The sequence below is a fragment of the Nylanderia fulva genome, unplaced genomic scaffold (assembly GCF_048542155.1).
Source record: "Nylanderia fulva isolate GAGA-0341 unplaced genomic scaffold, ASM4854215v1 Scaffold69, whole genome shotgun sequence".
Taxonomy (NCBI): Eukaryota; Metazoa; Arthropoda; class Insecta; order Hymenoptera; family Formicidae; genus Nylanderia; species Nylanderia fulva.
Genome location: NW_028190797.1, coordinates 15,450 through 87,538, shown reverse-complemented (window position 1 = coordinate 87,538; position 72,089 = coordinate 15,450). Strand labels below are relative to the sequence as shown.

Genomic DNA, 72,089 nt, shown 5'->3' with positions numbered 1-72,089 from the left:
TATTTCTAATAATTATCAGCGGGTAGATATCGCACTAATATTTCTCGCGAATTAACAATTGCATCATCATCATCTCACGAACAAAGGGATGATCGGGATATATAATGAGGACCGATGCAGCTGCCGGGCCATAGTACCACTGGTGAGCGCACGCTTCATTCAGAATGTTTGTTGTGATAGCAAGTGCTTACGATATTCTCGAGCTTACTGTTGAGCAGTTAAAGTGTATTCCTAAGAGTGTTTTACTGCAAAAGTGTGGACAATTTGTAGAGCATTTGTGGGAAAAACTGCCGGAGCACATTAAGGTGGATCCTGAGGTTCAAACCTATCGACGCTGTCGTGAACATTACAATCAACCGTGGCAGGAAACGCACATTGACGGTCCAACACCCATGATAAAGGATTGCTGCGAATGTCAGCGAAAATAAACTGAGGTTACAAGTGTAACACGTGTGAAAAAGTGATAGACATCGAAAAAATGGAGAGCGCACCGCAAAATCATGCAGAGTGTCATGAGAAGGGGTGTTATAAGACTGCCGAGAGATGGTATAGACATCTCGAGGTATGCTGTCACAATAAAAAAAAAGATAACCCGTTTTGTAATAAACGTGAAGCGGCGACTTCAATTGTACAATATGTCCGAAATCGCGAACTTGGTGTGCGAAAACCGCATACAAGACGTGTAGCCCAGTTCCTTGAAACGCATGAAGACATTGTAAGAGTGGCTGGTGATTTATCTAAATGCACCAGAACGTCTAAGCGACACAAACGAGACGCATGTTATCAACGTCGATACAAAAATTGTGTCGATTATTTCACTGTGGACAACTATGATTTTGGCTACATGGACATGCCTTCACCATCGGTGTCATGCAAAACACAATCATCCGAAAATGATTCTGACCAAGAAATGGAGGAGGAGTCAGATAGGAGAGAACCGTCATCATCATCATCGCCAGATTTCTTGTCGGCAGCCTATTTATCTTTTCTGTGATAAAATAGGTGTACAACATATGTGATATCAACGTGTTCTGAGAGAGTAGATATGTCTTCGCGGAAGGTGTAAACATGTTGATAGACAACTACTGAGCAGCCGCTATTTTTGTTTCGTCGGAGATTATCTTTCGGAGATAATTGCATCATTGCATGAACAAAGGGATGACCGGGATATATAATGAGGACCGATGTCACTGCCGGGTCATAGTACGGTGACATTTCGATGTAACACGTGTGAAAAAGTGAATTGTTTTTTACAATAAAAATGGAGAACGCGGAGAATGGTGAGCGAGACTTGGTGATCTCTGATGACGAGATGGAAGTGGTCGTCGTCCCGGATGACGAGATGGAGGTCATAACCATCTCCGACGACGACAGCGAGAGCGACAGTGATGGTGCGATGTACGACCCTGTGTACGACAGGGAGGTGAACAACGTCCTGGATGACATTGAGGAGATGGAGGTCGATATCGTACCCATTGATGAAGACGGCGATGACGATAACGATGACGATGACGATGACGATGACGATGAAGATGAAGATGAAAATGAAGATGACGATGGGTACAATAGTGACAACGCTGTTCGGGAGTCGTGCAGCTCCCGCATGTATGGCATACGCGCCACTGCATCCCTCGACAAGACAGCGAGGGTATGCACTGTGGCGTCGTATGTCATGGCATTCGTCGCACCATGGGGGTCGATCAGGATCTGCTTTCGCTGTTTCATGAGAAACAGGGGCAGATTCCTGAGCATCACAACCATCGAGGGACACACTACATCGCGGTACACAGCTGTACCCGAACTGCGTTGCGAGGATTGCCAGGAAAGACTATACGTGTTCTACCTGGCCAACGCTTGTCCCACCTGTCAAGGACGTGAGTATATATATATAATATGTCAAAAAATATATATAAAATATTAAATTATTATATTTCTATGTGCAGATGCCGAGTCCGATGACAGCGACGGTTGATGCGACCCCTTCTCTCACTGTCCCGTCAGGGCTGTAAGTATATTAAAATACCAAAAAAAAAATCTATAAAATATTAAATTATTATTACAATAAAAATAAAATCTCGACGGCAATCGGAGCCTATGCGGATGACATGCACAAAATTAATAAATTAAAATGAGATCTCAAGTCAAACTCATTTATTAAATTCTAAACGTTTCGACCCACTTCGGGTCTTCTTCAGTAGCTGCAAAATACAAAGAAACAAAAATAGAAGATAATTGGTACAATCAGAAAATTATAAAACTCGTATACATACAATCCGCAAATAAATTAAATATCATTCTCCTCCCTATTCAAACCGTCCGGCCGTCGGAGTGTCTCCCTAACGGTGATCATCGTCAGGAAGGAAGCGGAGCAGTGACTCCCTTACCAACACTAATCAACATGGTATAAATTAAACGTAGAACAATTCACAAGAATTAAAAATTAAGAACCGGGAAGAACACTCACCCCGACAGCAAAAACAGAGAGAAGACGATGCTACACGTGACACATCACTCTAACGACTGTGCGGTATTCTACCTCGACACAGTCGATACATATATACGCAAAAAACAAATATAAAAATAAAATATGAAAATAAAAATAAAAACAACTAAACTAATCGGCACTCATGTCAAAAGTCTAACAAAAAAACCCGGCTATGTAAAATCACAAAGCTAGATTTTGGTAAATTTTTCTATTAACAGATCAAGATTCTCGTTTAATTTATCAGTGTCGCTATGTAAATTTAAACTATTCCTCTGACGTTTTATGTGGATCATTTCGGATATCAAACGTTTACCTAAAAAAGGCTCCTCGTCTAAGACTTTTACATCCTCCCAATTAAATTCATAGTTTAATAATCTATGTTCCGATATGACTGATAATTGTGACGCGTTTCTTTTTATGTTGTTGCGATGTTCTTTCATCCTAGTTTTCAACAATCTACCCGTCTGCCCTACGTACGACGCATCACAATCCATACAATCAATTTTATATACTACATTATTATGGAGTTCTCTTGGTAACTTATCCTTGTGTACTTTAATGAATTTACGGAGACTGTTAATTGCTGTATATGATGGAATGACATCCAAATCACGTGTAATGTCCTCGATTCTCTTCGATACATTATTAATATACGGAATATTAAAGTACGAAACTTTTTTCTGCGTTAGAATCTTGTCATTGCATACATTTGCTCTATTGTTATGCAACTTATTATTATAGCGGAAGAACAACTTTTTTAACCGCGCTTGTAATGTATGAAATATCAAATTGAGAGGATAATTATTAGACAAAAGAACTCCAATCATAGACTCAAAGTTAACTTTATGGAATTTCGGATGAGATAGCCAAAAAACTCTATCTATGAGGCTGATAATGGTGCCTTTTTTATGACAGAGAGGATGCTGCGATTCAAAATTTAAATATCTACCTGAATACGTCGGCTTATGAAACAAATCAAACTCAATGCTCCCATTATTTATAATAATGGTGACATCTAAAAAATTCAATCGGTTGTCAACCCCCTCCTCCATGGTGAACTGCAATCTAGGATGGAAAGAATTGAAAGTGTTTAAAACTATTTTAAGCATGGAGGGTGGGGCCGCCAACGCGATATCGTCAACATATCTAAAATAAAATGGAAATGACAATGGAATCGCAGCAATCGCTCTACTCTCCAAATCTTGCAACGTGATATCCGCAATAATCGGTGAGAGGGGGGAACCCATAGGCGTGCCAAAAGTCTGTTGATAACATACATTGTAACGGCGTGGCCGTTACTAACGCCTCGCGGGCCGATCACCCGCCCGCCACTTGAGGCTATGGCGCCTAAGGCGCCCCTAAACACAAAAACATAAGCGATACACGGGTCACCCTACCCCAGGGGCGCCCCACTACAACCCCCAGAGGCGCCCCACTACGACGCCGGCGTTACCCCCACCACAGCCTCGATGTAGAGTGGGGGAACCGCCGGCAGGGTATATAAGCCGGCTCGACGGATGAGCCGACACGAGTCCTGTTCCGGACCTCCTAGCCAGGCAACGGGCTTCTCGTTGTTACGCCGGGTTTCTCGGTTTCTGGCCTCCTACCTTTAGTATCGGGCAACGGGCTTCTCGTTGTTACGCCGGGTTTTCCGGTTTCCGGTCTCTTCTTGCTACACGCCGGGCAACGGATTTCTCGTTGTTACGCCGGGTTTCCCGGTTTCCGGTCTCTTCCTGCTACACGCCGGGCAACGGGTTTCTCGTTGTTACGCCAGGTTTCCCGGTTTCCGGTCTCTTCCTGCTACACGCCGGGCAACGGGTTTCTCGTTGTTACGCCGGGTTTCCCGGTTTCCGGTCTCTTCCTGCTATACACCGGGTGACGGGTTTCCCGGTTTCTGGTTTCTTCCTGCTATAGGCTATACACCTCCGTACACCGTATCTCTAAGTTATACCGGGTAATTTGTAAATCTTTTCCGGACACCGCTACAGGCTATACGCCTCCGCATTTTTTTTTATACCGAGTAGTCAATAAGTTTCTCCATTTAAGGCTTTATGCCAACAAACATTTTTGTTTATACCGAGTAGTCAATAAGTTTCTCCATTTAAGGCTTTATGCCAACAAACATTTTTGTTTATACCGAGTAGTCAATAAGTTTCTCTATTTAGGCCTTATGCCAACAAATATTTTGTTTATTTGTTTCTTTTTGAATAAACCAAAGCATTGTTAATAAAGAATAAGCGAGTCTGAATCTCCCCCTTCCTCCCGAATCCTGGAACCGGCGAGCCGATCCGCGGCGTCGGGAAAGGTGAACCGTTACATGGCGCCCGAACAGGGACCTGCCCAGTGGAGATCCCGACTCGCTTAAGCCTATCCAGATGCCCGCGTGGGTAAATCAATTATCAAAATCCGAAGCTATTGCCTTGGCCAAAAGACACGGAATCGATAGCCAAGGAACTTTAGACGAGGTCCGCCGACGCCTCCGCCGATTTGTCGGGCAAAACCCCGCGCTATTTCGAACTTACCTATCTGTGCCCACTATCAACGTCGAAATGGCCACCGGAAGCCCAACCAAAGACGAAGAAGCTACCACCCCGACACCTGTTGAACCGGCCAGGATCATGGATCAGATCCGAAAATGGGGGTGCCACTTCGAGGGCAAGGACCCCCTGGCATTCCTCGAGCGTACGGAAGAGCTGTGCCTGGGCTACGGCTACACCGACGCCCAGATGCTGTTAGGGCTACCCGAACTCTTACGGGGAGACGCCCTGCTGTGGTATCGCAACATCCGCGATACCATAGCCAGCTGGGCCGACTTTCGCCAAGCTGTCCGCCAGCAATACCTGCCAAGCGGGTATGAGAGGCAGATGAAAAGGACGATCCAGGGACGTCAACAACGCCCTAAAGAGTCCTTCCAAAAGTACGCCACCGAGGTCCTGACCATGATGCGGCGCGCCGGGGGATATTCACCCCTAGACCAACTGGAACAGCTCTACGAAAACATGGATCCGGAGTACCAATTGTACATCCGTCGGGCGGACGTGCTCAGCGTCGGGGATCTGAGCATCCGAGCCACCGAATACGAAGAGGCCGACCGCCGGAGACAGGAACGACGAAGGGACGTGCCGCAAAGCCACACCCCGGTCGTAGCTTCCGCGGTCTACAGTCGGGAGGAATGTTGCTGGAGGTGCAAGCAACGAGGACATACACGCCTGCACTGCCAGCGACCTCCGAAGAAATTCTGCTCGAGATGTGGCAAGGACGGGGTCCTCACCCGTGACTGCCACCCCCCGACGGGAAACGGGGTGCGGGCCGGAGACGTTGCGGCCGTCGTCCAGCCCGACTCGGCCTAAAATACAACCCGAGACCGCACCTCCGGATCCAGATCGCCGGACAACATTTGTGGGGCCTCCTCGATTCCGGCTCAGAGATCTCATTCGTAAACGCTGAAACGGCCCGCCGAATCAACCGCACACCGTCTAGCCCAGATCTCAAGGCAGCCCAGATACGCCTGGCCGACGGGACGCAAGTCCCCATTGTCGAGACCATCGAAGCAACGGTCAGGTTACGAGGAAAATCGTACCGCCACCGCTTCTCCGTACTACCACAACTAGACAACGCCGTACTAATAGGCATAGACCTCTGGGCGAAATTAGGAGTCGAGCTGCGCCCGCCGCCCAGACCTGTCACCGAGACAACAACCAAAGATGGAATCGCGACAGCCAGTATCAGCCCAGGAACTACCAGCGAGGCGCTAAGGCTACAGGTCTTTCTAAATAACGAACTTCCAAAGTTCGAATCGGTCCGCGGCCCGACCGACAAAGCCACGCACCAAATTCGGCTAAAACCGGGGCCGCCCATTAAACAACGATATCGGCCCCGTAATCCGGCCATGCAAGCCGTGATCGACCAAGAGGTCCAAAAGATGGAAGCCGAAGGAGTTATCGAGCCCTCCACCAGCGCCTGGAGCTCTCCGATAGTGCTGGCAAAGAAGAAAGACGGGACCTACCGATTTTGTATAGACTTCCGCCGATTAAACGCGGCCTCCGAGAAAGATGCATACCCGCTGCCTCACATTGCCGCCACCTTGGATAAGCTACGAGGCGCACACTACTTGTCCACGTTGGACCTACGCAGCGGGTATTGGCAAGTGCCACTAACTCCGGAGAGCCGCCCCGCAACCGCCTTCACGGTGCCAGGGAGAGGGCTGATGCAGTTCCGCGTCATGCCATTCGGACTGCATTCAGCACCGGCCACCTTCCAACGGCTGCTCGACACCGTGCTAGGACCCGAGTTAGAACCACACGTCCTCGTCTACTTGGACGACATAGTTGTCGCATCCCGTACTTTCGAGGAGCACCTAGGCCACTTGGCCGAAGTCTTTCGCCGCCTCCGTGACGCCCGACTCCGCCTCAACCCAGAAAAGTGTCACTTCTGCCGGCCAAGTCTTCGGTACCTCGGACACGTTATCGATCGGCACGGAATCCGGACGGACCCAGAGAAAGTGCGAGCCATTACCGATTGGCCTGCCCCCACGACCCTCCGCAGGGTTCGGCAATTTCTGGGGGTAGCGTCATGGTACCGCCGATTCATCGCTGACTTCTCCACTATCGCCGCCCCTCTCACTCGACTCACTAAAAAGAGAGCGCGCTGGACCTGGGCAAAAGAAGAAGAAACCGCGTTCCGGAAACTAAAACAGGCCTTAACCACCGCACCTGTCCTCGCCTGTCCAGATTTTGCGCGACCATTTCTACTACAAACCGACGCCAGCGCCCACGGGTTAGGGGCCGTATTAACCCAACACCTCGGCGAAGGAGAGCGGGTTATCGCGTACGCCAGCCGGACCCTCAACGCAGCCGAGAAGAATTATAGCGCTACCGAACTAGAGTGCTTGGCTGTCGTGTGGGGTATACGCCGGATGCGGGATTACCTCGAGGGCTACCGATTCACCGTCGTGACCGACCACCAAGCTTTAAAGTGGTTACAACACATCGAGGCCCCTACCGGACGACTAGCCCGCTGGATGTTCGAATTATAACAACATGATTTCGACATCCAGTACCGGCGCGGGACACTTAACCAGGTGGCAGATGCCCTCTCCCGCCTCCCGGAAGCTTTGGCGGTGACCCGGCCGAAATGCCGGTGGTACCACCGTAAACTAGCCGAAGTACGGAGACATCCGACCGATCACCCGGACTATAAAATCCAGGATCAACGATTGTACAGGCATATACTCCACGATCTGGACTTCCGGGAAACACCAGCCGAAGAGCAATGGAAGCAGTGCGTGCCTACAGACCAACGACCCGCCCTGCTTCAGCGAATGCACGACGACCCGGCCGCCGGGCACCTAGGCATTTCCAAAACATTGGCTCGGGTGGCCCAGCTATATTACTGGCCCGGCATGTTTCGGGAAATTGCCCGGTACGTCCGAGGGTGCGCTAATTGTGCGCGGCACAAGGCCAGTCAACAACGACCGGCTGGTCGGATGATGGCCACCTCCGTCCGCGCACCATGGGAACAAGCCGCCGTAGACCTGATCGGTCCCCTGCCTCGATCCACTAGCGGCCATACCTGGCTATTAACCATACAAGACCGGTTCAGTAAGTGGATCGAGATGGTCCCGCTTAGAAAAGCCACCGCCGTAGCCGTAGCCCGAGCACACACCGACCGCCTGATATACCGGCACGGGTGTCCGGTCGCCCTGGTGTCCGATAACGGAACTCAGTTCGTCGCGCAACGCATTAAGGCCTTGCTAGCTTCCTACGGGATACAACATCGGACATCCCCCGTGTACACTCCGCAATGCAATCCGGTAGAGCGAGCGAACCGTACGGTTAAAACAATGATCAGCCAGTACGTAGGCCGGCGGCACAAAGACTGGGACGAGCGAATCCCCGCCTTACAGTTCGCCATCAACACCGCCCGACATGAGGCCACCGGATACACTCCGGCCTACATCCTGCACGGCCGAGAGCTCGCCCGCCCACATCCAGAGGATCGACCAGGAACCGCACCAGCACCAGGACCAAGCACCCGCCAGACCCAGTTGGAGGACGCCTACAAGGTGGTCCGAATCCACCTCGCCCGGGCCTTCCAGCGGCAAGAGAAGCCGTACAACCTGAGGCGACGAGACTGGCGACCGCAGCTGGGCGAACGCGTCTGGAAACGCGACCGCCCCCTGTCCAGCAAGGCCAACGCGTTCAACGCCAAGCTGGCCCCGAAGTACAGCGGACCGATGACTGTCCGGAGGATCGTATCCCCCGTAATCGTTGACCTCAAGGACGCCCGAGGACGATGGCACCGCCACATCCATGTGCAGGACCTCAAGGCGGCATCCAAGGAAGAGGACGAGGAAACCATCGGGGCGTAGGTGGGCTAGGCCCACCGGGCCAGCCGCCGTGATTCCTCCAGCGCCATACCGCCCACGCCACTCGGAAGTTTCGAGCCACCTCCCCTACTGGACGGTGGACCGATACGGTTTGACCGATTCGGCCGACCACGTGCGATCTGCCGTCTAGAGAGGGGGTAGTGTAACGGCGTGGCCGTTACTAACGCCTCGCGGGCCAATCACCCGCCCGCCACTTGAGGCTATGGCGCCTAAGGCGCCCCTAAACACAAAAACATAAGCGATACACGGGTCACCCTACCCCAGGGGCGCCCCACTACAACCCCCAGAGGCGCCCCACTACGACGACGGCGTTACCCCCACCACAGCCTCGATGTAGAGTGGGGGAACCGCCGGCAGGGTATATAAACCGGCTCGACGGATGAGCCGACACCAGTCCTGTTCCGGACCTCCTAGCCAGGCAACGGGCTTCTCGTTGTTACGCCGGGTTTCTCGGTTTCTGGCCTCCTACCTTTAGTATCGGGCAACGGGTTTCTCGTTGTTACGCCGGGTTTCCCGGTTTCCGGTCTCTTCCTGCTACACGCCGGGCAACGGGCTTCTCGTTGTTACGCCGGGTTTCCCGGTTTCCGGTCTCTTCCTGCTACACGCCGGGCAACGGGTTTCTCGTTGTTACGCCGGGTTTCCCGGTTTCCGGTCTCTTCCTGTTACACGCCGGGCAACGGGTTTCTCGTTGTTACGCCGGGTTTCCCGGTTTCCGGTCTCTTCCTGCTATACACCGGGTGACGGGTTTCTCGTCATTACGCCGGGTTTCCCGGTTTCTGGTTTCTTCCTGCTATAGGCTATACACCTCCGTACACCGTATCACTAAGTTATACCGGGTAATTTGTAAATCTTTTCCGGACACCGCTACAGGCTATACGCCTCCGCATTTTTGTTTATACCGAATAGTCAATAAGTTTCTCCATTTAAGGCTTTATGCCAACAAAAATTTTTGTTTATACCTAGTAGTCAATAAGTTTCTCCATTTAAGGCTTTATGCCAACAAACATTTTTGTTTATACCGTGTAGTCAATAAGTTTCTCTATTTAGGCCTTATGCCAACAAATATTTTGTTTATTTGTTTCTTTTTGAATAAACCAAAGCATTGTTAATAAGGAATAAGCGAGTATGAATCTCCCCCTTCCTCCCGAATCCTGGAACCGGCGAGCCGATCCGCGGCGTCGGGAAAGGTGAACCGTTACAACATTATTAAACATAAAAAAAGTCGAGTTCATAATAAAACGAATTGCCAATAAAAATTCATCTCGTGGAATAATACACTCTTTTTCAATATACCCCTATCTGTTAATTAAACTATCAATAGCCATATCCAATGGTACGTTGGTGAACAATGATGTAACATCTAGTGAAACTAGCTTCACATCACTATCCACACATAAACCATTTAATTTGTTCACTAATTGGAAACTATCAGAAATAGCCGAATCAGGTTTCGGAATTGCCTTATATATTATCTTATGTAAAAATTTTGCCAAGTAATAAAGAGGTGTATTCCTAGATGACACGATGACACGTAAAGGGCAATTCGGTTTATGCACCTTCGGCAGACCATACGCTCTCGGTAAAACCCCGTCCGTGCAGTTCAGGGATTTATATGTTGTTGAAGAAATGTAATTCTTCGTTTTCCATCTCATTAAAATTCCGTGTAATTGATTAATTAGGTTCCTAGTCGGATCTTTTTTAACAACAGTATAAGTATCCCGGTCAGCCAGCAAATCACACATTTTGTCCATGTACATATCTCTGTTCATCGCAACCGTGATATTACCCTTATCCGCCTTCATAAATAAAATATCGGGATTGTCTTGGATGAATTTACCCGTCAATTTGTAAGCCTTACAAAAACTATTTTTTGTGTGAGCTTTTTCTGACATGGAAATATGGAATTTATTTATTATGGGAAAGGCTCTACTTCTGACTGCAGATCGTTTTTCCACAGGGAGTTTAAAAATATTTTGTTCCATATTTTTCAACAACTCTATGGTGGTTTTATCTTTGTCAAATACTGGCAGACAGAAATTCTCTCCTAACCGCAACAAATCTCGAATTTCATACGGTATCGATACGGATGATAAATTTAAAAACCATTTACCTCTTTTGTCAGCAACATCAGGATTTAAAGAAACAAAGGAAGTCGGGCTCAAGGAAACGCTGAGAGACTGAGACGGCCCTGACTCACATGGCCTTGAAGAAAATTCTTTCGTACACGTGTAATAATATTGGATAGGACGGATATTCCTATTATTGAATTTATTTTGTTTATCTAAGAGCCATCTAAATTTATCATCCAGTCGAACCCGCTCCTTATTATAAAAATAATGTAATGATTTGCTTTGCTCACCGAAAAACCCATCACAATAAAACACTGGGAGATCTATCATGATGTAACGAACGAGTTCATAAATATCTAATTTGACTTTGTGCTTCTGTCTATGAGCATCATAAATTCGTATCGCATCCGTATCGATACCGTATGAAATTCGAGATTTGTTGCGGTTAGGAGAGAATTTCTGTCTGCCAGTATTTGACAAAGATAAAACCACCATAGAGTTGTTGAAAAATATGGAACAAAATATTTTTAAACTCCCTGTGGAAAAACGATGTGCAGTCAGAAGTAGAACCTTTCCCATAATAAATAAATTCCATATTTCCATGTCAGAAAAAGCTCACGCAAAAAATAGTTTTTGTAAGGCTTACAAATTGACGGGTAAATTCATCCAAGACAATCCCGATATTTTATTTATGAAGGCGGATAAGGGTAATATCACGGTTGCGATGAACAGAGATATGTACCTGGACAAAATGTGTGATTTGCTGGCTGACCGGGATACTTATACTGTTGTTAAAAAAGATCCGACTAGGAACCTAATTAATCAATTACACGGAATTTTAATGAGATGGAAAACGAAGAATTACATTTCTTCAACAACATATAAATCCCTGAACTGCACGGACGGGGTTTTACCGAGAGCGTATGGTCTGCCGAAGGTGCATAAACCGAATTGCCCTTTACGTGTCATCGTGTCATCTAGGAATACACCTCTTTATTACTTGGCAAAATTTTTACATAAGATAATATATAAGGCAATTCCGAAACCTGATTCGGCTATTTCTGATAGTTTCCAATTAGTGAACAAATTAAATGGTTTATGTGTGGATAGTGATGTGAAGCTAGTTTCACTAGATGTTACATCATTGTTCACCAACGTACCATTGGATATGGCTATTGATAGTTTAATTAACAGATGGGGGTATATTGAAGAAGAGTGTATTATTCCACGAGATGAATTTTTATTGGCAATTCGTTTTATTATGAACTCGACTTTTTTTATGTTTAATAATGTATGTTATCAACAGACTTTTGGCACGCCTATGGGTTCCCCCCTCTCACCGATTATTGCGGATATCACGTTGCAAGATTTGGAGAGTAGAGCGATTGCTGCGATTCCATTGTCATTTCCATTTTATTTTAGATATGTTAACGATATCGCGTTGGCGGCCCCACCCTCCATGCTTAAAATAGTTTTAAACACTTTCAATTCTTTCCATCCTAGATTGCAGTTCACCATGGAGGAGGGGGTTGACAACCGATTGAATTTTTTAGATGTCACCATTATTATAAATAATGGGAGCATTGAGTTTGATTTGTTTCATAAGCCGACGTATTTAGGTAGATATTTAAATTTTGAATCGCAGCATCCTCTCTGTCATAAAAAAGGCACCATTATCAGCCTCATAGATAGAGTTTTTTGGCTATCTCATCCGAAATTCCATAAAGTTAACTTTGAGTTTATGATTGGAGTTCTTTTGTCTAATAATTATCCTCTCAATTTGATATTTCATACATTACAAGCGCGGTTAAAAAAGTTGTTCTTCCGCTATAATAATAAGTTGCATAACAATAGAGCAAATGTATGCAATGACAAGATTCTAACGCAGAAAAAAGTTTCGTACTTTAATATTCCGTATATTAATAATGTATCGAAGAGAATCGAGGACATTACACGTGATTTGGATGTCATTCCATCATATACAGCAATTAACAGTCTCCGTAAATTCATTAAAGTACACAAGGATAAGTTACCAAGAGAACTCCATAATAATGTAGTTTATAAAATTGATTGTATGGATTGTGATGCGTCGTACGTAGGGCAGACGGGTAGATTGTTGAAAACTAGGATGAAAGAACATCGCAACAACATAAAAAGAAACGCGTCACAATTATCAGTCATATCGGAACATAGATTATTGAACCATGAATTTAATTGGGAGGATGTAAAAGTCTTAGACGAGGAGCCTTTTTTAGGTAAACGTTTGATATCCGAAATGATCCACATAAAACGTCAGAGGAATAGTTTAAATTTACATAGCGACACTGATAAATTAAACGAGAATCTTGATCTGTTAATAGAAAAATTTACCAAAATCTAGCTTTGTGATTTTACATAGCCGGGTTTTTTTGTTAGACTTTTGACATGAGTGCCGATTAGTTTAGTTGTTTTTATTTTTATTTTTATTTTCATATTTTATTTTTATATTTGTTTTTTGCGTATATATGTATCGACTGTGTCGAGGTAGAATACCGCACAGTCGTTAGAGTGATGTGTCACGTGTAGCATCGTCTTCTCTCTGTTTTTGCTGTCGGGGTGAGTGTTCTTCCCGGTTCTTAATTTTTAATTCTTGTGAATTGTTCTACGTTTAATTTATACCATGTTGATTAGTGTTGGTAAGGGAGTCACTGCTCCGCTTCCTTCCTGACGATGGTCACCGTTAGGGAGAAACTCCGACGGCCGGACGGTTTGAATAGGGAGGAGAATAATATTTAATTTATTTGCGGATTGTATGTATACGAGTTTTATAATTTTCTGATTGTACCGATTATCTTCTATTTTTGTTTCTTTGTATTTTGCAGCTACTGAAGAAGACCCGAAGTGGGTCGAAACGTTTAGAATTTAATAAATGAGTTTGACTTGAGATCTCATTTTAATTTATTAATTTTGTGCATGTCATCCGCATAGGCTCCGATTGCCGTCGAGATTTTATTTTTATTGTAACACAATAATTCGAGCCGAGATTAATAGTTTTTTTATATTGAATTTACGCTGGCTGTAATAATGCGTCCGTTGAGGAATTTCTTCCAATTTGTTGGACACAGTTTTAATTGGAGCGCGGTCAAACATTTGAAGGATTGGATTAAATTAAATAAGAGACTGATTAGATTAAACTTGCGAATCAAATTTTTAAAAGATTGTTTAAATCAGGATGTTACACCGTCTCATCTGATGTTTCTTTCTCGTTATGCTAATAATTTATATCATTATAAGTCAGTATTGAAACACAAATTTATTATAAGACGTACTATTAAAGACATTTTAAGAAATGAAATTTATGATGCTCATAGACAGAAGCACAAAATCAGATTAGATATTTATGAACTCGTTCGTTACATCATGATAGATCTCCCAGTGTTTTATTGTGATGGGTTTTTCGGTGAGCAAAGCAAATCATTACATTATTTTTATAATAAGGAGCGGGTTCGACTGGATGATAAATTTAGATGGCTCTTAGATAAACAAAATAAATTCAATAATAGGAATATCCGTCCTATCCAATATTATTACACGTGTACGAAAGAATTTTCTTCAAGGCCATGTGAGTCAGGGCCGTCTCAGTCTTTCAGCGTTTCCTTGAGCCCGACTTCCTTTGTTTCTTTAAATCCTGCTGTTGCTGACAAAAGAGATAAATGGTTTTTAAATTTATCATCCGTATCGATACCGTATGAAATTCGAGATTTGTTGCGGTTAGGAGAGAATTTCTGTCTGCCAGTATTTGACAAAGATAAAACCACCATAGAGTTGTTGAAAAATATGTAACAAAATATTTTTAAACTCCCTGTGGAAAAACGATCTGCAGTCAGAAGTAGAGCCTTTCCCATAATAAATAAATTCCATATTTCCATGTCAGAAAAAGCTCACACAAAAAATAGTTTTTGTAAGGCTTACAAATTGACGGGTAAATTCATCCAAAACAATCCCGATATTTTATTTATGAAGGCGGATAAGGGTAATATCACGGTTGCGATGAACAGAGATATGTACATGGACAAAATGTGTGATTTGCTGGCTGACCGGGATACTTATACTGTTGTTAAAAAAGATCCGACTAGGAACCTAATTAATCAATTACACGGAATTTTAATGAGATGGAAAACGAAGAATTACATTTCTTCAACAACATATAAATCCCTGAACTGCACGGACGGGGTTTTACCGAGAGCGTATGGTCTGCCGAAGGTGCATAAACCGAATTGCCCTTTACGTGTCATCGTGTCATCTAGGAATACACCTCTTTATTACTTGGCAAAATTTTTACATAAGATAATATATAAGGCAATTCCGAAACCTGATTCGGCTATTTCTGATAGTTTCCAATTAGTGAACAAATTAAATGGTTTATGTGTGGATAGTGATGTGAAGCTAGTTTCACTAGATGTTACATCATTGTTCACCAACGTACCATTGGATATGGCTATTGATAGTTTAATTAACAGATGGGGGTATATTGAAAAAGAGTGTATTATTCCACGAGATGAATTTTTATTGGCAATTCGTTTTATTATGAACTCGACTTATTTTATGTTTAATAATGTATGTTATCAACAGACTTTTGGCACGCCTATGGGTTCACCCCTCTCACCAATTATTGCGGATATCACGTTGCAAGATTTGGAGAGTAGAGCGATTGCTGCGATTCCATTGTCATTTCCATTTTATTTTAGATATGATGACGATATCGCGTTGGCGGCCCCACCCTCCATGCTTAAAATAGTTTTAAACACTTTCAATTCTTTCCATCCTAGATTGCAGTTCACCATGGAGGAGGGGGTTGACAACCGATTGAATTTTTTAGATGTCACCATTATTATAAATAATGGGAGCATTGAGTTTGATTTGTTTCATAAGCCGACGTATTCAGGTAGATATTTAAATTTTGAATCGCAGCATCCTCTCTGTCATAAAAAAGGCACCATTATCAGCCTCATAGATAGAGTTTTTTGGCTATCTCATCCGAAATTCCATAAAGTTAACTTTGAGTCTATGATTGGAGTTCTTTTGTCTAATAATTATCCTCTCAATTTGATATTTCATACATTACAAGCGCGGTTAAAAAAGTTGTTCTTCCGCTATAATAATAAGTTGCATAACAATAGAGCAAATGTATGCAATGACAAGATTCTAACGCAGAAAAAAGTTTCGTACTTTAATATTCCGTATATTAATAATGTATCGAAGAGAATCGAGGACATTACACGTGATTTGGATGTCATTCCATCATATACAGCAATTAACAGTCTCCGTAAATTCATTAAAGTACACAAGGATAAGTTACCAAGAGAACTCCATAATAATGTAGTTTATAAAATTGATTGTATGGATTGTGATGCGTCGTACGTAGGGCAGACGGGTAGATTGTTGAAAACTAGGATGAAAGAACATTGCAACAACATAAAAAGAAACACGTCACAATTATCAGTCATATCGGAACATAGATTATTGAACCATGAATTTAATTGGGAGGATGTAAAAGTCTTAGACGAGGAGCCTTTTTTAGGTAAACGTTTGATATCCGAAATGATCCACATAAAACGTCAGAGGAATAGTTTAAATTTACATAGCGACACTGATAAATTAAACGAGAATCTTGATCTGTTAATAGAAAAATTTACCAAAATCTAGCTTTGTGATTTTACATAGCCGGGTTTTTTTGTTAGACTTTTGACATGAGTGCCGATTAGTTTAGTTGTTTTTATTTTTATTTTTATTTTCATATTTTATTTTTATATTTGTTTTTTGCGTATATATGTATCGACTGTGTCGAGGTAGAATACCGCACAGTCGTTAGAGTGATGTGTCACGTGTAGCATCGTCTTCTCTCTGTTTTTGCTGTCGGGGTGAGTGTTCTTCCCGGTTCTTAATTTTTAATTCTTGTGAATTGTTCTACGTTTAATTTATACCATGTTGATTAGTGTTGGTAAGGGAGTCACTGCTCCGCTTCCTTCCTGACGATGGTCACCGTTAGGGAGACACTCCGACGGCCGGACGGTTTGAATAGGGAGGAGAATGATATTTAATTTATTTGCGGATTGTATGTATACGAGTTTTATAATTTTCTGATTGTACCGATTATCTTCTATTTTTGTTTCTTTGTATTTTGCAGCTACTGAAGAAGACCCGAAGTGGGTCGAAACGTTTAGAATTTAATAAATGAGTTTGACTTGAGATCTCATTTTAATTTATTAATTTTGTGCATGTCATCCGCATAGGCTCCGATTGCCGTCGAAATTTTATTTTTAATGTAACACAATAATTCGAGCCGAGATTAATAGTTTTTTTATATTAAATTATTATTATTATATTTCTATGTGTAGATGCCACTACCTCGAACCGCCACATCCAGCGCCGCAACATCTCTCTCTCTCTCTCTCGCCGGCTCTCTCCGCTCACTCGCCGTCACCGTACAGAAGAATTATTTTATATTTTTTATATTTTTTATATTTTTATATTTTTATATTTTTTTATATTTTATATTCTATATTTTTATATTTTTTTATTTTTTTATTTTACATATATTATTTTTTATTTTTTATTTACACACACAGTAGAGAGGGTTTGGAGTCGTTAAATACCACGGAAGTGACGAACCGTGGGATCCTTATCTCTACTGAAACACATGTACAAGTACACACACACACACACACGCACATACACACATATGAGGTGTAAATCCGACCGGCAACCTCCACGCGGTACACCTCGGGTAATGCTAATGCCGGCGGTAATGTAATAATTAAGAATAAAAATATATATTTTAATAATATACCAAAATGTTTATTAATTTAAAACTGTTTCCCTCCCTCGATATCCTTATTAAAAAATATGTATAAAAAATATGTATAAAAAAATAATGTACAAAAATAAATTAATACAAATTGTCGCTCGTATATTGAATATTTTAAATTTCGAATTTATGTATTAAATTTCGATATTATGTGAATTGTAAGAATTTATATTTCAATAATTATACTGAAGAAAACCGCGTGCGGTCAAAACGTTTATAGAATGATTGTAATTTGCGTTAGTTTTAATATAATGACTGTAGTTTTATAATTTATACATGTAATAAATGGTAGTTGACTGAACATCTCGAATATTCAGCTCGATAAGTTGGCCTTATATTTATCAATGTACAAAAAATTAAAAAAAAAATGTACAAAAAATAAAAAAAATATGTATATATAATGATCTAGAAAAAAAGAAAAAAAAATAATGTACAAAGAAAAAATAATAATGTACAAAGAAAAAAATAATGTACAAAGAAAAAAAATAATGTACAAAGAAAAAAATAATAATGTACAAAGAAAAAAAAATATTGAATAAAATATACATTTTATTAAAATAAAAAATGTTTTTCCTCCTCTCCCGCAAAATCCAGGCTTGGATCTCTCTCTCGCCGCCCGTTACCTCTCTCTCTCGCCGCCGCATCTCTCGCCGCAGGCTCGAGCCGCCGACTCTCTCGCCGCCGCATCTCTCGCCGCCCGTTACCTCTCTCTCTCGCCGCCGACTCTCTCGCCGCCGCATCTCTCGCCGCCCGTTACCTCTCTCTCTCGCCGCCGCATCTCTCGCCGCCCGAGCCGCCGAATCTCTCTCACCGCCGCATCTCTCTCGAATGCGTGCGTCTTCTTTCTCTCTGTCTCTTAATGAGACCGTCGCGTGCGCCTCGTAAGATAAAATTATCGATTTTTTTCTCGCTGAATGCAATGTCCTTGACACAATAATTATATCTCGCAAAGTATGTAACGGGTGGAGCGCAAATAAAGTACACCATGATATATACATATAAGTATTTATTCATCTTATATTTAATACATAATTATATATATAGTTTTATTACATATTAAAAACTAAAGCCACCAGCTCGCAATCGACAAGTTGGTGCATGTTGAAGGCATTGCTAGCGCGTATCGCATTCGACAATTCTCTCGCATTCGTTACAGTGGGTGCAATATTGGAGAATTGAGTATATTTGATATCAACCGTTGCGACGAGCCTCGTCAAACAATCGAACATTATTTCAATACATGAATCGAGCTCAAACATACGATGTAACGTCGATTCGACCATTATCATGCGCACGTCCGCTGATTCGAGACTTATGAGCTTGGTGCCGTTTATCTTGTGAAATCGCACTGTTAGCGGCCCGATACTTATGCAATTATACACATCGTTGTTGGAGAAGGAGTCATTGTTCAGGTAATTGTGAATAGCGTGGCGTTGCTCGTAGAGTCCTTTCCACGTTTCAAGAGATAGTAATAGCTGTTTTCCCCGATGATCTCCTATGGCGATCTCCACATAACTCGGCAGATCCACTCTGATGCCGATTTCGAGGAATTTGAATTCCGTTGCCGTCAATGCGTATCGTCTTCCAAGTATACGAACCGCACGAGGCTCCAGCGAAACGCTGTAAAAATTAGATAAAAAAGATAAAATAAAATTAAAAAATATAAAATATATAAAAGATACAAAAAAGTTATACTTACTCGTCGCATTTCTTCTCGCACGTTTCTTCATGTCTCGGCATGTAGTAATTCATGCTGCTATTGCTTCTTTGAACCGAGGGTATTAAAAAGTGAACCGTCAGTTAGAACGGTCGACGAGAGACTGATTGTATAATAAGGTACTAATAATCGAGTAACGGTCATTTTTAAAATATTAGGAGAAGGGGATTCTTAGAAATATATCTGGAGGGAAAGAACAAAGAAAAATATTTAAAATATTAGGAGAGGGGGATTCTTAGAAATATATCTGGAGGGAAAGACAAATTATTAAAAGTAGTGGGGGTAAAAGAAATTCTTAGAAATACGATTGCGTGAGAAATTTTTAAAAGTAGTGGGGGTAAAAGGAATTCTTAGAAATATCTGGTTAGGAAAAATAACAAAGAGAATAGTATGTAAATAATATGTTTATTCAAAAAACGGAAGATCGTCGCGATTAGCCGACCACCAATTGAATAATTTAAATACATTTTGTAACGCGCAATTTTTTACATGTTTATTACACCGTAGAGTGTATGTGGAATCTAATTTATTTAATGCAGGCACATCTTCATATATGGCATCCAAGGTCTCAATCATGAAACCGCTGCACACATCGTCTACTATTTCGGCAAGCCACTCTCGCTTTTCGAGTCCTTTTACATACACGAGAGAGGACTCTTCTTCTTCCTCCTCGTCTTGTTCATTTATGCCATTGATAGCTGCCGTGATCAAGCGCTGAGCCATGCAGTATGGAACATTTCCATCCTCCCATTGCAAGCTGTGATGATGCTGAGTTATCCATGAGGCCTGGCGCCTTTCCGACTTTATAAGCACGCTCCACGGCACAGGGCATGCGAAGAAATAGTGTGACATGATATATCCTCTTCTCAGGATTGCCGCTTCCTTCACGATAAATCGCTTGTTTAGGATAAATCCTTGCGGGTCGACAAACGTTGGTGCGGACATGATCTCTTCGATGTGAGTCAGTCGAGAGGTATTACTTCACTAACATCAGACATCTCGCATCATCATGATTATGTATCCTCCTCCTCCCCTCTCTCACGCGCGTAGTTGTGTAAACAATTTTAGGTGATTTTGCGCACAACGTTGGTCAACGGGTTGTACTGGATCACGCGATCGTGCATGATGAGGCAGTACGCAGTGGTATTATTAGGCACGTTTTCCTTACACTCAAATTCCAATCTCACATCCACCGTTGCGCTCTTGACCGATTCGTTTTGTCGAGAACAATCGATAATCACAAACGGACCGTTTTGTAAAAACCGTGTGATGGTGAGGCTCGGCTCGAGATACTCGTATCCGTAATAATTTTTGCAGAAACGCGCATACGTGTCATACAGAATTGACCATCTGTTTCTATCAAAATCCAGATTCATATCGTCATACGGATAACATTTCGAGTTCAGATAGAGTTTCACGTTGGTTAATTTACAGTTGTCGAATCGACTCGTATCCTCGGACATGACGTTTTTCCGCCCTGTCTGCAGGGCAAAAATTACATATCGCGGCTTCTCCAGTTGAGTCGCGGTCTTAATGGCCCACGAATGCTTGGTCGTACGCTGCAATAGCGGAAATTCGTATAGATCCCACGAGCGGAAACCCATGCTGAGGTAACGTCCGCTTTCCAGAGCGCGCAGCATCGACAGCTTCTTAATCTCGCTCAACAACACGTGTGGCATTCGCCATTGTATCTTGAATATGTTGATCGCAGGCTCCAGTGCAGAATTTCCATACAGACAATTATTGTCGTTGCGCGCTCGTATTAGGATCAACTCATGACGCGCATTAATAACCACGCGTTTGTAATCCTCGCAAAATCCCAGCAACATGTGCAGCGGTACGCAAAAATTAAAGTATCCATTCACAGTAGTCGGGCTATCCCAGCCTGCATTTCGCATAATCACGCTTCTATCGGATGACATTGTTACATAGTTTTTCAGCAGACTTGTTATTCCCACATTCCTGTTGCGATCAATCTCCACGCCATCGAGCTTATAGCGAATTTCGTCAAACATGAATGCGACGCAATTATTTCCCAGCATCACATTGGATCCCTCAACTGGATGAGTTATCCGCAGTTCACCCTCGATGTAGAGGAAACTCTCATACGGCAACGTATATAAATCCTGTTGTTGTATGGGTATTCTTATTTCGTCGCTGTATCCAAATGTTGTGTTGGCAAACGGGTTGTATGTGTGAGTCTCAATCTTGACGATGCGATCGTCAAAGACTGGCTCTTCCTCGATGTTGAGAATCTCAGTCATTGTTCAGATGGCGCGCACCGCAAATCCCAAAGATTGTAAAAACGCAACGTTTGACGAGGTGAGTCTCTTCTTCGCGGTTGATTTGATATTAGCGAATGATGTTGCTGCTGGCCTGATTGTGTTCTTCGTGTCTTTATTCAACACGAGCATCCCGTCGCACGAGGGTGGCCCGCTGTCGTACGTGCAATCTAACTGTTATCTCTTCACCTCGAAAATCGAGCAACCGTCCCTCCTGATCAGTAACGCGTAACACTAAATCAGTAATGCTCCGTACGAAGACCGGCAGGTAAATGATCTGCGCCGGCGTTTCCGATATCTTATATCCTGGTGGTACCCTCGGTAAAAATTCGTGTATTGTGTGAACGAGTTAATCGTTGCTGTATGCACCCGCGGTCACGTTACACTCTATGCAGATAATGTTCACGTTGATAATATTAATCGCCATGTTCGATTTGTGCCATTTTCGCGGTTGCAGTATACGATTCGAGAATCCCAGCAGCGATCCAATGTTGTTGGGCATGCTAAAGTTTACTCTGTAGGCACACTTGATCTCGCTTCTCATCGTATTGTAATTAGCGCGGAGCACGATTGGATAATCTTCATCGTCGACACCTTTATCGCTAACAGCATTACGTTTTCGGGAAAGTGCGCGTTTCAAAAATTCATGTATCGCTTGCAGCTCGTACAATCCCTCGGGAATCGTAATTTCCGCATCGTCTGTGCCGTAGTAAAATTTATTATTCGAGAAATTCACATTCAATATAGTGTGATAAGTTTCAAAATCCGTCAGACCGAGCTCGTAGTCAGCGTCGCTCAAATCTATGAGTGGAAAGTAGGTCGCCGCGAGAACGCTACTCTTCCCAGTCAATGTTAATGTTAACGACATGTTGACAAAACTGAGTTAAATAGCGCAATGTCAGTCTTTAAATTCGCGGCGAGAAATCTCGGAGAAATTGCAAGCACAATTGTCCACAGATACTCTGATCATACGTTTGATAAGAGGTGTAATTGTATTCCAATTTCGGCACATTTAAATATCGCACCAATTCCTCGGGTGGTCGAAGATTGCCAAAACTGTCGAAATAGATTGCGCGATTTCCCCTTTTTGCATACGCTACCCAATGAGTGCCAGGACCGTCTGTGCTGTTCAGATTGATACCGCTCTCATTTTCTCGCGCGCCATTTATCGGTAAATTATTGCGCATAAATACACCTTTAAAATATGGAATGTGCATACGTTTTGCAAGTTGTAGCAATTGCACATTTGTAGTTACACCTTGCGGCATTTTTAACGTTTTTTTGACGTTTTTTTTTTCCTCGCTCCTCGTCCATATTTGTAAGGGGCGAGATACAGTCCGCGGCCTTCCATGGCGCGATTGTGGCGTAGTATCTCTTGCAACTGACGTTGCGCGGCTTTATTGTCGTTCACCGCTTTTGCTACGCCAGCCGCTCCGCCGACCAGGGATCCGAGCGCACCCAGCATTGGTAAAATCGGTAAAAATCCGCCTCGTTTTGCTGCCGAAAGTATCCTCCTCTTTGTCTTCCTCTTTTTCGTTTTCAAGCCCATGCCGAGCTTCGTCTTGGTTTTCATCGCTGCCCAGACAACTGCGGCCGCGGCTTTCTCACCGAGACTCGAGTTTTTCGCGACGATGCGAGTTTTCGCTTTCTCGGCGAGTACCTTATCCGCCGCGTGTCTCTTGGTGAGTTCGCTGCTCCGAGAGTACGCTATATCGTGTTCACGGCACGCCGCGTCCAATGGGTTGACGCCTTGATCACCTCTAGCCAATCGCTTTTCCAAACGAGTTCCCGGGCCGCAAAATTGATAGCCGGAGATATGAAGCTCGACCGGAAGTGCGTTTATCGCACGATTTAATAGACCTGTGCCTATTTTCGTTGACATCCGTTGCAATCTCTAGACGATACTGAGCAAAGCGCGAGTCCGCGCAGCTATAAATAGGCGGACGTTGGAGGTCAAATCGGGAGTGAGAAAATGCAATTCGTGCGACAACCTCTGACGATACGAGTGATGAATTACGACGACAGAGTACGCTGCAGCGTGAACGAAGGTGTGCGCAAACACGTTACGATGCTACCGACAACTATACGCGCGATCGTTTGCGGCCCCTCAAACTGCGGTAAAACCAACGTGTTGATAAGCCTGCTGGAAAGTCCGCACGGTGTGCGTTTCGAGAACGTGTACGTGTACTCGAAATCGCTGCAACAGCCGAAATATCGCTATTTGGAAGATTTATTGACGCCGATTGACGAAATCGGCTACTTTACATTCTCCAATAACAGTGACGTCATTCCACCGAGCGAGGCATGTCCAAATTCAATTTTTGTCTTTGATGACGTGGCATGCGACAAGCAAGATACGATAAGAGAGTACTTCTCAATGGGGCGCCACTCGAACATCGACTGCTTCTATCTCTGTCAGACATACGCGAGAATACCGAAACATCTTATACGCGACAACGCGAACCTGCTAATTCTATTTAAACAGGACGCCACCAATTTGAAGCACGTGTACAACGATCACGTGAATACCGACATGTCGTATGAGGATTTCGGGGAGTTATGTCGTACATGTTAGCAACAAAAGTATGGATTTCTAGTGATAGACAAGGACAGCTCGCTTACGAACGGGCGATACAGAAAAGGATTTAACGAGTTCGCGATACCGCGGAGCCATTAGTCGTCGACAGCACTCTCTAGAGTTTAGGATGGCTGATAATATTCGCGAGCGTGAAAAGGTTGCCAAGGAGATTGCGAAGACGGCCGAATCGATCCGCAAGAAACATCGCGCTCTGAAGACCGGACAGATCGATGATGATATCGCCGTCAAGACTCACTTTAAACCTATTATCGAGCCGCTACAGAAGATTGTCGACAACGCGACGATTTCGGTGAAAAACGAGCCTAACACCGACGACGACGACGACGACGGTGTGAAGATTGAGACACGGTATGAGGGGGAGACACCGAAAAAGAGAAAACATAAAACTATCAAGCGATATAAAGAAGAGGAGGCATTGAAAAAGAGAAAATATGATATTTCGAAGCCATTGGACGCTTCACTGCCGACAACATCTACACCGATAAGCGTATTACCTGTGATACCCACAACACTCGTAGACGAAAATGTTTTGAAAACCACGCGTAACCCGCCCGAAATATCCCTTCGACACTGGTTAAGATCGTCGGAAGGTCGACAAATGATGCGAAAGGATTGGGGGCCATTAGGACAAAAGTACATGGACGCTCTCCTTGGTGCTGATGAGAAGAAAGAAATTGATAATGTATACGGAGTCTACTTCGGCGAGAATGAAATGCGGCTCGGCAGCAAGCGATTCGCGATTGACAAAGATGACAATATAATCATAGGCGACACGCGGTACATTGGAACGCCCGGATTGTACGAGTTGATCTTCAAGAAAAAACCCGATTACCAGAATGACGATTTGCAAAAATACAAACACATATTATTGACGACAAACGTGCATAAACGCAATTTTGATGCGCAAGGTCGTGTGAAGGGTAGCAAGGGGGACAAGTACAAATATATAATCGCACCGTTGACGCGGGTGGAGAGCCCAAAATCTGGCACTGGAATGCCTCGCGCTATGACGCTAACCGACAATAAGATTGATTACGTGCACTGGGACAACCCCAACGAGCTAGTGAATCGCCTACGATTGCTCGACGCTTCGCGCCAAGCTGGCAACAACGCGCATGACAACGAGATCCTGTCGATCATCGAGGAACTGCGGGAAACGGGAATTATTATAAATTAAACGGGGGTCCCGACAATCTATTCAGTTCATCGCGTGACACTTTACAAAGCATTGCAAAAAAAATGTCTATCAATAAATTTGGATTATTCGAGAGGAGAATTGATACAACCGGTGATCATTGGCACACATTGATGAGAAGATGTGTGCGTAAAAACGCTCTATGTCGCGTCGCTACAGATTATGACGCGAGATCGCGCAAGATTCGCCGTGTAGCGCAACCTGAGGCGGATACCGATGCCGTCAACAAATTGTACCTGGAAGAGTGCTTTAAAACATTGATGGTCCAACAGAAAGAGTTAGATGAGAAGCTGACTGCGTTAGAGAAGGATGTACGAGCGTTGGAGACTGCGATAAAAGAACTTTTGCGTGCACCAAACACTACCTCAGACACAGACATCTAATGAGCGGTTGACTCAGAAACGTCTATCAAACAAACGTCTAGAAGAAGTGGTTGCGAGCGAACACGAAGGATTATCAGCGTGCTACCAAACAACAATGAGTGGTATCAGTGACCGACCCGGAAGCAGCAGTGACCGACCCGGAAGCAGCAGTGAACGACCTGGAAACGGTGGTGAACGCGACCGCTACGATCGAGGTTACGATCATGTCAAACAGGGTTGCGAACGAGGCTACGAACAAGTTCTTAAAGGTTACATACAAGGCTATCAACAACTCAGTAAGGGTTGCAAACAGGTCAGGGACGGTTACGATCGATTCAAAAGCGGCTGCGAACGGATCAGAAACGACTGTGAAAAAGGCTGCAAACGAGTCAAAGACGATTTTCGAATGGGTCAAGGACGGGAGTGAACAACGCTATAACGACTACCTAACCCGAAAGAACCCCGAAACAACGTGGCACGAACGTGAACGAACCCTGAAAGAACCTCGAAACAACGTGGCACGAACCCCGAAACAACGTGAACGAACCCCGAAACAACGTTAGCGAACCCCGAAACAACGTGAACAAACCCCGAAACAACGTGAACAAACCCCGAAACAACGTAAACAAACCCCGAAACAACGTGAAAGAACCCCGAAACAACGTAAAAGAACCCCGAAACAACGTGAACGAACCCCGAAACAACGTGAACGAACCCCGAAACAACGTGAAAGAACCCCGAAACAACATGAACGAACCCCGAAACAACGTGAAAGAACGTGAAAGAACACCGAAACAACGTGAAAGAACCCCGAAACAACGTGGTACAAACGTGAAAGAACACCGAAACAACGTGGTACGAACGTGAAAGAACACCGAAACAACGTGGTACGAACGTGAAAGAACACCGAAACAACGTGGTACGAACGTGAAAGAACACCGAAACAACGTGGTACGAATGTGAAAAAACGAGAATGAATAGTGAAAATAACAACGAGCAACATAGTTTGGAGAGAAGGCAGTTGGTAAACGAGTTGCACACGTCAGCAAGAAAAAATTTCCCTCGAAGGCATGTCATAGTGCGAGGATACGATAATCTGTGGCAAGCCGACATTGTCGAGATGCGTCCGTACTCCCGTTTCAACAGAGGTTACCACTACATACTCACCGTCATCGATGTGTTGAGCAAGTATGCGTGGGCTGTACCACTCAAGAGTAAAGGAGAAAGCGAGACAGCTGACGCAATCGCTGAGATAATTCGAGACAGCAAGAGATGTCCGAAAAACATGCAAACCGATAATTGGAAGGAATTTTACAACGCCGATGTGCAACGACTTATGAAAGCATAACATTAATCACTATTCGACATATTCGGTATTGAAGGCGTCGGTCGTCGAGCGATTCAATCGCACGCTAAAGAACGACATGTGGAAGATGTTTACGCTAAATGGCACTTACAAGTGGTTCGACATACTGCCACGCCTCGTATCAGATTACAACGGACGCAAGCATCGAACGATTGGTATGCGACCCGCCGACGTTACCCCCGCGATCGCCGAAAGACTCTTGGCTACCGTGTACAATCGTGTAAAAATCGCGGGCCCGGCAAAGTTTAAAGTAGGTGATCAGGTACGCGTCAGCAAGTACAAACAACTTTTCGAGAAGGGTTACACGCCAAATTGGACAACCGAGGTGTTTAAGATTGTTAAAGTGCAGCATACTAATCCCGTAACATATCTACTCGAGGATTATCGCAAGACATCTTTCGCTGGAGCGTTTTACGAGCACGAGCTGCATCGCGCAAATTGTCCGAATGTGTACCTCGTGGAGAAAATACTGCGCAGGAGGGGTGACGAGGTTTACGTGAAATGGCTGGGATTCGACAGTTCGCACAATTCTTGGATACATAAAAACAATGTTATTTAATGTATTTTATTCAATCATTGTATAACATAATATATATTATACCATATATAAAATATATAACAAAAAATATATACTTCTCATTAATACATCCTCACAATATAAATATAATAAATATAATAAATATAATAAATATAATAATATAATAATATAATAAATATAATTTACAACGGTATTCTATAATGTCCCCACGGTAAGGTGTCGGTCGACTCAGGTACGACATACCGTTTGTCGTCGTAGGGACTTAGAGCAATTTTTGTCTCGCTGATGGTATACACTTTATGCAATTTCGATCTTATGCATGACTGCTGACGCGTCATTTCAATTTCGTCATTAAGACAACGCGTATAATCGTCGAATGTTATACTACGCGCTACGACGTTATTTTTGACACCTTTTGCCTTTTTAGTGTCTTTTTTACCGTCCACCCGCAAAGCATACATTTTTGCTCTAAGCCCGATGAATTCGGTCATTATCGCACCGTTATTCTCATCTTTCATCAGACCCGGCACCTTTTTATTCGCGAGCGGTATACCGTACGCATTATTCGCGGCGTAATCGCTGGTATCGAATCGAGCGATATCGCGTTTCAAATTTTCATAGACAACCTGACATTTAATTTGATAAATTAAACTGTCCGTGTCGGTGTACATTACTCTACAATTGTCACGATAGAGCGGTGACATGTATTCGTGATGAAATTCATAAAGACATACTTTTGATATGTCGAGTATGCACATGCCGACGTAGATTGGTTTGTAGAATTTTACTTCGAGTTTGCGTAATTCTATGGCAACTAATTTTTCCGAAAATATGCTCGTACTATGAAAATTTGGTTTCGCGATCATTGCCTCCGCACCGTACCGTCCGTCCCATTTTGTTAATAATTTTACATCAACATGATTGCGCACATTTTCCATCGTCTTGCCAAATACCGCATTATTCATCAATTTATATAAATTTTTTTCAAAATCGTTTTTCGCATGTGTTCTAAACTGCGTGTTGAGTTCGATGTATTTTTGCAGCCACGCTGACTGCGTGAATTGTAGTATGCGGTATATTTTTGTTATGCGTAGCCCGTAGCGCGTGCACTGCTGTAGATTACGATAGTGTATCACGTAGCGCTTCTTATCGCAAAGCGTTGCGAGGAGTTTATACTCCCGCTTGCCGGGCGGCTTATCGCGCGTCGGGCAAAACGGTAGGTCAATGTGCGCGTCATGAAGATGCTGCAGATACTCTAAATCTACTTCGAGAACATAGCCTATAGGCGAATCGAACGCGATAGATGATACGTCAAAATTCGATATATCGTCGACCCACCGAAAATCGGCATACGGCAATGGTTGACACATTGCCCATCCGTTATTTACATCGAAATACATGAGGTACGATGAGGGTTTCGATGGGTCGTACGATTGCATGTACTTGTTATTAGCCTGTGCGTATCGGCCTGAACATTGACTAAGGCCGCCGCGTATACCCCGTTCGACAAACATAACCATGTCAATGTCTGTTAATAATTCAAATTTTATATTCGTATGTTTTAACATGGCGTCCCATGTATATCCGGGGAGAGTATAATAATACGCGGGATCGAGTTTGTAACTTTTTATACAACTATCGCGAAAATTCTCAAATATATCGACCAATAACAAGACATCAATTTTTAAATATAAATCGCTATATTCGCCTAGCGTTCGAAGGGAGAATCGGCTCCAGACGGTCTCGGCGTGCGCGTAATCACTCTCGGATACTGTGTCGCCGGTTAAGGAACTGTAAAATGAGTCGCGCGGCGGTAAACGTGTGTCTTGTAATCTGTCCACGCAGTCTATGTATTCGTACGGAAAGACGCCCTTCCGTGTCAATAAATTGAATTTTTCACTAGTTAAATTTTGATATTCCGAATGTAAAATTTTTAGTTTATCTTTATCCAAAAATGACGCTAATTTGTCGAGACTAGCGCTGAGAAACTTATACGAATCGATAAACCGTAATTTGATATAATTTTTCGAATTATTATCTTGTGTCAATCTAACAGTCTTCGAGAATAAAATGTATTTTTCCTTTGTTATCGGCAGTAATTCGATTTCCCCTTCGAACGCTGTGGCTATGTCCTCGATAATAAAATGTGCGTCGTAACCTGATAAATTATGAAAGACTATAGGGATACAAAATGATTCTTTGTAATTTAAGTTACAATTTGAATGCGCAGGAGCCCTGTACCGCCCGGTGAGGTGGCAATGATCGCGGACGCGTGTATCGTCTTCGTCAAACGGTTTTTCACAAATGTGACAATGTGTTGCGCCGCAAAATTTTAACCACTCGTCAGGCGTTAAATTTACCATGGGGACATTGGTCGTTAAAATATTTTTTACGCGAATTGCTAAATTTTTAAACTGTTCGGCGAACCATGCGACGCAATCGACACTACGGCGGGAATTGTACGCGGACAACGAACTGNCGTACGAACACTGTACATAGTACGCGATACTGAACACTTGATGGTGTTGATAATTTTTGGCATCTTTGGTCTTTGCCAAAACACACTCGAGGTCTGCGTACACCACAAACGGAAGCCGCTCCTTCCTCGTGTAGTTGTCGAAGCTGAGCCACTTGTCATTCTCGCTCGGCAGCCGGATAGCGCAGTCGTTCAGTTTCCCGCAATCTTCCATATGCGCCTGCAATTTATCCACTCCGAAATAATGTAGGCATCTGTAAAAAATTAAAAATTTAATGAAAATTTAATTAAAATATAATTTAAGTTTAATATATACTTACCGATCGCAGATATATTTTTGACCATGTTTTTTGCTCAGTTGTGAGCTGACGAGGCGAGACAGATTTTTTATGCACGCGAAATGTCCAACGCTGTGTTCGTCCTCCACGTACAGCAGATTGACGTGCCTGTCCTTCTTTTTTTCCGAAAGACGCAACGGGACGATGTTCTCGTTCTCGATGATGTACACGTTTACGGAGATGTCGTTTGCAAGTTCGAATTTTTTAATTTGATTCACAGTCACTGGAAACTCAATGTTTTGGAGATTCAGCACTGTGGTGTAATGCGGATAGGAGGATTCTCGATCCACATGTATATCAGCGGGGTACAGAGCGGCCACCACTGACCATGCGAAACACGCATTGTCCGCTGATCGCACATTAACAACCGCTCTCTTTGTTACAATTTTTTGCGGTAATGTGATACGACATCCCGCGCGCATAGGATTATACTTGTTGATATTTACTGTCAAATCTATTATCCGCGACAATGCCCAGCCGCTATCGCGTTCCTGGAACTCTTCTAGCGATGCTAGCGTGGGCTCGATTACGCGGCGCTCGTACCACTCTCGTACATCGGACGTGCGAAAGAGTTCAAAGTTTCTCGTGTTGATACTTTTATTGGCGCGCTTGTCACCGGACACAAATTCGCCGTTGAAAACGGTGTTCACTTTTACACTGATGTGTCTCTGCAGCACATTCTCCACGTTCTTGACTACAATGTCTGCGGCATTTTCCAAAAACTGACGCGGTTCGATGTGGTCTGCGTTAATTATCGCACCGGTAAGTATACGGTTATCGAACGCTGTATCGATTTCGCGCCAAACGAGTCTTTGCGCGTTATTGCCGCCGCCACTAAATCCACCATTAAACATGGATTCACCGACATACTGTTTCTGCAAGCGCACCTTTGCACCCTCGAGTCGCGTTATTCTCGCCACCAGAGATTGTCTATGTCCAATCGAGAGACGCGGACGCTTGGCACGGCTGCGTTCTTCCAGCTCTTCGATAAATTCTTCGCACTCTTGCAGCCATCCGAAATATTCGCCCAAGGTGGCGACTTGGTGGGAACGCTCCAACAGTTCGCGCTCAACGTTCTCCATTTTTGTAAAAAATTCACTTTTTCACATTTATTACAAAAAAACTACTTTGCACACTAAACTTTTTTTCTTGCACCTTGAATGAAGCGTGCGCTCGCCAGTGGTACTATGGCCCGGCAGCTGCATCGGTCCTCATTATATATCCCGATCATCCCTTTGTTCGTGGGATGATGATGATGCAATTGTTAATTTGCGAGAAATATTTGTGCGATATCTACCCGCTGATAATTCTTAGAAATACATAGATAAGGCCGCCCGTTACCTTTCATTTCACCCCGTCGGATTGACACGTCGCGCAAACATGTCGCAACCTGTATGGATCAACCCGCTTGATTGTCGGCAAACCTTTTGTTCTTAATAATTCGCAGAATTATCTTATCTTATCTTGGATTTTCGGAGAAAATTTAGATATCGCTGTAATAGATATCGCTGTAATAGATATCTTATCTTGGATTTTCAGAGAAAACTTAGATATCCAATTGTCGGCGCTCAGCCTGGATTCTGAAACGGCGGCAGCCATTCGTAGAATTTTTATCTTATCTTATCTTGTTTATGAAAACTTAGATATCGCTCAAAGACGCCGCTTATCTTATCTTGTTTATGAAAACTTAGATATCGCTCAAGCTTATCTTATCTTGTTTATGAAAACTTAGATACCGCTCAAAGACGCCGCTTATCTTATCTTATCTTGTTTATAAACATATCAGGTAACATGATCCCCTTATCAGGTAATATGATCCCCTTATCAGGTAATCTGATATGTTTATAAACAAAAGATAAGCTTATCTACTGATAAGACCCCCTCCCCCCGCGTGACATCACCCCCCTCGCCCCCGATTCCCCCCGCCCCTTACCCCCCCTCATTGCCCCTGGTCTAGAACTCCCCTAGTATACCTACTCAAAGAGGAGCAATCAAAGCAAAATTAACATTGATAAGAAATTTCGTAAATCGAATTACTGAAAAACCGGAGACTGTCACAAGGAAAGAACTCGAAGTGCGTGTTCAGAATCTTTAAGATGCGCACACTAAATTTCAAGGCATTTTGCAGCAATTAATAGCGGTCGTTTCTGAAGAAGAATATGATCTGAGAGATGCAACGGAAGAAACAAAATTTGAAGAGAGATACGTCGCATTGAAAACGTCATTGTTGCGCGTTCTAGAGAAAACAAAACTATTACAAGCCGCATCTAGCAGCGGAAATCAGGGTAACAACAACGTGCTAGCGCAAATCTTGGAGGAGCAAACGATTCTCATTCAGCGGCTGTTGAAGCGATCAAATGAGAATAGTGGCAGTGATATCATCGCAAGAATATTAGAACAACAAGGTCAGATGTTGGAGCGTATGAGTACACATTCGGGTGCGCCGCGAGAATCACAGGTGAAGCTGCCGACGATTAAGCTGCCAACGTTCAGTGGAAACATCGAGGATTGGAAAAGGTATGCTGACACATTTAAAACATTAATACATGATAGCAATTTATCCGGTGTGCAGAAGCATCAATATTTCGTGGGATCATTGAGCGGTCCGGCGGCAAGGATAATCGAATCGATAGAAATTTCGGAGCAAAATTATATTATCGCTTGGGAGCTGTTGAGAAAGCGATACGAGGACGACAGAGCCATCCGTAAGCGACACATTCAATGTCTTTTCGAGCTGCCGCGGGTGCATCGAGAATCCGCCGGAGCAATTTGAGAACTCATAGATCACGTGCAGAAACATCTACGAGTTTTGCATTCCATGGAGCTGCCTACGGAGTCATGGGGAGAGCTGATTGTGTATCTGATCGAGAAGAGTTTGGACAGCGCCACAAGAAAGCGTTGGGAGGAACACGCCGAGACATTGGAGACAATAATGACCAATGCTGCGGTGGATTTTTTGCAACGCCGATGTCAAGTATTGGAGCGAGCAGCTCTGAGCGAAAAATCGGCGGACGTTACCAGCAAATCAAATCCCAGTAATTATGAAAAGAACAACGGTAATAAAAAGCATTCTTTTCATTTGAAATCTCTCTGGCCAAACACTAGTAACGACAACCGTTCAAGGACGATGTTATTTATGTCACGGACTTCATCTTATTTACAATTGTAATCAATTTTTGAATCTTTCTGTTGAAAATAGAATCCAAGCAGTAAAGAGATTGAAGCTTTGCATCAATTGTCTTCGCAATGATCATTTCGTTGCGAAATGCAAGTCGGGTTCGTGTCGAGAATGCGGAGAGCGGCACAACACATTGTGCCACAAAAAGGAAAACAAAATGAGTTCCACTGGCAATGTAAAGGAGCAGTCACACGGCACAGGATTGCCGGCGACTTCCGAGCGGGAGGCAACAGTCACCTCAGGAAGAGCGGCAATCGGTCCGTCGGTGCATCATGCACGAGGAGGCGCGGAGCGTAAGCGTGTACTGATGTCAACGGCAATTGTAAACGCGAAGGGAGGTAATAATTACGATTGTCAATTGGGAGTCTTATTGGATAGCGCGAGCAAAACTAATTTTATAACCTTAGCAGCAAATAGAAAACTAGGTTTAAAATTGGACAATGTCTGCGAGTTGATCAATGTCTTAAGCAATATGAATTGCATGATAAAACACGGTTGTCAAGTGCAAATAAAATCGCAAACATCAGATTTCAATTTAAATTTGTATTGTTTAGTTGTTCCAACAATAACAAAGAAATTACCATCCTTCTCAATTCGCGTTTCTCAATTGTCGATTCCGGAAAATCTTAAATTAGCGGATCCATTATTTCACAGTCCGAGCAATATCGATGCGCTTATAAGCGGAGAATTTTTCTTTCAATTGTTGGAGAATGAAAAAATTGAACTTCGCGGTGATCTGCCGATATTACAAAACAGCAAATTCGGCTGAATATTGGCAGGCTCGATACCGGAAGATTTAGTTGCTATTCAATCGATCGACAGTTTGTCGTCAAGTGTTTACACATGCTTGTCAATACAACAAGAATCGATAGACAACGCGATATCAAAATTTTGGGAATTGGAAGAATATTGAACCGATAAGCGTGTAACAATATCGATCGAGGAACAAGAGTGCGAGAAATGTTTTGTAAACACAGTGACTAGAGATTCGGCGGGTCGGTTTATTGTTAGACTGCCTTTTAGAGAAAATAAGGTGAAACTCGGAGAATCAAAACAAATAGCAATCAGGCGATTAAAACAGCTAGAGCGCAAGTTTCTATGTAGTCAAGAATTTTATAATTAATATTCGAGATTTATGCAGGAATATATTCAATTAAATCATATGTCTAAAATAGTCGGAGAAACGAATGCAATCTCACCGATATATCTGCCGCATCACGGCGTTATACGCGAATCGAGTACTACGACGAAGCTGCGCGTCGTATTTAACGGCTCTGCGAAAACGACATCAGGCGTTTCATTGAACGACACATTGATGACCGGAGCAATTTTACAGGATAACATAATTGATATTATTCTGCGGTTTAGAATTCATGCAATTGCGGTTACCGGCGATTTGAGAAAAATGTATCGGCAAATTCTAATACACGAGCAGGATCGAGATTATCAAAGAATTTTGTGGCGATTTTCTATTGACCAGCTGATTCAAGAATTCAGATTGAATACGGTTACGTACGGATTGGCGTGCGCTCCATTTTTGGCGATACGTTGCGTTAGACAATTAGCGAGCAATGCAGATAAAAATTTAATCTAGCATCAAAGGCTTTATTAAACGATTTGTACGTCGACGACATTTTAACTGGAGTTAGTTGTGAGAGCAATGCGGTGGAATTAATATCTCAATTAAAGGCGTTATTAAAGAGTGGTGGCTTCGAGCTGCACAAGTGGCGTTCGAATTGCAGGGGGATCTTGGGTTTGGTTGAGCGAATCCAAGAACCTTCGGCTGTCGCCATCGATGAAGGCGATACAAACAATGTAAAAACGTTAGGTTTAATTGGCTGCCGGAGCAAGATCTACTCAAATTCTCAAATCAATTAATAACAAGTTTAAGTAAGACAAAACGAGAAGTTTTATCAGCCATCTCACGGCTATTTGATCTATTGGGGTTAATAAGTCCGATCTTAATTCGAGCTAAATTAATTATGCAGGGGACATGGATAGCCAATTTAGACTGGGACGAAGTATTAACAGCGGAGCTTCAACAAGCGTGGAGCGCATACGCAGAAGATTTGCAGAATATAACTGAAATTCAAATTCCACGCAGAGTCATTTCGAGTAGGAACGTCAATCAAATAGAACTACATGCATTTTGTGATGCATCCTTGAGAGCGTATGGAGCATGCATTTATTTGCGGACAATAGATCAGAATGATAATAGTCATTCAGCGTTGCTTTGTTCAAAATCGCGCGTTGCTCCAACTAAGAGTAAAATAATTACGTTACCGAGGCTAAAATTATGCGGCGCACTGACTTTAATTAGATTAGTAAGAAATGTTGTCGAAGCGCTAAAAATCGAGTTTGACGAAATAACGGCGTGGAGCGATTCCGCGATTGTGTTGGCGTGGATATCCGGCGATCCGTTACGTCAAAAAACATTTGTATCAAATCGAACGGCAAAAATACAGACGAACCTTCCGTCAAAACATTGGCGTCACGTTAAGAGCAAAGACAATCCTGCGGATTTGATTTTGCGAGGCACGAGTCTCAAGAATTTGCAGTGTTGTGCCTCGTGTGAGACACAGAAGGGATGTTGCCGGATTAGGAAGTAGACTTCTGAATCGTCGGGGTTTCTCCGTAGATTTTAGTCTTGTTTAATGTAGAATTACTTCTTTATTCAATATATATATATATATATATATATATATATATGTATATTGGTATATATAATCTTAACAAGACTCGGCGTATGGTTATTTAAAAAAACCTCTGGTAACTTCGTTTCTCTTTTTCGTTCGTTTGACGCGACTCTAGATTTATTCTGACTTTAGCTAATTAACGACTCGTCTGGTTACGAGTCGGGAGTTATCCTCGATGTGTCTCGGTAGGTTGGTCTAATTCAACTCGCTCTCTGTTCACTCCCGAGTTCTTACGTGAACTCGGTTTTTCGTTATTTCATTTGGAAGGGGTGCCTGGCGACAGGCACCCGATTGGTGCATAGCTTTTGCATACGCGGCTAGATTTTGAGTTAAGAGCTGTTCGAAAGATGAAGCTCTTAGCTTGCGTCTTCGCGGTTTCCGGCCCGCTGCTGCATCAGCGGTCTCCACGCGGATTTTATATCCGTTAACTTGTAATTATAGCCTTTCGGGCTATAACAGCAGACCTGTAGACTTTGGTGGGAGGGCCCTGAGTGGCTGTCAGAGATTGATTATTGCACGCAAAATGAAACAAGAACATTAAGTTTGTCGCAACCGGAATTAGAGATTATTGAATCTGAGCAAAGGTTAGAGTCGCAAGTATTTTTAAATATTAATAAACAAACGATATTATCTTATTTAGACAACCATTCTACACTAACCAAATTTGAGCGCATTTTTGCATGGATTTTTCGATTTCTATCAAACTGCAAAACAGAGCAAGCCAAACGTAAACGCGACAATATTTCAATCAAAGAGATTCACAATATAAGACGACTAATAATTATAGAAACTCAGAAATTTCATTTTGCAAACAGATGGTCAGAATTAAAGGCAGGAAGGCAAATTGCGTCGAACAGTAAATTATTACCGCTTAGTCCATTTATAGACGAAGAAGGACTCGTCAGGGTGGGCGGCAGAATTAAAAATTCATTAGCATCATTTGACACAAGGCATCCAATATTACTGCCGTCCAGCAACAGATTTACAAAACTATTATTCAAGCGAGAGCACCGTAGATTGTTACACGCGGGTCCACAAGCATTGTTGTACGCAATTCGAGAAAAATACTGGCCTATTAACGGAAAAAGTATAGCACGAAAAACTGTACACGAATGCGTAAACTGCTTCCAAAATAATCCGAGAACAATGTCTCAGATAATGGAACAGCTGCCGACAGACAGAGTTGTATTAAAGCGTCCATTTTTTGTAACGGGTATAGACTTCGCGGAGCCCATTGTGACGTTAGTTAACCGAGGCCGCGGTAGGAAAACAAACAAATCGTATATATCGTTATTTGTTTGTTTTGCAACAAAAGCAATACATTTCGAAGCGGTCAGCGATCTCAGCGCAAGCGCATTTATAGCTGCGCTTAAACGTTTCGTAGGGCGTAGAGGTTGTCTACAGCGTATATTTTGCGATAATGCGACTAATTTCGTAGGAGCACGAAATGAGCTTCACGATATACAACAAATGATCAAAGAAAATAATAAGGATATAATCGACGAATTTTGTACTCCGAACAATATCGAGTGGAAATTTATTCCACCGTCGGTGCCTCACATGGGCGGCAGGCGTAAAATCTTGCAAGTTTCACTTAAAACGAGTTATCGGTCAAAATCTGTTAATCTTTGAAGAATTAACTACGGTTCTAATACAGATTGAAGCATGTTTAAATTCACGGCCAATCTGCCAATTACCATCTACTCCCACAGACTTGCTACCATTGACACCAGGTCATTTCATTGTTGGCGAAACACTAACGAGCACTCCAGAATTGGATGTAACCGACGTACCGATTAACAGACTCGATCGTTTAATTATTAACTCGAAGGCAATTAACTCAAAGAATCGCGCAGGAGTTTTGGCATCGTTGGTATAGGGAATACCTTACGTCCTTGCAAGAAAAGGCTAAGTGGAAATTCGAAAACACAAATTTAACTATCGATGACATCGTTTTGATACAAGATAATCACACGCCGCCGTTAAAATAGAAGGTAGGCCGAGTAATTGAGACTCACGCAGGCACCGACGGAAAAGTACGCGTTGTTACGCTTAAAACGGCAAGCAGAAATTGTAAAAGAGCGATAAATAAACTTTGTAAACTTCCGTCGACTGACTCACAATAACATATTGTATAATATAAAAATTAATTGACATTAATTGGTGGACGGGATGTACAGTATTAGAACGATAAAGGATCGATCATCGATATTTTCAAAGACAATGTAAAGCGGGAGCGTTGGCGCGCGTCTGTTGTAATGAGTGGGAGAAACCCTTAGCAGGGAGAGAGGAATAAAAACGAAGGACCGACGTGGTAACGCGGTCTCTACTCTGTTCCGTTTATCAGTATTAGTAATTCGTTCGAACCACATTATATATTTAACTCGATTAGTTTTGACAAAAGGAACCAAAAGGGTTTCCAATATTGTAAATCAAATAGCAAAATAAATTAAATACAGTCCACTTATCATTAAGACATTTTTTACGGACAATTTGTGTGGACGGGCACGTACATTTATAAATGCGTTGATCTCGGGTGTTAGCATATAAATTGACTCCGTATATTTTTATTATAATGACATTGATGAATAATTTATTTCTAATTTATACTAATATTTTAATTTTTAATATATTTGCTAAAGAAGGTTGAAAAAGACAACCGAAACGTACGACAAATCGAATTTACTTCTGTATAATATTTAATAATTTATGTTATAAATCTTTTCACAAATATATTTCTATTATAGAACTTATCTAGCTCTTATTGCCTTTTATTTGTTGATTATAAAATTTATATTATAATATATATAAATACGAAGTAAGAAGATTATCACAGCAGTAGTCGCAATTTGTAAAGTGCGAGGGCAATTGATATGATATATCTCTGACTTTTTTTATTTCCTATTTCTTTAATATATATATATATATATATATATATATATATATACGGAACTTGGCTTTTGTCTTAGTCTAGGTCTTCAATTAAGATGTCACATTGAAAAACGTCCATCGTTTCGCGCGTCAGATCGATAGCGCAACCGCTGTTCGGATGACTATGTTAAAGAAATAAGTACTTTGAGTGTAACTGACAACATAATATTATTGATAAATACAATATCTATCGCATCATTTTTACCAGGAATTTTTATTTCAGCGATATATCCTGCACGAAGCATCTGCTCCTCATATACCAACAGATCATCGCGACGAATAGATTCACCATGTATTCGGTCATACAACATTACTACCGCGTTAACAAAACTTTCATGTCGCAAATCGGTAATTGGCCCAATCAGAGCAGGCTCGCGAGGATATTAATACCGATGGCGATGGCGTTTATTGATGTCAGTTACGTTGCAACAGAGGTAATCACTCAATGTTGTGAGTATTCGTGACACGTGCGTAGACCTTTATAATAAATTTTTCTTCTGATTCTGTCCTTGTGAATATATTATCGATATAAGAAGAGATCAACTGAGATTTTTCTTAGTCTGTGAATTTTTCAATATGCTTTAGATATTAATTATTTATTAATTGTTTATTATATATTATTTATTATTTATTGTGCTTATCCTTGCCTAATCGGCTTAGGATGGCTTCCGGTACATACATTATTCATACATTTGATACATACACCACTTCAATAAACTTTTAAACTATTAAACTATTAATTACATAGATAATAAATAAATAATTCGTTCACAAAACTATTCTAAATCAAAAATCAAAAATCACAAACTCAAAAAAAAACAAAATTTCAAAATCTAATCTCTACTAATGTAATATAATATTCAATCAAATCAAATCAAATCTGGAATAAACTCTGGAATAATCTCTAAAACTCTAAAGTTAATTAAACTCTGGAATTAGCTATAAACTTCTTATTCTTTGGCTTTAGCTTTTCCTTCCGTTTCCTTTCCCTTCTCCTCCAGTCTCTTTTCTTCTCTTATTCTGTTTATCCTCTTCATTACATCCCTTCCTTTTCCATCTTTTTTCAAAAATTCTTCTAATGTTATTCCGTCCTTTGTCTCTTCGCATTCTTTCAAAATATGTAACATATTTTCTATTCCTTCTCTGCATATTCTGCATCTCCTTTCTGCCTTCTCCAACCAGTGCTGGCTCTCTTTCGTTTCGTTCCCGCATCTGTATCTCGCTATCATATTCCTTTCTTTCTTGTTTCTTTTTCCTCTCAAATATGTTGGTGTTTCTTCTGTCATTATATTTTTATATATTTCATTATACTTAGATTCATCTATCCCCTTTCTTCTTATTTGCTCTTCTTTTCTTGCTATTTCTTCCATCATTTTCTGTACTATCTTCTTCGTTTCTTCCTTTTTTCTCTTTTCCTTCAATTCTTCCTTTCTTATTTCGGTCTCCTCCAACACTTTTTTTCTCCTTTTTTCCCATTTGCTTTCCTCCCTACGTCTTACCTCTTTTTCTAGTTTTTTTATGCATTCTACTACAAGCTTCTTTTTCGCATTCCTTGCTGTTTCTTCATACTTAATGGCTCTCATTATAGCTTCCATCCTTAATTCCCTCATCTTTGTTTCTTCCTTCATGATATAATTCGGTGTCCTTCTATCTAGTCCACTTTACATATTTTCTCTTTATCCCATCCATTCTTTCTTCCTTGTTCCAACCCCATATTTCCGCTCCGTATAATGCTATGTTTCCTACCAATGCGTTAAACATCTTTATTCTTCTTGTGTGATCATCTCTGAATAATTTTTCTCCGATGCTCCATGTCATTTTCATCGCTATTGTTGTTCTTCTTATTCTTTCCATTATATGTTTCTCTGCTCCTCCGTTCTTTTGCATAATGTATCCTAAATACCTCATTTCCTTTACTTCTTCTATGGCTTTTTCTCCCCATCTCCAATCTCTTTTCCTTACTCGTCCCCTTCCTCTCTCAAATATCAACACCTTCGATTTTTCTGGGCTCAAGATCAAGTCCTTCTTTTCTATATATTTTTTAAATCGTTTTATCATTTTTTTCAATTCCTGCTCACTTTGTGCCACCAGAACAATATCATCCGCGTACGTAATCGTCCAAAACTTTTCTTTGCCCACTACTATCCCTCCAGTCTGTTCCTTCCTCATTTCTGCCTCCAGATCCATAATAAATATTGTTGCGTCCTCGGGACGCCTCTCGCTCAGTCACTCACACACAGTCACTCTCACTCGCGCGCGAAATAAAGACACTCGCATAATAGGGAAATGAACTTTAATATGAGGAACCAATACACGAAACCAATGAAATATAACAAATAGTGCATTCGTAATGCAAAGAAGCTCAGGGTCTCGGAAAACGTCCGCACGATGCGACCGCTAGACCAAATCTGTCATGTCTCCCGAAAACAGAAGAAGACCCTTAGTTGTTTAACAACAACTCCCTTGACGACGATCTCCCGGAGGCGTAAAGAGTTGATCCCGCGAAAAGTATCACCCGATACAAAGATGTAGATCCAGGGGCGTAACACGGGGGCGCAACACTGCCCCCCTTCTTCAAGATTGTCGTCCCGACAATTCTCACGGAGATTGAAGACCTAGGACTCTGACGCTGCTATCAGGGCACCAACGATACTCCGCTCTCCCTTAGCTGCTGCTACAGGTTACCGAACGAAACGCCTGGTCCCTCTCCTTTCGCGTCTACACTGTCCGGACGAATCCTGCTCTCCCTTAGCTGCTGCTACAGGTTACCGAGCTTCGCCCTCCTCCTCTCCGTACTTGAACTGTTTTTTTGAAGAAAAATTGGCCAGATTTTTCCTATAACAGTCGAGTTGATAGAAGATATCCCTGCTGTCTTCGCGGTTTCACTATACTCGCCGTCTCCCGGAAGGATAACGAAATGGTCCATGAATCTTCAGACAAAGGGGGGGAATATCTTCCGTGGACCCAACGTTCCTCGTGAACACCCTAAGTCTCTGTCCCGGCATTTGCCCTCAGTCTCGTGGGAAAACCACGGATCAAAAACCACGAGAGGGACAGTCTTCAACGTGATGAACCAAATGACCAATCTTCTGAAGATGAGACGGTCTTCTCAATTGATAGGAGCCAGTTGCCCTCGATGAGTAATGGTCGCAGGAACTTCCTCAGAGAATTCTCTTGTAACAAAAACTCAGGCAAGCCTCTTCTTAAAAATTTCCAACTAGAAAAGAAAACATTCCTTACGCAGAATAAATTCACCAATTAAAAAAAATGCACTTACAAATATACACACAAACACAACTCTCCAATTCCTAGCAATCTTTATTTGAGTTTTGTACTATTTCTAATTAACAATCAATATTTCTATCTAAAAATGGAGCTAATCTATCTGCATGCACTACTTTCTTCCGATGTCTGGGTGTCTTCTGAATGCAGTACACCACATCGTTGAATTTCTTTACAATAGAGAAAGGTCCTTCTAACACTACAATCAATGAGATCAACAAAATTGGACGTCGGGGCGTTTTCTGTAAGAATTGAATTTTCCCCGAAAAATTCAACTATCTCTAGTTTTTCTTCGCCTCAGGACATTGAAAACGTAAATGCTCAGTCTTCCCGCAAGACCAACATTCTTTCTCTTTGGCCGAAAAGTTGTTCGCTTGCGCTTCCCCTTTCAAGTCAAACCGTTCGCTTTTCTTTTTTTCGGAATCGGTTCGCGCGTCGCTCCTCTCTCCTTTTTGATAATTTTGACTTATTTTGCCGTAATTTCCTTTATTACTAAAATTGTCTCTTTTTCTATCAAAACTATCCCCCTGAATTATTTTTATGGCCTTAGCTCTTTCTATAGCCAAATTTAAGGATGTAATTCCCTCCAGTTGAAGGGTTCTTTTGACAAACCCGTCTATTAATGCCGAGACAAATTGCGCGCATGCTATTTTATCGCGGACCGCATATGGACATTCGGGGTAAGCCAGACGCGACAGTCTCTCAAGTTTGGCTCCAAAGGAAGCGAAATCCTCTCCATATTTTTGTTTCCGTGTCGTAAAAAGATAGTAATAATTTTTCGTCAAGTTTCTGTTTTCAAAAAGCAACTCTAATTTTGATTTTAATTCCGCGAATGTTAATTCTTCAAAATTCTCAACATTTTCTAAAACGGACCGAGCTTTTCCCCTTAAATTTGCAGCGAGAGTAATCATTTTTGCTTTCTCATCCCAATTATTCGCGACGGCTATCAAAAGAAATTGGGAGAGGAACTCCCGCAGCGGAACCCTTCCATCGAATGTATCGGGCTTCAGTTTTAAGCCCGTTTTCGCACGAAAGTCACCGGTCGTCTCGTCCGCGTTTATCACGGCACTCGCGGCTATCGCGGCACTCGCGGTACTCGCGCAAGCTAAATTCAGTCGTGTATCCCCAGAAGCTCTTATATTAGAAGGACTTAGCTGGTTAGTTTGCTGCGAGGAGATCCTCAATTCGAGCTGGTGCAGCTGTTCGTCCTTCTCTCGGAGAAGAGTCCCAAAGCGAGCTTGCTGATGTTCTCGTTCGGCCCGCATTTCTCGTAGTTCTCGCAGTGCGGTCTGCAACGCATCCGTCTCGTCTATCTCCTTCATCGTTGTTCGGGAACGCGTCGCTTTCGGCGAATGTTGAGTCGTCATTTTGGCGTTCTCTCAGGAAGATGCGATTCTTTCGGTTTTGATCCCGGACGAGCCCCCAAAATGTTGCGTCCTCGGGACGCCTCTCGCTCAGTCACTCACACACAGTCACTCTCACTCGCGCGCGAAATAAAGACACTCGCATAATAGGAAAATGAACTTTAATATGAGGAACCAATACACGAAACCAATGAAATATAACAAATAGTGCATTCGTAATGCAAAGAAGCTCAGGGTCTCGGAAAACGTCCGCACGATGCGACCGCTAGACCAAATCTGTCATGTCTCCCGAAAACAGAAGAAGACCCTTAGTTGTTTAACAACAACTCCCTTGACGACGATCTCCCGGAGGCGTAAAGAGTTGATCCCGCGAAAAGTATCACCCGATACAAAGATGTAGATCCAGGGGCGTAACACGGGGGCGCAACAATATATTAAAGAAAGTAGGGCTCATAGGGCACCCTTATCTAACTCCTGTGCTTGTCCAGAACTCCTCCGATTTTCTTTCTCCTACTTTCACCGTATTCTTCGTTTCTTTGTAAGTTTCCATAATCCTCTTTCTCAATCTTTCTTCTATTCCTGCCTTTTTCAGCATCTCTCCTAACTTTATCTTATCTATTTTGTCAAACGCTGCTTTGAGGTCCGCGAAAAATGCAAATATCTTTAGATAATTCTCTTTTATTTAAAATTTATTTAAAATATTTAATAAGTTTATTTAAAGTAAATAAATTATTAGAGAGAAATATTGAAAAATATTGAATAACATAATTAGAATACGTTGTATATAAATATTTATATAAATGGTCTTGTTTTAAAATTGTATTATTATTTAAATGCTTAGAATGTATATATTTTGTTATTATATATTTATTTATATATTTATATTTTTTTTATATTGAAAAGATTCATTTTTCTTTTTCCTTTTTTTAAATTAATAAATTTTATTAAATATTTGTTTGCCAATTAAACAAAAATGTAATCGTACACCAGCAATTACTTTTCAAAATATTATTTTTCTTGTGTGTGAATAGTTTCATATAATATCTGGATTGCAAATATATATTGTTAATAATAATAGTTTTGTTGCATATCTATTATGCATATAATTTGGAAATAATATAATTTAATAATTAAAAATTGCAAACAGAATAATATATTCACATATTTATATTTATTATATTATATCTGCACATATTCATATTGATGAGATAATTGTTTATTATATAAAATCATGTGCGTGATAATTAAATATTTTCTATGCAATCAAATTAATAAGGAATATAATGATTTAACATGATTATATTCTAAATCTGTTGGTGAAAACGTTACGTGCAACAAATATATACAATTTAAGTTATTAAAATTTTATTATTTTTGTAAAATATCATTGACTTTGTAGAATACTTGAAAATATTACAATTCTATTTCTTAATAATAAATTAATTAAATTTAATAAAGGAAATAAAACATTTTATCGTGTTCTGATATTGGACTTATTAACCATAGCGTGTAATTAAATATTATAGGTCTACGCTTATTGTGATAAAGCTCTTTGATTGTTAATTGACTGAAATATAACCTAAGAGCTTTGGATATTCACATTCCACAGTAATCAAAGAGTTAGGATTATCAATTCTTTAAGGTAACGTATTGATAGTTTGTTCATTACTTATCATAATGCAAATACAATTTGACTTTATCACTTTATAATTATTAAAAATCGTTTTAGAGTGAATCTTATGTAACAAGCTTTTTTTGGTTTTCTTCGGAATTTTTTATAATGAACTCATAAATGTTTTGTATATGTATAAAAAATTTCATTTTAAAAAAGGTAAAAAAAGTTGTTAAGTCCGCGTCAAAAACTATATCTCCAAAATCTTACAGAATCTTAAAACATATCTGAAAAATAATGTATTTAAAATATATGACATTAAAAACTTGCAATAACAAAAATATAAACATTAAAGACTTGCGACAAAAAAAATTAATTTAAAAACTTAACATACATATATTATATAACATACATATATATACATATATTACATGAGGTGAGACACGGATGTGATTTATTTATAATAAATAAACGTTATTTGAATGGAGTGCGTCTACGACTGTGTTTTGCGTTCCAGGAAGGTGAACCAGGTGAGTAGTGAATTGTGAGATATAATCCAGTTGGCGCAGCTGTCTAGGAGATGCTCGGTCTGACTTCTGAAGGCATATATTAACGGCTTGTGGTCCATTGCTACTGTACATTCACGACCTTCTACGAAATGCCGGAAATATTTTAGGGCTTTATAGACCGCTAGGAGCTCACGGTCGTAGGTGCTATACTTTCTTTGTGTCTCGGTTAGTTTTTGTGAGAAAAAACTTAAGAGTACGTACACGTCCTCTTGGAGTTGTTGCAGTGCGGCACCGATGGCTGTGTCTGAGGCATCTGTTTGCAACACCAGAGGTGCTCTTTCTTTTGGGTGTGCCAGGAGAGTAGCTTCTTCTAGTTGTCTTTTGCTTTGTTCGAATGCTTTCCGCGTCTCCGGTGTCCAAACTATTGTTCGGTTGTCTCGCTTGGTTGCTCCGGTTGTGAGTTTGTGTAGGGGTGCTTGAATTAATGCTGCTCCTTTAAGTAGGCGTCGGTAAAAATTGATAAAACCAAGGAATCTGCGTAGTTTCTTAACGGTATTCGGTATGGGATAGTCCCTAATTGCAGCTATGCGGAGGGGGGCGATACCCTCCTGACTAATGGTATATCCCAGGTAACGGACCTTACCGGCTCCGAAGGTACACTTTTCCACATTGATGGATAGGCCGTGTTGCTGTAGCCATGACAGGCTTGCACGCACGTGTGTTGCGTGTTGCTCTGGGATTGTAGATGCGATCAAAATGTCGTCAATATAGCAGAACGCATATTCCACCCCTCGGAGGACCGTATCCATCAGGCGCTAAAACGTCTGCGCAGCGTTGCAGAGACCGAAGGTCATCTTGTTGAACTGGAACAAACCAAAAGGAGTGATTATGGCGGTCTTGGGTCTGTCCTCTGGGGCCACTGGAATTTTGTGTAATGCTTTGTTGAGGTCAAGCGTAGTAAAGATCTTGCATCCATGTAAACGGTGCGTAAAATCATGTAAATGAGTGACAGGATATTTGTCAGGTATCGTGACTTTGTTTAATCGACGATAATCGCCACATGGTCTCCATGTTCCATTGGATTTCTTCACAGCGGAGAGGCCCATGGGCTAGAGGATGGCTTGCAAATACCCTGCTGGATGAGGTTTGGGAATTTGATTCGGGCTGCCTTATAACGGGTTGGTGAAAGGCGCCTAGCTCGCTCTGCTACAGGGTGTCCGTTGGTGATTATATAATGTTGCACGCCGTGCGTGGGTTCCTGGCTTTTGATTGGACGTGTCACTTCGTCAAATTCCAGTAGAATTTTCCTGTAACAGTTATCGTAGCTGATTTTTGTTAAACTTGGAGTGTTGCATGTTGTGATTGCACCTAGCACGTGCAATTTTGTTTCTGTATCGATTAGTCGGCGGTTGTGGAGATCGACAAGCAGTTTAAAATGCTTTATAAAGTCGGCACTCAATATCGGTTGTTGGACGTCAGCTACAATGAATCGCCAAACGAAATCTCTGCGTAGTGCAAGGTTGAGTTTCATTTTGAGCTCTCCGTAAGTGGGAATAATAGTGCCGTTGGCTGCGTAAATTGTAAATCTAGGTTGTTTGCCTTTCATGAGTTTTGGTAGAACTGAAACGTCTGCACCGGTGTCCACTAGGAACTTCATCCTTGAGTATTGATCCATGACTGTGAGGCAGTTTGACGTCTCATTGATCTCCGTAGTCGCCCCTATGTACGGAGATTTTATTAGTTTTCCTGCGGCTTAGCTCCTTGAGTCCACGTACAAGGGTGCTGGCACTTCCTTGCGTTGGCACCAAATCTATTATGATAGTAACAGAACTCAGGCTTATTTGTATGCGTAGGTGCAGGTATCAATGTTCTAGGTTGGTTTTCTCTTCCTCTGCTACGGGAGCGACGGAATTGTTCGTTGCGATCTAGTTGTTTCTGCATTTTTGAGACCTGTAATGTGAGTGCGCTAAGTGACTCTTCTAATGTAGACAGCGTACCTGTGGTAGCCTGTGTGTTTGAACTCTTTGCAGGTACGATTTGGGTTGCTGCCACCATTGGTCTCATTGCGTCTAGTGTCTTATCAGCCATCTCTGCTAACCGCTGGAGATCTGATGTGTCGGAGATTGCAAGTATTGCTCGAGCAACTTCTGGTAACTGCTCAAAGAGCAGAGAGCGGATGATGGCGTCTTCACACTGGTCTCCTGCGAGGGCTCGTAAACAATGTAGATAAGCCGTCGGTTTCTCATCACGCATCTCGTGGCCACGGAGTAGACGTCGGAGGCGTGCTTCATCTCCTTCGTCATAGGCGGACATAACGCGCCGCTTGAGGCTTTCGTACTTATTTTGAGCGGGCGGATTTATGACGAGATCGGACACACTTCGCCGGATAATTGTGTGGCAACGTACCTGTACTTTGTGGTATCAGACGTTATATTGTAGTTAGCAAAAACAAGATCTATCTGGGCGAACCATAGCCGTGGATCGGCTTGAAAAAATGGCGGCAGTTCGATATGGCGGGAAGATACCGCTAAAACTCCGCCGTTGAGTTTGCGTCCTTGGGGTGTCTGGTTGCCAACGGGTTGATTCTGATTCTGTGTTGTGCCAGCGCCCGGGGCGTCTGTTCCTTGTGTAGGCGATCCATCTACAGGCATCCTTTATTACGCGGGATCACGTCGGGGTCACCAATGTAGCGCTCGTGCACGTGTATATATATATATATATATATTTAGCGGGAAACAGATTCCTACTCATGCGTCTTGGATGCAGGTAGATATATAATAACTATTTGGAAACCACTGCTGAGGCGTCCCGGATCGATAAATATGTGATGAGTATATTTTTTATATGTATAAAAAATACTTTATTTTTTCTTTGGTAACAGACAGTATCACAGTATTAAAGGCAGACAAAAGAGAGTGTGTTCGGTGAGGAAGAACTTAGCTTACTTAATATCTAGATAGGAATCATCTTTGGCTAGTGCGCATGTAAGGAAGAACTTAGATTACTTAATATCTAGATAGGAACCATCTTTGGCTAGAGCGCATGTGCGCGGTATAAAGTTACTAGAAAGATGCCATACTTTCCCGGGTGGCGCCATCTCTCAATTTTCCTTACTACTATTTTCTTTGTCTATCCTATCTTTGCTTTGCTACTCCCTAACCTCTTCTCTCGTCGCCGATTTTTCCGCTCTTACTTTAATTACTTTAATTCTCCGTTCTCAATCCCTTTGCTTTCAACTCCTCACCTCCTTTATCACCTCCTCCTACCTTCTTCTCACTTTCCTGCTTATCAGCCCCCCTTTACTCCTTCAATTTAACAATTTTCCGCCTATCTAACTTGCTACACGTTCACTTGCTACTCGGTCTCAACCGGAAGTCATTGTTTATTATATATAATAAATTATTAATTATATATATATATATATTTTAATTATAATAAACAGTTGAGTATAATAAATTAATTATTAATAAACTATTAATCGTTGGAAAAAATATTGAAGTATTATACTACAATATCACAATTTTCCTCAAAAGAGAAATTGTTATTTGGCGTGATCTATTACACCTCATTTCTCCAGATGACATGAATGTTTGACACTTGGGGTGACGTCAACATCGTAGTTGAGTGCATAATTTCGACTATAATTGTATTCGCCTGTTTTACGAAGCTACTTAAACTAAGTTTTAGAATGAATGAGGTATACGTGTACACACGTATCATTACATCTCACACAAAAATCTTCATCTCTTTCTGCTTCGTGAATTCTCTCGCGTGTAAAGTCCCGGGTATAATTTTGAATCTCCACGGGCGACGCGAGCCGAAGCACAGGCTTCTAGTTTTTATTTAATGCAGCAGTACGGGCGCGATGGTATGAGAGAGTTTGATTGAAATAAACTGGAATGACTTGATCCTCGTATAATATTGATTTATTAAGATTATGCGCGACTATGTATTGCGATGCGCTCCTCGAGACATGAAGATTAGCAAGTGACCTGTGCGAATTTATTTCAGGCCGCACAGGTATGCCTTCGTTGTCGATCCGAAAAAGCCCGATACATCCCGGAATCCCGCGATTGATATTTAGACCGTTTATGTTCACGTGATTGACCGTTTCTTCGTTTCACGTGATAGGACCAAAACAAAGTGAGACAATGATGCGTGTATATATATATAAAAGAAAAACCGTGTCTCTTGTCTCGACCAGCACATCCCAACAGATACATGTCCAAACATCGTGCAAATTCGTAAAATGTAACAACATGGAATAATAATTCTAAACACTTTCCATATATCTTTTTCCACTTTTAAATCTTTTAGGTATGAAATTTATTTTCTCTGATGGCATATCATTGGAAAGTGTTTAACAATTTTACGGACGTCAAGATCTTAGAAAATTACGTTATATTCACTAGAAAAGTGGTAGTATTTTATGCAAGTAAGAAGCCAATCATCCTCATTTTTGCTTGATCGGGTATTTAGAATATCGTAAATTTATTTATTTCGTGAATAGCTGTCATTATAAATATTACATGATAAATGTGGATCGAACGATAGCACAGTGCGAATCGTTGTTCGCAGCTTACGTTTACGTGTCGACGTCATTGTACCTGATAATGCCAATGACGCCGCAGATTATGGACCTTGTGATGCCTCTCAATGAGAGTCGTCCGCGAAAGTTTCTATTTAAAGTCGAATATCGCATAGATCGGGAGAAATATTACTATTTCATCTTATTTCATTCATATGTGGCGATTGTAACACTCATGTCGATTGTGGTCTGTGTTGACACTACTTACATTGCTTACTTGCAACATGGATGTAGTTTATTTGCAGCCATCGGGTAAACATAGTTTTAATAGTTACCATAATGTATAAAAACAGTTTTTTTTATTACATATAATTAAAATTATACATACAGTAACAAAATTTGCATTTCATATTTAGAATTCTATATTTATAGAGTGTAAAGTGCTAAAATTTGAGAGTGTAATGTAAAAAAAAACTTTAATAAAAAAAATTTTGGAAATTCAGTATCTATTATTATTATGCAATTGATTTATTTTTTTTCTATAATCACAATACAATTCTTAGAAAAACCCAGTTGAAATTTAATTTGTTTTAGACATCGATTAGAGCATATAGTTACGAGAGAATTCAGTCAGACGAGCTACTTGAAGAGAAATAAAGAAAGAACGTATGACATGGAAGATATCGATGATATTGATTTCAAAGAGAGAATTTTTCGTGAATTAATTATTTGCTTGAAAAAACATCAGCTGGCATTAGAGTACTGCTTTTCAATTATTTCAATAATGAGCATGCGCTTATAAGAAATTTGAATATTAATTTATCTGAAAATTACAATTTTAGTTAAGAAATAGATTCGTAAAGAATTTATCGAATATATTCCTAAAAATCACGAATTATATTCTTGTCATCAGATATACCCACATATTGGAATCTTCGTTCATGTTATCAACAGGCATTCAATTGGCATGTAATATGCTCGCCATGAGCCTCTCATTAATTCAAGCAAGTATATTATTACATGTCTTAGAAAAAAAGAAGAAAAATTTATTTTTAACACACAGTATATAATTGTTGTATCAAATTCTATTTGTATCCAGGTAGTAAATAATCTTGATGATATCAAGGATTCTATTAGATATAGCTGTATGTGCTTAGGAGAGTTTTTCCATCTTTTATGCATGTCTCTGCCGGGACAAAGATTGATGGATCACAGCATAAACGTATTTGATAAGGCATAAGAATAATATATAAGATATTTGATAGATAAAAGTTAAGAAAAATATCGTTGGAAAGTATATACATGTAACATATGTTTTGAATAACATTATTTAAAATAATATAATACGAGTACATATTATTTACAATAGTTATATACATTTATAACAGTTACTAGATATTCCATGATTTTTAATAGACAGCAAACTCCCAACACGATATGCAGCATTCTCACATATTTTTCAATCCTGTTCAATATATATATATCGCGTTTCTCTCTATAAGAGATATTTTTTATATAGATATTTTTAAAAAATATGTATATTAACAGAACGTGGAAAAACTATCGGACATATTTTTAATAGTAAGTTCTTTGATCTTTGAGACAATTTTTTCTTAAGCAAAAGTGTCGAGGCATCAATAATTTCCTGTCATAAGCAATTATAAAAAAAGGATAAAGTATATTTTGTGAAGTTAGCAAATCGACACTATTAAATCAATTTTAGATGAAATTTATTTTAATATTAGGTCCTTGAATAAGTTCTCGCTGTTTTTTTGTTAAAAAAAAACATTTATTTAAAATATAAGGCTTACAATAACTTTACTCAAAGTATTGTCCGTCGCCCGATCTTGATCAAGCAATGATCTCCAATTCTTCGTCTTCAAACTTTGTCGGTGCTCCAGAACGTTCTTTATCTTCAAGGTCAAAGTCATTATTTTTAAAGCGCCTAAACCAGTCTCTGCATGTCGTATTCGACAGAGCATTGTCACCATATGTTTCAACAAGAATTCTGTGTGTTTCAGCTGCAGATTTCTTTTGAATAAAGCAGTGCAATAAAATTCCCCGCAAAAACACTTTATTTGGCACAAAAGTAGACATTTTCGCAATAGGTAATTAAACACGTGGTTGACACTGTGGTAAACTGTATCTACTAGAATTTGAGGTTACATATAGTACTACTTAGCTGATGCGTTTCCGTACAAAATTCCATGCACAGAGTGCCGCTACGCCATCTTTTAAGAAACAGCGAGAACTTATTCAAGGACCTAATAAAATTTTAATTCGAGAACTTAGTTAAAAACATATGTGATGGAGATTTAAAACACGCAACACACTTTATTTCTTTTGACATTTTTAGTAACAAAAAGTCCAGAATGTGATCGGAGAATCTAATATTAATAAAATATTCGATAATTGTGGAACATGCTACATTAATAATTATATATATTTATATTAATGTATATACAATTTTAAAAAACTCTTCCTTAGACAAGAAATCTTTCAGTTGTAGATCACATTGGTATACATTCTCGTTAAAAAGCAAAAAACTCTTATGGATATTGCTTTACAGGAGTACCTTGTACGTTAACCACCGGGAAAATATACATAATGTCAATGGCCAATTTTAGAATGGTAAGAGTCACATATGACAAACTATATATTTACAACGTCCTTGTCTTTATAATTTAAGATAGCACTAAAAGAATAATATTCTCCTTTTTTTAAGATAGTACAAAGCGCTATGTCTTACTACATGACGTTTTCCTCTCTGAAATAATTATAATGCATTTATTATTATTCTAATCAAATATCTGTAGTAGATAGTTTTATATTGTAATAAAAATAAATTTTTAAATGTTCTTAAAGTTATATATAAAATGTGTGTGCCTTTTTTAATATATTATATATCTTATAATTCTTGTAATTGCGTGAATGCGGTGTAAAATATAGAAGATGGATATATTAATCAATTACAAAATAATAACATATTATACAATATATATATATATATATAACATATTATATATTATTATATATTAATAACATATTATATATAATAACATATTTTTATATTATTTATATAGAATGTTTCAAAACCACCAGATATCATATTAATAACAGATTTTCCGGATAATTTGGACTTTTCCTCAGTGAAAATATCGAGAAAACTCATCATTTTTTGCAAATTTTTAACTTATATCTTTGAAATAAAACTTCAATTTAATTATTTATAATTTTAATTAATACAGCGACATTTTCGCCAAGAGAAGGATATTTTATAACTTTAAACTTTAACACTTGAAACATTACAAATAAAATATTTAACAATATGTGCATAATAATAGATTATTACAACAAACCAACCTGGGTGTAAAAATTAAACAACAAAAATGTTTTGCTTAAAAGTTGAAATAATTTAAACTTACTCGGTTCGTTTCTGTGCACGCTTATCTGAAACGACTGTATTGTTTTTGCTAAAGAAATGCTACTTCTTTATCATTTCATGAACAATTTGCAATTTCTATCCGAATTATTCAATCTTCTGCAAATTGCTGGAATGTAGAGACATCTCATATCGATCAGCTAAATGCGTGCCTTTTATGGCTCGCTTAAGTTTGACAATCCGGTATTATCGTAACTACATTGTTTTTGTTATCTACGTCCGTTCTTCCTCATATCAGACATTTAAAAAGAAGACTGATTCGCGACGAGATATTCGTACAAGAACTACCTGCGATATAATGCACGCGGAAATGGAAAAGTACTATGCCAGAAATAAATTCTACTTGTCGAGAATTGGTAGTTGGCCATATCAGCATAAGGTACTCAAAATTCTGCTACCATGTATCTTAATAATGGTACAGTTTTCTTTCATGGCAACCGTGGTAACGTATCTACTAATATACTAATTGTGCAAGTAGTGTAAACGCGTTTTAGCAAATAAAATTCATTAAGAAATATATCATTCAATATCTATTTTTTAATTATTTTTTTGTTATTGATCGATGTATATGTATATTTAATTCATAGATACTTGTATTACATGACACTTGGGGTGATGTAGATCTAGCTGTAGAAAGTGTAATTACCATTATTCCTATCGTTGGTTCCAACACAAAATTGTTTAATATTGTTGTATATAATGATAAAGTGAGTTTTTAAATACATATAATATATATGTGTATTTATTTATTGTTAATCTTTTCTTTTTCTATTGTTTATCAGTTTCGACATTTATTGCAACTCATGAATGATCATTGGAATGCCTTTAGTAACAAATCTGATCGTTGTGTCTTGAAATATTATGCTGAGATTGGTCAAAAGGTGACGAAATATTACACAGGTAATGAATAATATTTTGAAATGACAATAAAAAACCTACGTAACACTATTGCAAGATTGACTTTGGTTTTTTTAATATAATTAAAAACACATTTTTTTAATTTGAAAGAAGTTGGTTCAATTTGAACAATTTACAATCACATGAGTTACACATTTAATTTTTAGAGAATGATGGAAAATTACATAATAACTTATAGTAATCTAAAAATCGGGCTAAAATTTCTTTTTTCATCGAGCTGTGAAAGTTAACATGTTACCATTATGTTATATCAGAATATTATTATCAATATGTTTAGTATATCCTAAATACGGTACTTAATCGTTTTAAAATAACTTAATGTAATTTTAAAATTATTTTAACATTTTTGGATAAGCCTAACGTCTCGCATAATCTTTTAATATATTCGCAAACAGCTAATTTACAACACTTTTTTTAAAATTGAGTTTTAACATTATAAATTGTACTCATCCTGCTATTTTTTCACCCGATGACTTTTTCTTTTTATTCATTCCTTGCAGCTCCTTCACCCTCACTCGCGAATTATCGAACATTAATTAATCGCGCAAGCTGATAATTAATTGTAAAAATTCGTAGTATATGTACATATGTCGCGATCGCGTATCGAGAAATAATACGATGTAAGAAGCGGATCGCGCCGCTACCTACTCGTTCGAGTGTCACTGCACGAATGACAAGACGAGCGTGTAAACACAATATAGAGGGTGCTACAAAAATGTGCTGTTACTTCAGGAGCGTGCTTTGTTCATCGAGCAAAAATGTTCATATAAATATGTTCCAAAATTGCTAAGAAGAATAAACAGAATATTTTAGCTAAAGAAAGTCACTTTGAACATTTGCTTTGAGATTTGTTTTATTTAACTTTTATTTTCTATCTGCTGGTTTTTTTGTTGAAAATAAAATAATATGCTTTATAATTATCTTAAGTTTCAAATATATGACTAAATATGTGACAAAAACGGCGCAATGTTCAATGTTCTATTTTATGCTGTGTAATTATATAAACGTTAAATTCTATATGTGATAATTAAATGCCATCATAAATATAAATACTATAAATTAAAATAGATCAAGTTTTTTTCAAGTTTCACGTTTTTAATATTTAATTTATAAAAAAATTATAAATAAAAAAGAAATTTTTTGATATATCTAATGCAATATAAAATCAATATATCTCTTTTTTCATAGCATACTGTTGCACAATGGTGGTGCTGTATTTATTTATTCCATTAACTCCGAAAATCTTAGATATCGTAAGACCATTGAATGAATCGCGGCCATTGAAATTCATATGTGAAGTTGAGTACAGAGTGGACAAAGAAAAATATTATTATCCGATCCTGATGCATGTTTCTTTAACGACTGTAATCACTGTCGGGATCATATTAGCCATCGATACCATATATATAATATGTGTGTTACATGCTTGCAGTTTATTCACGGCTATCAGGTGAGTGATATATTGAAAATAAACTATAAATTTATCATGTTTTTAAAATTTTCTTTGTTCTTAAAAAAGAGCAAATAAATTTAAAGGTTTTCAATATAGATTACATTAATAGTTGATATAAATAATAACTTACATTTTATTTTATTTCCAAGCCATCGTCTTAAAAAAATTATGGGCCAGATAAATGTTAAAACCAACAATAATGAGAAAATGCGCACAAGAACGCACAATCATTTATTAGAAAGATACGATGCTATCAATGACAATTGCGATGATTATCGCGAACTGATAATATGCTTGAAAAAACATCAACTTGCATTAGAGTTTGTAATTTTATCGCCGATAATAATATTAATGACTTTAATGATCATAACAAAATTGCTTGATTAATAAAACTATTTTATTTAATTTTTAATATTAAATTATTTTAATATTCTCTTAGATATGCTCAGATATTGAACTCCACATTTACAAAAGCGACGTTTGTTCTTCTATTTCTGAATGTGTTAATTATGAGTATAATTGGATTACAAGTAAGAATGATAAAAAATACGATTTTATTGAAAAATCGATTTCTTAGCATTACGCAAGATGTTTAAATATGTCAAATGTTGTAACAATAGAACAGTTTTTGCCCAATTTAAAATTGATTTTACCAAAAATGTCATAAGACATCAATAATTTTCTAATTATAGATGATCAAAAAAAAGTTTTTAAAAATTAAATTTTGAGAAGAGTCAAATGATTAAAAAAATAATGTTTTTTAATTATTATTTCAAGTAGAGTTAATTTAAAATAAACTTATAATTTAACATTTAATGATAAAGATACAAGTATGTGTCCAAAAATTAGAAAGTTACAAATAATAATTTCTTTCGAACTTAATTTTTATTTCAAAATTAATTCTAAATTGGTCAAATAATTTGTAATTAAAAAGACAAATTCGCCTTATTCTAAAATTATAGAATTTTAGACTAATGTATATTTTTCGTAATTGTTGCAGGTTATCAACAAACTAGGAAATACAGAAGAAGTAGTAAGATACATGACTATAGCTGTGGGTGCGCTTACTCATCTTGTATGCATGTGTTTTCCTGGACAATTGTTGATAGATAAAAGCACAGAAGTCTTCGACAAGGCGTAAGAATTATAGTTCTATTATAGTTCTTAGAATAATAGTTCTTTAACCACTTTATCATAAACAGCTTAAATTGCATTGCAATTACAATATACACTGTCCAGATTCATTACTTCCGTATCAATCAACAAAATAACGAGAAGTCTTAACATAATTAATTATTCCTTTAAAACTTTATTAATTATTCCTTTAAAACATGTATTAATATAAGCATTTTTGAATTTTTTGCTATTTTAATGTTATAAACAATTTGCATAGTTGCTAAGAAGATAATCGTAAAAAAAGTATTTAACTTTTAGCTACAGTTCACGGTGGTACACCTTCTCCATAAAAAGCAGACAATTATTAAAAATACTTCTTTACCGAAGTCTCGTTCCTTGTACACTCTCGGCAGGAAAGATGTTTATTATGTCAATGACAATGTTCACTACGGTACGCCTGGTTGAAATATAAATACTCTTTACAATAACTATTACATAACGCTGCAAAGAATCTAATTTTAAGGTGATGCAAACTGCCATGTCGTACTTCACTGCCTTAGGATCCATAAAATAAAGACGCGGTTATAATATAGACGTCTTTGCAAAATCATTATATTAACGAAATGTCATTTACGAAAAAAAACATTTATAACAATAATAAAACGACATATCTGATATTAGAAATATGAGTGTGTATTTTATTTGTTCAATATCCCTGCGAATGTCTTAGAAGAAAATCGTTGCCGTAGTTTACCAAGTCAGTTTTAGTCTATAAAAAATTTATAATTTCGTGTTCTATCATTTTCCTTTATACGACTGAAGATCCTTACAATAATTTTAGGTTGGTTCGAAAACGTTTGGAAATGTTTTTCGTTGAAAAAGAGAGATATAAATATTTAATAGCGGACAATGACACACACACTCTCTCTCTTCATAGATTGATTGAATATCTACCTATCGTGGATAGCGTAAACATTTCAAACGTTTTCTGACAACCCGAAATTATCGTAATGATATATCCTTCTCGCCACTGAATTCGCTTGACATTCTTCTTTACAATCGGGTACCTAACAAGAGGGCGATCAGTCTCGCGATTGTTTTGCGCGACATGCAAGAGGACATGCTACAATACTACTCTAAAAATCAATTTTTCTTGTCGCAGATGGGCTTTTGGCCTTATCAGTCTAGGATGATAAAGATATTGCTACCGTTTGTTTTTGTAAGCGCCGAGATGTCTGTTCTTGCAACTCAGGTGAACACAATATTGTACAAACAAGTGTGTAAATAATATATATGTCACAGATAAATTAAGAAATATTGTTAAGCGATTTCATATAATTCTCTCTCTCCCTCTTTCTCATTATTAGTATCGCCCATCGATAATGTTCAGTCTTTAACTTATAGGTGCTTTTCTTGTATGATACTTGGGGTGATATGAGTATGACTGTTGAAGGTATAGTTAATGTTATCTTTCTTGTTGGTGCTACTTTAAAATTAGTTAACGTTGTCCTAAATAATAAAAAGTTTGACATCGATGTGTATGTGTAATGTGTAAATCGCATGTATCATTTTTTGTTCAACGACAAAGAACATTTTTGACAATCACGAATTTTTGACCAAATCATTAATCATTTTATAGCATGTCATGTATACATATGTGGTAATTATTTAAATTAATTTTTTTTTGTAGTAGGCACAAATTTTTATATTTTATACACTACTAAATTTTATATTCAATCCACTGCGCGTGTTCATAAACAATAAAAATTATATTATTACTTCGTTAATCCTTACTAATTTTTTTTCTTTTTTATTGTTAGTTGCAACATTTATTACAACTGATGGACGAACATTGGCAGCTTTTTCATAGCGAATCCGAATTTCACATTTTGAGGCAATATGCTAACATTGGCCACGAAATAACAAAATTATTCAGGTAATTGAATAAATTAATTTAAAATCGCAAAAGTGCATTAAATGATGTCTATTAATTTAGAGTGCATCAAATAAACTCTCTTAACCCTATTAATTTATTAAGATATATCAAATTTGAAAAAAACATTTCTATATTACGAAAAATAATGAGGAATAATAAGATTATTGTGGCAACATGTGTTTTCTTTGCAGTGTACATTAACATATTCGTAATAATGTTTATGACAATACCATTACTACCAAAAGTTCTAGATATCATAATACCGTTGAATGAGTCACGGCCATCAGTATTTGTGATTGCGGGAGAATGGGGAGTAGATAAAGAGAAATATTATTATCCAACTAGCTTTTCGGAGCCTCATATAGCCTATATTAAATCCGTTTTAACACAAAAAATTAATTATTTTTTTTGTATTACCTCAAACTACTTCCACATTTGTTGTCCGACTTTCACGAAATTTATACCAAAATAAATGTTTAAATTTTTTTGTGGATGACTACTATGTTATCTATTTCTTTCTCCCATATATTTTATTTTACACCGCGTTTTGCATATATTTAAATATTTATTATATATTTTTATTTTTATTTTCTTGTTTATTTTAATTTCCACACAATTTCATATTTTTTAAATATAAAACATTATTTTAGTTAATATATACTTTAAATATTTTTTTTATTACTTAATCATTATATCCTTTTTTAGATTTTACTCAATTTTTTTAACTTATATATATAGATATATAGATATAAATAGATATCCAATTTCGAGAAAATTAATCAATAAATGTATGAATGCGTGGATGAATGCGTATGTAGTATTGTAAAACTTAAAAAAAAACACATAGTAGTGATCCTCGAAAAATATGCAAAATTTGGGTACCAATTTCGAGAAAGTCGGTCTATAAATGTGTTGGTGCGTGGGTGAAAAAAAACACATAGTAGTGATCCCCAAAAAATATGCAAAATTTTGGTACCAATTTCGAGAAAATCGGTCTATAAATGTGTTGGTGCGTGGGTGGTTGCGTAAGTGTGTGAATAGGGTGGTAAAAATAAAAGAAAACACATATTATCGATCCCCGAAAGATATTCGAAATTTTGGTACCAATTTCGAGAAAATCGGTTTATAAATTTGTTGATGTGTGGGTGGTTGCGTGGGTGAGTGAATAGGGTGTTAAAAATTTTTTTAAATCATATATTGACCATCCCCGACAAATTTACAAAATTTTAGTACAAATTTCGAAAAACTTTGTGAATAAATGTGTGAATGCGTGGGTAGATGCGTGATTGGAATAAAACTTAAAAAAACCACACAACAGCTTTCTATTAAAAATTTGCAATATTTTGGTACCAATTTCGTGAAAATCGGTCAATAAATGCGTATGCATATGGGTGCATGGATGCGTGGGTGTGTGCGTGGGCGGATGAATAGGGTGATAAAAATTTGTTAAAATCATATAGTAGCCATCCCCGACAAAATTTGAGTACAAATTTCGAAAAAATCTGTGAATAAATGTGTGAATGCGTGAGTGGATGCGTGGGTGAGATAAAACTTAAAAAAACCACACAGCAGCTTTTTCAGAAAAATTTGCAACATTTTTGTACCAATTTCGTGAAAATTGGTCCATAAATGCGCATGCGCGTAGGTGAATGCATGGGTGGAGGTGTAACATTTGAAAAAACCACATCGTCGCCATTTCCAAAAAATTTGCAACATTTTGGTACCAATATAAGAGTTTTAACAAGGCTCTGTAATATAAATATAAATTTAACGTATAAGACGGGCAACAAGAGCCAAATCGCGGATGACAATGCGTTATCCTAACGAAACTAAATAATTTTCCGTTAGAATTAAATACCGGTGCACAAGGCACCAAATTTTTACTTGGACACGGCCAAGATTTTAAATATGTGTAGGCATTTTTTTATAAAGACGTTAACCGACGATGAGATTAGCTGATTTACGTGTTTTGTTTGTCGACCTCGTGCCGGGTACTTATTTATTTGTAATATTTATTATTGAAAGCGTTCTGAGCGATCCTTTGTTTGTCGAGAAAACCGAAAACACAGTTCTGCGCGATGAACGAAGGTAATTCTGATTGGTCCGATGTTTCGGGTAGGGAAGGTTTTAACACCGGGTATAAATATGCCGACTTTTTGGGAATCGGGACAGACAATAGAGAACCGAACAGAACAGATCATATCTCTCTTCTTCGAAACATCGAACGACGGCGAAAACGGCAAGATACGGCTCTGAAGAATTGTCGACGTGAAGACGTGTAATATTCACAATTGCACATTATACATACATATACATACTATCATTTTGCGTTGGAATAAATTAAACCTTTGGCCTATCCATTGAAACACGATATCCTAATCGAAACGATGAGAGAAACATTCTATTTCTCTCTCTCACGCCCATCAGACCCCTACATATGAAATAATCTCATATTTGAGATTTAATTTCAATACCCCTTTTAACCCCCCTACGGAAAATAAATAAATGAATGCGTTTGTTTACCAACATTAATATATATAACAGAGAAAAGTATAGAATCGAAAGGATCTGAATAGCTCAGCTGGAAGAGCAGTCGCCCGGCAAGCGAAAGGTCTCGGGTTCGATTCCCGATTCAGCGATTTTCGGATCTATATTTTTCTCTTGCATTTATTATTTATTTCCGTAGGGGGGTTAAAAGGGGTATTGAAATTAAATCTCAAATATGAGATTATTTCATATTTAAATCTTGGCCGTGTCCAAGTAAAAATTTGGTGCCTTGTGCACCGGTATTTAATTCTAACGGAAAATTATTTAGTTTCGTTAAGATAACGCATTGTCATCCGCGATTTGGCTCTTGTTGCCCGTCTTATACGTTAAATTTTGGTACCAATTTAAAAAAAAATTGGTTCATAAATATGCGATTGCGTGGGTGGGTGCGGGGGGGGGGGAGGGGGGAAGGCGTAAACTTAAAAAAATAAAACAGTAGTTTTCTCACAGAAAAATTTACAACATTTTGGTACTAATTTCGTGAAAAATTGGTCCATAAATGCGCATGCGTGTAGGTGAATGCGTGAGTGAGTGCGTGGGTGGAGGTGTAACACTTGAAAAAACCGCATCGTCGCTATCTCCAAAAAATTTGCAACATTTTGATACCATGTGTTCAGAAATATTGCAAAAAAAGATTTTTTTCGCAAAAACATACCCTCCTCTAAAGAAAAAAAATTAAAAAATAAAAAAAAAAACCCACAGCAGCCACCCCCGAAAAATTTGCAACATTTTGGTACCAGTTTCACGAAAATCGGTCCACAAATGCGGTAGTAGTTCGGGTACATACAGACAGACAGACAGACGGTGCTTATATATATAGATTTTATTGCATAATTATGTTGCAGCTATAGTTAGTATCAGATGTATGGTAAACGTTGATACCATGTATATAGTATGTGTGTTACATAGTTGTAGTTTATTTTCCGCTATAGGGTAAGGGAGTGGGAGTAAAGTAAGGGATATATTTTATGTTCAATTAAGTTATTAAAAAATTAAAGGTTATTCCGGCTTGAAAAATATCTCGATGCAGACTGCTTGTGATTTTATCATATATATTTTTTAAGCATCCGTATTGAAAATATTTTTGATAAAATTAAACTTAACGATGAAGAGGAAACAATGAGTAAAAAACACATAGTAATAAAAGAATATAATTCTGGAGAGTATTATGCGAGATGATTGCATGTTTGAAGAAACATCAAGTCGCAATAAAGTTTGTATTATAGAAAATTTTATTATAAATAATGATTTTATCAATATTATTCAATTATGATTTTACCATATATTTTACATAAAGATTCTCGTATTTCATCATTATTTTTTTGTTATCTTTTAGCTTCATTCAGATGCTAGACTCAGCATTCAAAACTGCGATGTTTCTCATCTTGTCTTTGAACGTAATGATTCTGAGTTTAATTGGATTACAAGTAAACTCTCTCTCTAAAATTATTAAAATATTTACAATAAAAAAATTTCAAGTTTTTTATAATATTTTATGCGTACCTCTTTCGTGCGCGCATGCTTAAGTGTGTGTGTGTATGTTAAGAATTATAAAGCAATATATAAGTTTATATTCTTGTTAGTACGTATCGATCTTTTTGCATTGAAAAAAAATCGATAAAAAACGAAATAAGAATTTAATAAAAAAATATAAATAAAATTAATGAACAAACCCGAAATAAGAATATTTATAAAAATGTCAAAACTCATACACGTTGTAGCTTCTCAATAAAATGGGACAAACTCAGGAAGTGATAAGATTCGGATGCATAGCTGTGGGAGCGGTTACTCATCTCTTGAGCATGTGTGTACCAGGACAAGTACTCTTGAATAAAAGTTTAGAAGTGTTCGACAAAGCGCAAGTATCAAAATCATATTTGATCATGTTTTAAGTTATAATAATTTCGGGATGATAACACTATACCTATCCTTCGCTTCGAATTTTATCATACATAATATTTAATCGTGTAGGTATAATGCACAATGGTACACGTTCTCGTCGAAAACGACTAAATTATCTACGACAATACGAAATTATAAACGACTAATTAGTATTGCGTCGCGTGGTTTGCCGAACAGCTTAAAAATTTAGCAATTCGTGTAAAAAATATTTTAACGACCAATGTCCCCATGGTAAATTTAACGCCTGACGAGTGGTTAAAATTTCGCATCGCGACGCATTGCCACATTTGTGAGAAACCGTTTGACGAAGACGATACACGCGTCCGCGATCATTGCCACCTCATCGGACGGTACAAGGGTTCCGCGCACTCAAATTGTAACTAAAATTACAAAGAATCATTTAGTATTCCTATAGTCTTTCACAATCTGTCCGGCTATGACGCGCATTTCATTATCGAGAACATAGCCACAGCGTTTGAAGGGGAAATCGAATTACTACCGATAACAAAGGAAACATATACATATATCATATCATTCTCGAAAACTGTTAGATTGACGCAAGACAATAATTCGAAAAATTATATTAAATTATGGTTTATCGATTCGTATAAGTTTCTCAGCGCTAGTCTCGACAAATTAGCGTCATTTTTGGATAAAGATAAATTAAAAATTTTACATTCGGAATATCAAAATTTATCGACAGATACGTTTAATTTATTGACACGAAAGGGCGTCTTTCCGTATGAATACATAGACTGTGTGGGCAGGTTACAAGACACATGTTTACCGCCGCGCGACTCGTTTTACAGTTCCCTGACCGGCGGCACAGTATCCGAAAGTGATTACGCGCACGCCGAGACCGTCTGGAGCCGATTCTCTCTTCGAACGCTAGGCAAATATAGCGATTTATATTTAAAAATTGATGTCTTGTTATTGGCCGATATATTTGAAAATTTTCGCGACAGTTGTATAAAAAGTTATGGACTCGATCCAGCGTATTATTATACTCTCCTCGGATATACATGGGACGCCATGTTAAAACATACAAATATAAAATTTGAATTATTAACAGACATTGACATGGTAATGTTTGTCGAACGAGGTATACGCGGCGGTCTTAATCAATGTTCAGGCCGATACGCACAGGCAAATAACAAGTACATTCAATCGTACGACCCATCAAAACCCTCATCTTACCTCATGTATTTTGATGTAAATAATTTGTACGGATGGGCAATGTGTCAACCATTGCCGTATGCCGATTGTCGGTGGGTCGACGATGTATCGAATTTTGACATATCGAGTTCGATTCATCTATAGGCTATGTTCTCGAAGTAGATTTAGAGTATCCGCAGCATCTTCATGACGCACACATTGACCTACCGTTTTGCCCAACGCGCGATAAGCCGCCCAGCAAGCGGGAGTATAAACTCCTCGCAACGCTTTACGATAAGAAGCGCTATGTAATACACTATCGTAATCTACAGCAGTGCACGCGCCACGGGCTTCGCATAACAAAAATAAATATACCGCATACTACAATTCACGCAGTTAGCGTGGCTTCAAAAATACATCGAACTCAACACACAGTTTAGAACACAAGCGAAAAACGATTTTGAAAAAAATTTATATAAATTGATAAATAATACGGTATTCGGCAAGACGATGGAAAGTGTGCGCAATCATGTGGATGTAAAATTATTAACAAAATGGGACGGACGGTACGGTGCGGAGGCAATGATCGCGAAACCAAATTTTCATAGTACAAGCATATTTTCGGAAAAATTAGTTGCCATATGTTAAGTTTATAGGATATCGGTGGAAAGAATTGTAACTTGTGTATGATATATAAATGCTCACAAGGATATATATATTCGTCTAACTGTTAGGCCAGGCGGAATACAAGTAAAGTGGCGAGAGTGTGCGCGAGTCGATCCGGTCTGATCGCGAACGTCGCGCGGTGCGCTGCGGCCTTCGCCATCTGTTATCTTCCTTAATTATAATAGCGCGCCTATTTCGGATTAGCGCGCCTATTCGAATATCAATTTGTATCAATTATCCTAACACCTTCCTTTCTTGGGAACTATTAATACACTATCGGCAGCTACCATGCCTCGCCACGTCTTCGTCATACCAAAATATCCCGCATACTACAATTCAACGCATTTGCGTGGCTTCAAAAATACATCCGAACTCACACACTTAGAACAAACACAAGCGAAAAACTATTTTGAAAAAATTTATATAAATTGATAATAATACGGTATTCGGCAAGACTATGGAAAGTGTGCGTCATCATGTGGATTTAAAATATTACCAAATGGGACGGAACGTAACGTTCGGAGGCAATATCGCGAAACCAAATTTCATGTACAAGCAATATTTTTTCGGAAATTAGTTGCCATAGTTATTAAGTTTCTAGGTATATCGTGGAAGATGTACTTGTGTCTGATATATAAATGCTTCACCAGGATATAATATTCGGCTAACTTTAGGCCAGGCGGAATACAAGTAAAGTGCCGAAGTGGTGCGCGAGTCGATCCGGCTGGATCGCGAACGTCGCGCGGGTGCGCTGTCGGCCTCGCCATCTGTTATCTCTTCCTTATTATAAGACGGCTGCGCCTATTCGGATACATAGCCCGCCTCTTCGAAAGCAATTTGTTTATGCAATTATACTAACACCTTCCTTTCTGTGGGAAAGCTCCTATTTACTGGACTTACGCCCGGGGGGCACTTACAATTTGTATTAGGAGACGCGGTAGTGTCTCCGGCCATGTTTCAAACCCTAAAAGACCTTAAAAGACACTACAAGTCTCCTTATCCTGCACCATCAAAGTCCATTTTTTGGGGGTGTAGAAACTACTAAAATATAAAAAATTTTGAATTGCACGTAATATAACCTGAAAGGCGGCATCGCCACGAGTAATTTGGAGCCAAGAAAAAATAAAATCAGTCAAGCCGTTCTGGCAGATAACAAGCGGTCAAAAAGTGACGTTTTTCATGAAAAATGAATGAAGTAACGTCGTCTTCTTCTTCTTCTTCTTCTTCTTCTTCTTCTTCTTTCTTCTTCTTCTTTCTCTGTCCGCGTCCGCTGACGTCATCAGGATTATATATATATATAAATTTCTTCTCACCTTTCACTCACACCACTCTCTCTCAACTTCCACCCACCCCTTTCCCTCCCACATCTCGCCCCCCGCCCCCCACCCCACCCCCACCCCCACTCCCACCCCCACTCCCACCCCCTTTTTCGCCTCTTTCACACCTCTTTCGTCCTCTCTCACCCTCTTTCGTCCTCTCTCACCCTCTTTCACCCTCTTTCGTCCTCTTTCACCCTCTTTCGTCCTCTTTCACCCTCTTTCGCCCCTCTTTCATCCTCTTTCGTCCTCTTTCACCCTCTTTCACCCTCTTTCGTCCTCTTTCACCATCTTTCGCCTCTTTCACCCTCTTCTCTTTCGTCCTCTCTTACCCTCTTTCATTCCCTCTCACCCTCTTTCACCCTCTTTCATTCCCTCTCACTCCCTTTCGTCCTCTTTCACTCTCTTTCGTCCTCTTTCACCCTCTTTCGTCCTCTTTCACCCTCTTTCGCCTATCTCGTCTTCTCTTACCCTCATTCGTCCTCTCTCACCCTATCTCCAAAAAATCATAAAATAAAAAGGTCAAGCCATGTTCAAAAGAAGGTCTTCAAAAATTTAAACCTAGTCTGTACAATGAAAAATAATTACTCGTAATTCCAGAGTTCCAATTTGTTAATATCGAATAATGTATTTGTTTCAAGTAATGGCAGTAGAGTTAAATACATACCTACGTATATGCAGTTTTTGCTGTTAAATGTACTTGAACGAAAAAAATAATTAAATGATTTAAATATAGCACATTTTAAATCAAGAAACTTATACTATAATCGAACTCTGTTTAGAAAGAATGTTTGTTTCAATCACAATCACAATACCATTTTCTATTATTCCTCTTATTATTATCAATAATGTTATTCACCAAATAATTATACTATCAATAATGTTTTGCGATTTATTTAACAATTCATAATATGTTAGGGTTATAAAGTTTTATCTATAGGGTTTTTATTTAAATAAAATGAAGAATGTGTATATATATATATATGTATATTTATTTATGTATATTATCATATAGTTATAGTATTATAATATTATAATATTATTCGGTGTTTCGCCGTCCCCGTCCTCGTCCGCCTTCTCTTCCGCCTCGCCTCGGCCTGTTGCCCTAATAATGATGGGGCGAGGACAGTTTTAGGAGGAAGCGCATAAAGCGCTCCTCCTGGACGCGAACCCCGGCGCGTCTTCCTCTGTAAACTGTAATTAAAAAAGAAATTATTTTAGTAATTAGATAATATGGTATATTTAGGTATATCGGTATGGTGATAAAATAATAAATGTACAATACAATCGTTATAATAACATGTTGTATAATCATATAAGTTCCTCTTTCTACTCCCCTCTCCTCCTCTTTTATTACTTCGCATCTCTTTCATACCTCTGCGACCCTTTCGTCTCAATCCTTTCTTTAATAATACTTCCTTCTTTCTTCAACCCTCCCCTCTTCTCCTCGCTCCCTCGCGTCGTCCTTCTTCCCTCTCTTCCCTCTCTTCTCTCTTCCTCCTTCTTCTCCTTTTCCGCCACTCTTTCTTTCCTTCTGCCTTCTTGCTCATCCTCCCTCCTCTCCTCTTTTCTTTTTGTCCTTCCTCTCTCTTTCCCTGTTTCTTCCTTTCCTCCTTCCTTCCCTCTCCATTGCTTCCCCCCTCCCTGCTTCTCTCCCTCTGCCACCTTCGTTCCTCGCTCGTCCCTGTCCTCTTTTCTTTTTTTGGGTTCATCATATAGACGTTACATGGGTATACAGTGCCGACGTCAGGGGATACGGCTCATCTGATACTCGCCGTATGCTTGGTGACAGGCTCGCACATGCGAAAATGTAAGTCTCCTAGAACAAGATGTTCCCGTCAATTCGCACTGGCACCTTTCCGCCTGGAAATTTGGAATGCGAGGCGAGATAGAGAAGCGGAACCCCGCGTCCGGTTCAAGACGATTAGCCCTTCTTGGCCCCCAAATACCGGTTGACCGTCTCGGTTCTGTCAAGCACGGCATTACTCTGCTACTTGTACACGCAACTTTGGGTCTGGAATGTGGGCGGTCGGAGTAGCGACGGGGCAGGGAGGAGGAGGTGGAATGTAAATGGGGATACTCGAAAGTGGCGACAGACGACGGAATTTGAAGGACAGAATGGGACGGGATGTGAAGACGGAACGTTTAGGGATGGGGGGGGGAAGGGAAAGGGAAGACTCGACAAGGTTGCGACAGACGAACGGATGGGGAAGAACAGAAGGTGAGACGGGAGAGGGAGCGACGGTAAAGTTAGGGGAGGAGAGGGAGGATGTACAAGGGGGTAGAGCCGAAAAGGCGGAAAGGCTACATGAAGGCGAAAGAACGAAGGGCAGGGCAACGGAGAAGGGGAGAATCCGGAAACATGAGGGGGCTGGACAGCAAGGGAGACATGCGGAAAAACGGGGAGTGAGAAGCAGACCTACAGGATAATAACAAAATTGCGATATTTTTGGTTAGGTAAGAAGAAGAAGCAAGTGTTTGCCCAAACTCCGCAATTTCGTTATTATAATTATATATAATAGTTATAATAAGGTTTTTACAGAATATATACATTGATATCAACAAAATAATATTAATGTTACATATTTAACATAACGTTACAATTATGTCATTAAAATTACGTAGTATTTACGAAACTTTTAGAGTACGAGGTGTGTTCAAAAAGTATCGCGAATTTTGTGTTTTTTCAAAAATTATTTATTTATTCATGAATATCTATTTTGTCCCCTTCAAAGTAATCCCCACCAGATATTATACACTTGTGCCAACGTTTTTTCCAATCCTCGAAGCACTTCAAAAAATCATTTTTTGTGATCTTGTTCAGCTCCTCCTTCGATGCCTTTATCTCCTCAATCGTAGCGTAGCGTCGTCCTTTCATGGGCCTCTTCAGTTTCGGGAACAAGAAAAAGTCACAGGGGATCTGGGGAATACGGTGGCTGCGGCATTATTAGTGTGTTGTTTTTGGCCAAAAATTCGCGCACAAGCAACGATGTGTGAGCAGGGGCGTTATCATGGTGCAAAAGCCAATTTTTGTTCTTCCACAAATCCGGGCGTTTCTGGCGGATTGCTTCGCGCAATTTGCGCATAACTTGCAGGTAATATTCCTTATTGACCGTTCTACCCTGTGACAAGAACTCATGATGCACCACGCCCCTGCAATCGAAAAATCGTCTGTTGTTTACGTGCTCGGGCGTCCGGCACGCTCTTCGTCGTTCACATCTTCTCGGCCCTCGGAAAACATTTTGTACCACCGATAAACGTTGCTTCGGTCCAAGGTAGCTTCACCATATGCCACAGTCAACATTCGGAATGCGTCCGCGCACTTAATTTTGTTTTTCACACAAAATTTGATACAGATTCTTTGATCCATTTTTTTGGAATAGGCAAAAATCGAAGACGAGCCAAAACACGTGCAAGCAAAGCAGCTGTCAAAAATTAACTGAACATTCAAAATGGCCGTACTTGTCGGCATAAATGAGAAACATGAGTACCAACATAACGCCACAAAAAAATCGAAAATCGAATATACGTAACCCGCGGAAATTCAAAATTCGCGATACTTTTTGAACACACCTCGTATACACATTTATATTAACCAAAATACATAAATGTTACATAACAAAGTAACACCAAAATTGCATAACAAATTCATTACGTTATTGACATAAATGATACGTCATTGTTTTGTTTCGCCGATCTATAACATATATAGATTATTATGTAATTGTTTCGTAAATGATCCCTTCGAGTTTACTGGGTATCAGAGATGGCAAAATATCAATTAAATTTTTTATAATTGAACAAATGATATGAACAGATTTATTTAAAATATTTTTAATTGACGATTAATTTTAGAAAGATTAATTAGATTTCGTTACAATGACGATTGATATAAGCTAGATTAATCGAAGATCGTTTAATTAACAATTAATATGATCGAGTCAATTAAAGATTATTTAATTGACAATTGATATAAACGAAATTAATCGGACAACGATCGATTAACAATTAATACAAACTAATTTAATTAAAAGTTTTTTAATTAACGATTAATATGAGTTAATTTTAATTAGAAGTACTTTAATTGACAATTGAAAAAAACAGATTCAATCGAAGACAATTCAATTGACAATTGATTTGAGCAGAAACAATTAAAAAATATTTAATTGACGATTAAATATAGCAAATTTAATGCGAATCTCTTCCATTAATGATTGACTTAAGAAAATCGATATAATTTCTCTATTTCCATTAATTAACAATGTCTAACGATTAATACAATTTAAATTTTAATCGAAGATGTTTGATTGATGATATTAAAATGACTGAATTTAAATAATATACTCGTATATCTTTTCCTTGGTTCTAGCAAAGTTAATGTAGGTAATAGTTACAATATAAATAATAAATAATTTACGTTTTTTAAACCATATTTTTATTCAGAACATTTTCAATTCATTATACATTTTATTATATTTAATTTAATTATATTTAATGTTAATATATATTGCATATTTCTCGAATTTTTTCTCATTTGTTCTAAAATAATAAATGTATAATATGTTATAATAAAATGTGTTGTACATATATACAATATATCAGGAGACGCGGTAGTGTCTCCGGCCATGTTCAAACCCTAAAAGACTTTAAAAAAGACACTACAAGTCTCTTATCCTGCACCATCAAAGTCCATCTTTTGGGGGTGTAGAACTACTAAAATATAAAAAATTTTGAATTGCACGTAATATAACCTGAAAGGCGGCATCGCCACGAGTAATTTGAGCCAAGAAGGAATAAAATCGGTCAAGCCGTTCTGGAGATACAAGCGGTCAAAAAGTGACGTTTTTCATGAAAAATGAAGTAACGTCGTCTTCTT

General features: G+C 39.4%; 4 protein-coding genes and 2 pseudogenes across 4 annotated transcripts; 4 read left to right on the top strand and 2 right to left on the bottom strand.

Moving 5' to 3' along the window:
• The first annotated feature begins 24,493 nt into the window (after window positions 1-24,493).
• Window positions 24,494-25,564, top strand: LOC146720448 (uncharacterized). Its single transcript, XM_085488402.1, has one exon. The coding sequence runs from the start codon at window positions 24,494-24,496 to the stop codon at window positions 25,562-25,564; it is 1,071 nt and encodes a 356-aa protein (XP_085344528.1).
• A 5,043-nt stretch (window positions 25,565-30,607) lies between these two features.
• On the bottom strand, window positions 30,608-31,744 carry LOC146720447 (uncharacterized; annotated as a pseudogene).
• Window positions 31,745-39,757: 8,013 nt separating this feature from the next.
• Window positions 39,758-53,538, top strand: LOC114928150 (uncharacterized; annotated as a pseudogene).
• On the bottom strand, window positions 40,418-41,636 carry LOC146720446 (uncharacterized). Its single transcript, XM_085488390.1, is given in 2 exon segments — window positions 40,418-41,123; window positions 41,125-41,636. Coding segments are annotated over 2 exon segments (1,218 nt in total).
• A 938-nt stretch (window positions 53,539-54,476) lies between the features above and the next one.
• On the top strand, window positions 54,477-58,306 carry LOC146720445 (uncharacterized). Its single transcript, XM_085488392.1, has 9 exons — window positions 54,477-54,646; window positions 54,792-54,911; window positions 54,987-55,104; window positions 56,311-56,572; window positions 56,725-56,895; window positions 57,015-57,105; window positions 57,576-57,712; window positions 58,010-58,142; window positions 58,215-58,306. The coding sequence occupies exons 1-9, from the start codon at window positions 54,503-54,505 to the stop codon at window positions 58,263-58,265; spliced, it is 1,227 nt and encodes a 408-aa protein (XP_085344518.1). The 5' UTR covers window positions 54,477-54,502; the 3' UTR covers window positions 58,266-58,306.
• A 505-nt stretch (window positions 58,307-58,811) lies between these two features.
• LOC146720444 (uncharacterized) lies at window positions 58,812-64,266 on the top strand. The gene is given in 10 exon segments (XM_085488401.1): window positions 58,812-58,943; window positions 59,096-59,227; window positions 59,512-59,619; window positions 59,809-59,966; window positions 62,994-63,107; window positions 63,239-63,344; window positions 63,347-63,387; window positions 63,511-63,601; window positions 63,896-64,032; window positions 64,146-64,266. Coding segments are annotated over 10 exon segments (1,140 nt in total).
• The last annotated feature ends 7,823 nt before the right edge of the window (window positions 64,267-72,089 follow it).

Excerpts from the sequence above, each read along its gene's own strand:
- LOC146720445 (XM_085488392.1), top strand. The coding sequence starts at position 54,503 with ATGCACGCGGAAATGGAAAAGTACTATGCCAGAAATAAATTCTACTTG. Across the intron at positions 54,912-54,986 it reads TTGTTGTATATAATGATAAA|TTTCGACATTTATTGCAACT; the intron begins GTGAGTTTTTAA and ends ATTGTTTATCAG. Across the intron at positions 57,106-57,575 it reads TGAGTATAATTGGATTACAA|GTTATCAACAAACTAGGAAA; the intron begins GTAAGAATGATA and ends TAATTGTTGCAG.
- LOC146720448 (XM_085488402.1), top strand. The coding sequence starts at position 24,494 with ATGGCTGATAATATTCGCGAGCGTGAAAAGGTTGCCAAGGAGATTGCG.